Here is a 60,948-nt window from a genome sequence, read left to right as displayed (position 1 = left end):
TTCAACATAGTACTGCAAGTCCTAGCCTCAGCAATCAGACAACAAAAAGACATTAAAGGCATTCGAATTGGCAAAGAAAAAGTCAAACTCTCCCTCTTCGCCGATGACATGATACTCTACCTAGAAAACCCAAAAGCCTCCACCCCAAGATTGCTAGAACTCATATAGCAATTTGGCAGCGTGGCAGGATACAAAATCAATGCCCAGAAGTCAGTGGCATTTCTATACACTAACAAGGAGACTGAAGAAAGAGAAATTAAGGAGTCAATCCCATTTACAATTGCACCCAAAAGCATAAGATACCTCGGAATAAACCTAACCAAAGAGGTAAAGGATCTATACCCTAAAAACTACAGAACACTTCTGAAAGAAATTGAGGAAGACACAAAGATATGGAAAAATATTCCATGCTCATGGATTGGCAGAATTAATATTGTGAAAATGTCAATGTTACCCTCCTCCTTCTTCAAGGTCCATAAAGCTTCCCATCCCCTGTTTCTGCTCCTGCTGGCTTACCAACCTCTGGGCTCAATGCAATACCACAAACATCCTCTGGAGGTCAGACTTCCCTCCCCCTCAGTCACTTTAGTAAGGACTTGTCATTTGGGAACTACTAGGTCTCATTTTTGGTGAAAGCCTCTTTTGACAAGAATATCTCACATAATTAAATCGATTTCATAAATTCAGACTATTACAAATCTATAAATATTTTTTAGCTCTTGAGGATTTTTCCGCCACAGATTCAAAGGATGATGTGCAGCAGTAGAGCAAGAGGTTGGTTGCTCAGCAGAGGCAGTGCTGAGTGGTGGGCCGGTGAAGAGTGTGGTCAAGCAGATATGGATTTAAACCTTGGATGGAACACCTAATCACGAAGTGTCCTTGGGCAAGTGAAACTGCTGGTCGTTTCATTTCAAGCTTCCCTTTCCTCATTTCTGAAATGAGCAGGAATAATATCAGGCCTGATTTTGCAAGTTGACAGACATTCTGTAAAGAGCTTATCTAGGGCTTCAAAAAGGTAATCACGAATAAATGGAAGGTTCATCCATCCTTTCATCCGTCCGTCCATCCATCCATGCATCCATGCATCCATCCATCCACGACAGACTGACAAAAGGTAACCATGGGCTTTCCTCATCACGGGGGCCTGTGCTCTGTGGCCCAGATTCAGTGGTTCAGCCAGGACTTGGCCCTGTGGAGCTTACATCTACAAGGGAAGCAACAAACAAGCCTATAAGTGAATGAGACACAGAAAGTGATGGCTGTACAGAACAACACTGAGGGGCAGTGTCCAGGACAGAGGTCCAGTCTGGCTATGGGAAGGGGGACTTTAAGCCTGGATGAGTGGACAATGAGATCAAGAGGAAGATCTGGGAAAGAGTGTTCTAGGAAGAGAGAACAGCACACACAGAGGCTCTGGAGCACTTGGTATTTGGCAAGATAAGGAAAGCAAACACAGTGTGTCTCGTGGTGTCAAGAGAGACACAGGACGGCCTCATACTGTAGAAATAGAAAAACCACATCAGTCGAAGCGGGGACAGCCTGAGGGCAATAGGAACATGAGAAAGAAAGTTGGCTCAAGGTAACACAAAGAAAGGGAAATTGATGAGAGAGCCAGAGAGATGAGTTAATTACTCGTGAATACAGTATTTGTGTTTGGATTATTTGAATATTGGATTATTTCCTCCCATTATTCAGCTGGAGCCTAAGTTGCCAAGAACAATGCTAATTTAGGGAGAGGCTAGAAATAGGAAGGAAGGTTGATGTTCCTATGTGCGTACGTTCCCCCGGTTGATCATTGCTGCCAATATCCATTCCAAAGTCAAATGAAGGTCTTCAGTGATGAAAGGAGAGACTTCTTGGCTAAGTCTTAATGGGCAGTCACCCTGGGTGATTTGGACTTGCTGTGTTACCTGCTGGGACACAGTTCCCTGTGTCAGAACACAAATAAAATAAAGTAAAATAAAAAAGAAATAAAGCAAAACAAAACACAAGAAAATAATACCTCACGTCATGTACATGGTGTCCACAATAAAGAGTATATTTTTTTCCCCTCACGTTTTCTCCGCTGAAGATGATGATCATTCCCGCTGAACGAACACAGTGAACTCAGCTCACAAAGGACTCATTGGCAAGCCAGTGTCGACCAGGAGAAATAGAAGAAACCTTAAGTTTAGATTTCATGTGCAGCTAGCCTGATGTTCCTCCTCCCTAAAGGAGCTTTAAGTCAGGTTCCCAACGATGCTAAGAAACTAGGGGAATGGAGGCCTCAGTTTCCGTGTTGGTAGAACATTACTGTTCCCCTATCATTGCAAACCATGATGTACAGGTGAGTTTGTACAGGTACATATTTTACCCTGAATACCCTGTGTCATGGGAGAGAGACAAAGTATTCGTCAAGAGGGAGTTATATTTGGCCTGTCCTCAGTCCTACGCAAGACCTGAGATCTACTCACACTGATATTATGGCCATTTGAGGCCTTGCCATACTGCCTATAAGTAAAAACCATCATTGAGAGCCATCTTTTCTCAGTGATTCATGCGTTGGTACAAAAGCCTATGAAGGAGTTCTTTTGAAATTTAGATGATTTTTAAGTGCTTTTAAAGTGTGAGTTACTAATATGGATCAACTTTGCAGTATTGAGGGACAAGATATCCCACATGTTTTTTCACTCATTGTTTAAAACCAGTTCTGCCCTCACCTGCAGAGCTGTTGGGACATTAACCTCAGGCATGTTCTATCAAAGTGAACCTCTTCCTCATTAAGATCCTGCCAAAGTCTAGGTCTTGGGGACAGAGGGACTTACCCAGGCCAGCAAGCTTAGGAGAGACTCTGGCTTTGAAGACATCTTGAAGGCAGTGAGATGGTTGTTCACAGTATCTAGAGTGTTCCTAGACCAGGCTCTCTAGTTGCCATGGGCCAAGCCTGCTGTGGAGATTTCACAGCTGCGTCCCCTTGTACCCTGGGATTGTCATAAGTCCTCTCAGTACAGTGTTGGCACATAGCCGGCACTGTGTGCGTGTCACCTGCTAGTGAATAATATTATAAAACTGAGAAGGTCTTATGCTAAACCCAGAATGACTACTGGACCATCAGAGACCACTGGAAATTTGCTTCAACATTATATTCTGTGAAAAATCTAGAGAAGGCCATGTTCACACCTGAGGTAAAACTCCCATGTTTGAATATGAGGCACTGAATTTGGATCCATGCTTACTTGATATTGCTCTGAGTTCTTTTTGCAAGAGATTTATTGAGATTTAATTTACATAGAAACTCTCTGTCAAACATATTCCACATACTGTTGGCTTTTTAATCTTTTCAAAGCTCCCAAGCAATGAGTGTTTACCTGTTTTCGAAATTCAATAAAACACAATTGCCAAACAAGAATAATGCACTCACTGGACCCACGGCACTGAAGCAAACCTCCTTTAATTTGATGCAAAAAAAAAAAAAAAAAAAAAGAAAAAAAAAGAAAACCCAAAGCATAGGATGATGATCGAATCTCTTATTCCAAAGTAAGTAGTCTAGAGTGTGAAAGTGGTCACAAAATGGATGGCAGGCCAGGAGAGCAGCACAAAGCAGGATTCTCCTGAGAAAACTGAGATATGTGGGCACCCCCCCTTAGTTGGGAACCTCCTCTGCAGATTCCCAGGTATAATCTGAAGGCACCCCCGTCCACAGAGGGTAGGGAGAGACTGAAGAAGAGGCAGGCCACTCTGGGTTGGTATGTGGCAGGTTTAACGAGCAAGTAAAGTTACATTAGAGCGTTGCCCTGGGTAGCCACGGAGGAGTAGATTTCTAAACCCACCTGCCAGAATCAGAAGGTTCCCAGAGGAGCCTTAAGTGAGTTTGATCACATACCCAATTCAAGTGGTCTCAACACCACATCACTATCTCAAGACATTGTCTTGGGACAGCTTCTGGGAGTGGAGCACTACATTCCAAGGACAGGGGTGGTGGGTGAGGAGCCTCCCATTGCCTGGGTCCAGCTCATGGTTCACCTGGAGGTCACGTCCTCTTCCCCAACATCTGCCCGTAAGGTGAGCATATCATTTCTCTCAAGTGCAGAAAATGGCACAAAAGAAGTCAAGCGGGTGGATCAACAGCCCACCCTTGTGGGTGGCAGCCAGGGCAAGGAGCCTGGTGTTCTGGCTGAGAAACAGCTCTCAACACTATTGACCTCCTTAGATGACCCCTATGGACTTCCACCTTATGGCTCAAATGGATTCTCGTGATCTGGACTCACACTGCCCTATGTGAACTCCAGGGTGATCACTATGGAGGCCCCTGAGTGTTCTGCAGAGGCTTTTGCTCCCTGTGGATTCCATATGCCTGGGTCTTGCCTCAATCGCACTGAGGTGAAACTCCTTATCCTTTCCCAGTGGCACATGACACACAGCCCTCTTCTCGCGCCTTTTCCTGACCAGAGAATCCATGGATGTCCCTTTCAAGACACTGGGTGCAGCTCTCTCCTGACATCTCCAGGATCCAGATCCCATGGTCCTTCCTCCCTGTTATGCTCCTACAAGGTAGTGCCTGTAGTGCGTGTGTATCTCTGGTCTTTGTGTTGATGACAGGGATACAGTGGGTTTTTAATTAATTGCTGTGAAACTGCTCTTCAGGACAGATTTTGTATTTGTCCAGAGATTTCACTGATTATATTACACACTTTATTATTGGGTCTATTAGTAAGAGAAACACATTTAAATTTGAATCTTTCGTGAGGTCAAGGATGAAAACCAAACTGGAAGCAGTCCCCAGCCTGTCATTATGGTGCTAACACCACCTTGTTTATGTTCCTGGATGAAGACTTTGGTGTCAGAATAGGGAGAGGGCTGGTGAGGACAGGAGGAAGTGGGAGCCTGTGCCATGCATGGACAGGCCACCTCAGTCTCCTTGTTCCACAGAAATGACCATGACCTTGGGCCAATGTAACTTTGATCTAATCTATCCTGGATCCATCTGATGACTTGGGGCTGCAAGTCGGATTTGGAAGCCAAGCCAGGATCAAGGTCATCTCCAGTGAATTCTCCTTGGCTCATTCACCAAAACCCTGAACTTTACACAACGTGTGACATTGCCAAGAAATATGTGTTTAGGTATTTAATCCCCATTGACATGTGACATTTCATATGGGTCATTAGATATCTACACCATTATCTTCTGTGTTGAGTTAGTAATTTTCCCTCCAGTTCGTGCCCAGCTTTTCTTGCTACCCGTAGGCATGCACAGTTGTGAACCTCACAGGGGGTTCACAGGGGACATTTCGAAGGCTAATTGGGAGAACTGATATAATAAAGTATTTGCACTGTGAGAACAGTGATTTTCTACTAAAGTTCATGACTCTCTCCTTCCACCCATACCTGCGGGGACTCGTCAATGATGGAGATGTTTTGGGTGTCCTCACAGAATGGTTGGTATGCTAACGGTATCAAGTGGATAGAGACCAGGGCTGCTCCTAAACAGTCTCCCATGCTCATGATATTTCCTCAAAAAGGACTTATTCTTTGTCAAATGTCAATAAAGCCTTGGTTGAGAACCCCACTGCTGGAGAAATAAGTAAATACATTGGCCCTTGTGGCAAAAGATCGGTAGTTCCAGGTAGCCTCCCACTAAGTGGACAGTGTGAGTGGAGCCCCACTCGCTGTGCAGATAGATGTTGGCAAGATGTGGGCATCTGAGTCATTTGGTGCACAGAGCTCATCTTGTTCTCGCTCACGGAGGGCCGTGGCCTCTCCATTGTGTCATCCCCATCCTCTTTGTCCTTCAAAATCCAATTCAGTCATCTCCTCCTCCTGTAGTTTTACTTCAGAGAGAATGTCCAGCTCATATGGCTTTGTTCTTGATTGAATGTCTTTTGGCTTTTGAATTCCGGGGTAGAATCTCATTCTCAGGGGTATATTGATGTCTTTTTCATGTCTCTTATGTCCTGTCATTTGACATGATAATTAATTCCTTAAGGAAAATCATTACTTCTTCCAATAAATACATAGGTTGCTCATAAGTTTGGTGCAGTATAGATTCCAAGTTGTCCTGAGATACTTTGCCACCTCCTAACATAATTTTGGCCAAATGTTTCCCTGACCATTTGTTCTTGCCCCTTCTCTTCTATCTAGTCCTTCCTTTTCGTTTCTAACAACTTCTTGTACTTTTCAAAAATTTTCATTTCATTTTATTTTTGTTAAGTTTCTTTATTTTTAGTAATCTCCGTACCCCCACTCAGGGCTCGACTTCTGGATCTCGAGATCTAGTGTTGCAAATACTCTTGTGACTAAGACAGCCAGGCACCCCTTAAATTTTTCATTTTACTTTTTTATTTTTTTTATTTTTTATTTTTTTTAATTTATTTATGATGGTCACAGAGAGAGAGAGAGAGAGAGGCAGAGACACAGGCAGAGGGAGAAGCAGGCTCCATGCACCGGGAGCCCGACGTGGGATTTGATCCTGGGTCTTCAGGATCGCGCCATGGGCCAAAGGCAGGCGCTAAACCGCTGCGCCACCCAGGGATCCCAAATTTTTCATTTTAAAATAGTGATATAGATGCATTGTTGAAAAAGGAAACTATTAAAAACTGTTTCCAATGAGAAGCACTGAAGCCGTCTCAATTCTTACTCCACCGAATTGCTTCATAGTATTCTACTGCTTCTTTCCCTGTGTCTCCTGGTTTTGTTGTGATCTCAATATTGTTTAAAACTGTTCTCCACTGATTCATTCATAAAAACCTGTGTTATATCCTGCATTGACTGGATTCCATCATCTTATTGTTCCTCCTCTATTACTTTTTTTTTTTTTTTTTGCTAAAGCCCATCATCCGAAACCTTCTGAGGATGAGTTCACTGGAGGTAAAGCTTTTGATAATTTGCACTACCAAAATCCCCATTTATCTTCATGCTTAAGTGATAGTCGACTTCATATAGAATTCTATTCATATGTAACTAGAGGTTGAAGCCTCTGAATTTTTAATCTAACTTTCGTGTCTTTTAGTCTTGTGTTGACTCTATTTTTATTCCGCATCTTGGTTATGACCTAGTGTTTCCTTCTGAAAGAAACACCTTTCTTCTGAGCGATGTTCAAAAGAATCACAGCAATGTGTTTTGGTGTGAGGAGTGAGGAGGATATGCAATATCATATTCTTCATTTCTAGGACATTTTCTTGAGGTATTTCTTTGATGACTTTCTTCCCACTATGGTCTGTCTGATTCTGGAATCTTACTATTACGTGGGTAATGGATTGATGCTTTAACATGCTTTTGTTCTCTCTCATAAATGTGTTCTTTATCCTTTCCAATGCACATATGCCACTTTTGTTCCATGATTTTGCTTTGTATTCCAACTCGTGTTTCCAGCAGTCATATTTTTAATTTTTCCGGAGCCGTTTGTTTTACTTTGAATGTTTTAAAGCTATGAGGAGATAAAGAGATCTTGGTAATCGGGGCTTTTTGAAGACCCATGAAAGGATCCACATGAGAAAGAGCTGCCTGGCCCAGAATCCACACTAACTGTAAAGGAATATGAGTCAGTTAAGAACTTTCTTATCTCTTCTCTCACCTCACTTTAGGCCCTAACACAGTGTGAAATTATGGTTAGTAGCCAGAAGAGAAAAAGTAGTAGCAAAGGAGTGAAAGAAAGGAGAAGTCTCAATGTTGAAGCAATGTGAGGTTTTGCTCGTTAAAACAGGCCTGAATATACTGACTTCAGAGTGGAGACATTGGACTTCATATCCTAGGAAATGAGGAGCCTTTGAAGGTTCGCTTGAAATAGGCCATGAGAAAAGCCGAGCTTTGTGTTCAGAGTGTTGACTTTTCATAAGGAGTAACATGGATGGAGAGAGAAGCCATTGGAGGAGAAGTCCCTGGGCAGAGAGTGTTAATCTGTGTCCAGGGGAACAATTAGAGACCCGGAAGACAAATTCAAAAGACTCTGCATACACCTCCCTCATCCTTTGTGACTGGTTGAACACAGTTGTGAGTTTGAGCTGGAGTTTCTAGAAAAGTAGGCATATGTCAACAAAGAAAAATCTAGGAGGCAAATCAAAAATGAGTTGACACCAGATGTAATTTGAGTTTGAGGTGTTGACAACTCTGGGGGAGTATGTCCAGTAGAGACTGAACTACAGGCCATGATCCCATTTAGTTATTTTTCTGGTGCCACAGAGAGCTGTAGCCTAAGAAGTCTGCATGTGTGTGTGTGTGTGTGTGTGTGTGTGTGTGTGTGCATGTGTTTATGTGTGCTTGATAAAATATACAGAAAAGAAAATTTAGCATTTAAACCTTATTTATTCATTTATTTGTTTATTTATTCATTATTTATTTATTTGAGATAAAGAGACAGTGATAGAGAGAGAGAGAGAGAGAGAGAGAGAGAGAGAATGAGCCGGGTGGGGGGGAGGGGGTGGGAAGAGCAGAGAGAAGCAGACTCCCTGCTGAGCAGGAAGCCTGACATGGGGCTTGATCATGACCTGAGCCAAAGACAGATGCTTAACTGACTGAGCCCCCTAAACCATATTTAAATGTACAATTCCACTGCATTAAGTACATTCACAATGTTGTCATGGCTACCCATGTACTCATTTGCAGATGTCATCTCAAACAGAAATTCTGCATGCAGTGAACACTCACTCTTAAACTTCTCTCCTCCCAGCCCCTGCCTGGGCAGTCTTGCTTTATCTCACCTCACACTCTTAGCAGCAACTCATTAAAGAAAATGTCCTGTATGAGATCCTAAGCTTGTTGGTTTTATAGCAGTGAAACTATAGAATACCCCCTGAAATTAGCAGGATTGAAGGTTTACAGTAGCTAAGGAAAATCTGAAGGCAAGAGGAGGCTGGATGGCTGAGTGGGAGGAGCATGGGACTCTTCATCACCAGGTCCTGAGTCTGAGGCCCATTTTGGTGTACAGGTTACTCAAATAAAAATAAGACTTAAAATAAAAACGAAAAGGTTTCAAGGCCACCACTGTGGTGATGCTGGGTGTTCTCTGAGTCTCATGGCAAGGTTTGGCCTCCTCCCACCACCAACGGGTAGCACCCGCCTCCCCAGCCCTGGGCAGTTGAAACCTAAGGGTGATGGAGGTGAAGAAATGAGGACTTGATGGGTTCTACCTGCAGAGATATCTGCATGTTTGTCCTGGCAGGGATGGTGGGCAGTTTGGGCATCAGTTGCTTTTGAAATGTTCACGGCTGATTCTGACACAGAGCCAGGGTGAGGAACACTTGAGCAAGACATTCTTCATCTCCACATGCAATGGTGGGGATAATCTTTTATCTCCTGGCTACTGGTAGGGACTAAGTGAGACAGAACGTGTGAACCTTCCAGGGTAATGACCAGCCCATAAGAGTGCTCACTGAACGTAAATGCTTACTTAGTATTTTGGAAACAATAATACTGATTGACAAAATCAGTTGTTCTATATAATTAATTTATTCAAAATGACTCTGTGAAGAAATATTCTATCACGGAATGGCAAAATGATAACAGAGGGATGTGCGTGTTTGTTGTATGTGTGTTTGTGTGCAAGTATGATATTGTGTATCTCTGGTTTTGTCCACGTGTGTGTGAAGCAGGCTCCATGCCAGGAGCCTGATGCGGGACTCGATCCCGGAACTCCAGGATCGTGCCCTGGGCCAAAGGCAGGCGCCAAACCGCTGAGCCACCCAGGGATCCCCAAAAATATGCATTTATTTTAAAGGCATTGCTAGTAACTGATAATAGTGGGTAGCTGTTACCTTCTATTTCTCAGTCAAGAGTTTGTATCAATTACCAACTATTGGGGGTATAGCTCAGGGGTAGAGCATTTGACTGCAATTACTAACTATAATTTGGGAGTTCGGTTTAAGAGTCAAAAAGTCGGGGTGCCTGGCTGGCTCAGTCAGTTAAGTGTCTGCCTTTGGCTTGGGTCATAATCATGGGATTGAGCCCCATGTCGGGCTCCCTCCTCTTCGGGGGCCTGCTTCTCCCTCTTCTACTCCCTAGCCTGCTGCTCCTCCTGTGATGTCTCTCAAATGAATAAATTAAAAAATCTTAAAAGAAAAATAGATTCAAAAAGTCAAAAGGTTTGGAAACACATAACCTTTAGTAAATCATTGTTGTAGAATTGAAATGAGATTCACATTTGAAACCGGTGAAGGAAATAATCTCTGATGTGCAGTGGTCTTTTCCACATCATGGGCTTCTTTTTGCAGCCCACAGCTTAGAGCAAGTGACTGAGCATGTACTAGGGGTATGAGAGTTGAGGCAATGATCCACGGAAGTAGTAGATGGCTTGGTCAGCTCACACATTTCCCTGATGAACCTCAGGGCAAAAATCTCACAGGCTCAATGGTGATAATGACAAGAGAAGAAGTAATAGAATGGTTTTGCGGAGCTTATAAAATAAGGCACGCTGATGATTTGCAGGGGCACCTGGGTGGCTCAGTGGTTGAGCATCTATCTGCCTTTGACTCAGGTCATGATCCCGGGGTCCTGGGATCGAGTCCTCCATCAAGCTCCTGCAGGGAGCCTGCCTCTCCCTCTGCCTGTGTCTCTGCCTCTCTCTGTGTGTCTCTTATGAATAAATGAATAAAATCTTTTAAGAAAAAGATATTTGCAGCTTTGGATGAAGACATATATATTTCAAATTTGATACTTCTTACATCCATGATATAAAATGTTGTTGACAAATACATCTCTTAAAGAGCCGAATGAGATGCTTTTTAGTTTTGTATGTCCATGAATATCATGTGTTGCTAAAATGAGGCAGGTTTATTCATATTTTTCATCTGTATAGATGTAAACCCTGAAAAGACTCCTCACATGAATGTGCAAATGGGAAGAGAGGTGATTGAATTCCCCTAGGTACCAGCTAAAAATGACATTGTGATCTGTTATTCCAAACACCATTTGGGACCTTATGATCCAGGTGTGATATCTTAAAACTTTGCATGACCCATGTCTATGTTAACCACTTAAAGACTTCAACCCGAGAGAATCCCTGGGGTTTAAACCACAAGCAAACAGACACGTGTTCCCAGTGCCTCCTGATGTGAACAGGAGCCCAGAGACCCTTTGTGCCTTGAGGATAACTAATATCTATGGCCACCCACCACTCCCCTATACCTTTAGTTCCAGTACTAGGTGATTAGGAATTTAAAATCACAACAGCCATTTCAATGTGAGCATAAAACAAGAAACCGACTGAGAAGTAACATGGAAGGAATTCTAACTGAGAGGAACCCCACTTTAATGTGAGAGAAATGCCAAAGGAACCGAAGACAAATTCCGAGGCACACGTTGTTCACATTAAGGATAAATAAACATTCCTCATTGGCGAAGTCGGTTAGATTCAGTTTGAGATTTCATTTGGAAGTGAGTTGATTTACTATGCTTCACATTTTACTTGTATGTTTTCCTTTTCATTATATAAACATTGTAGGTGACATTTACTGTCAGATACTGTGCTGAGGATTATTCCTGTATTAATTCATTTATCCAAAGATAAATCCCATGAGGCGGGCACTATTGTTATCACATTATTTTGCAGATGAGGCACTAGGCTAAGAGGGTCAGCATCTTGCTGATGTGCCCACATTTAAAGTGCAAGAGCTGAGCTTGAACCCAGTAGTCTGGCTCTACCGTTGGGCCCTTACACACTATTCGCACAACTCAATACATGAACACATTCTACTCTGAAAGATCCAGCACTTCAAAATTCAACACAAACTGTAAAGCTGGATAATGGGGATTCTGATGTGAGCTGGATTGGATTCGTAAAATAATTTGAGAATAGGAGACTTCCTTCGCTGTTCTAGTTCCCTCAGAAACAGTGTGTCCATCTACTTGTTGAGATTCTCTTTTATATCTATAAGTAATGTTTCGTGATTTGATCCTTAAAATTTTGCATTTTTCACTTAGGTATATTTCAGAATAATTTTATTGCTGTTATTGTTCTGTTGCCGATGGCATCTTTTTTTCCTTGATGTCATGAATGCTAATAGCAGGTTGATAGGAAAGTAACTCTGGTTTACATGCTGGTCTTATATGAAGTTACACAATAAACTTTATCAATTTTAACACTTTTTTTCAGTAGATTATCTGGGATTTTCTTGGTTTGATCAACTATCTATAGATGGTGACAATTCCATTGATTCATTTTTTTCTGATGGTGTTCTTACTGAAAGAGAATGTTTCAACAAGATATTTCCCTTTTCTTTTCTTTTTTTTTTTAAGATTTTATTTACTTATTCATGAGAGACACAGAAGGGGTCAGGCAGAGACACAGGCAGAGGGAGAAGCAGGCTCCACGCAGGGAGCTAGACGCGGGACTCGATCCCAAGCCCCCAGGATAGGCCCTGAGCCAAAGGCAGCGATACATCACTGAGCCACTTGGGCTGCCCATTTCCCTTTTTCTTTTTTTTTTTAATTTTTTTATTCCCCTTTTTCTTAATAGCCTTTATTGTTTTAGAGAAGTGTTAGGTTCACAGAAAAATCAAGCAGAGCACACGGAGTCCCGATGTGCCCCTCACTTCCACATGTGCACAACCTCCCTCACCATCAACACGCCACACCTGATGGTACATTTGTCACAATTGGTGAACTTATACTGCCACAGCCTTATCACTCAAGGTCAGTAATTTATATTACATTTCACTCAGATTGTACATTTGATGGGTTTTGACAGATACACAATGATAGATATCTGGCATCATCATCTCATACAGAGTAGTGTCCCAGCCTGCAAATCCTCTGCACTCTGCATATTCATCCCTCTTTCCTCCCCAGCCCACAGACACTACGGATCTTTTACAGTCGCCATAATTTTGCCTTTCCAGGATGTCATAGAGCTGTAACCATACACTATGCAGCTCTTCAGGTTGGCTTCTCTTATTTGGTAATATGTATGTAAGGTTCTGTGCTTTCTCACACCATAAAGCTCATCCTTAAGAGAGACAGAACCTTAGAAATATATCCTGTTGTCTGAAGGCACCACAGTTTCTTCCTCCACTGACCTACTGAAGGACATCTTGATTGCTTCCAAATTTTGGCAAATATGAATGAAAGTGCCATAAATATCATGTGCGAGTTTCAAGTAGACATATCTTTAACTCCTTTGCATAAATATCAAGAAATGAAATTGCTGGATCATATGGTAAGACTATGTGTACTTTTAAAAGAAATTACAGGGCACCTGGATGGCTCAGTGGTTTGAGCGTCTGCATTTGGCTTGGGTCATGGTCCTGGGGTCCTGGGATCAAGTTCCGCATCGGGCTCCCCGTGAAGAGCCTGCTTTTCCCTCTGCCTATGTATCTGTGTCTCTCCTAGATCAACAAATAAAATCTTAAAAAAAAAAAAAAGAAAGAAAGAAATTTCAAACCTTCCTTCAGTGTAGCCATATCCTTTTGCATTCCCACAGGCAACGAATGAGAGCTTCTGTTGCTCTACATCCCCATCCGCATTTGGCATTGTCAGTAAACTATCTTTTTAAAAGTAAAAGAAGCAAGTTTGCCTCGGTGGCTCAGTCGGTTAAGAGGCCAACTCTTGGTTTCACCTCACGTCATGATACTGGGGTCATGAGATCAGCCTTGGGTCAGATTATGCTTTCATCCGGGAGACTGCTGGAGAGTCTCTCTCCCTCTGTCTTTGCTCCTCTCCCCTAAAATAAATGGATGATTCTTTAAAAAACAAAAGTAAAAGAAGAAGTGAATTGGAGAGAGAGATGAAGAAACTAGCTTGAGGATCATCACCCAGAGGAATCCAACTGAGGCAGAAACTGAAATGCAAGCAGAGAACTTCACTATCATCACCCCTCTTCCATCTGACATGTCACCACCTCCAGCTACTCCGACTGAAAGTACCATTTTGTTACTTTACAATTCACATATCGTCATGCCTAAGCTAGACCTACTGGCTTCCAAACTGAACAAGTTTGAGCAAGTTCCTACTCTCTTCTGCTAGTTAGTTGACTTAACTGTTAAAATAGGAAACATGGAACACCTGGGTGGCTCAGTGGTTGAGCATCTGCCTTTGGCTCAGGTCGTGGTCCTGGGGTCCTGGGATCAAGTCCGGCATCGGGCTCCACGCAGGGAGCCTGCTTCTCTCTCTGCCTATGTCTCTGCCTCTTTCTCTGTCTCTCGTGAATAAATAAATAAAATCTTTTTAGAAATAATAATAATAATAATATAAAATAGGAAATGTAACGGCTTGTAGATGCGTAGCAATGATTGTAGATGCGCAATTGTCTGGCCATATGTTTGCGCATTGTCTGGCCATAGCTAGTAAGCACAAATTAGTGCTACTCTTTTTATTACCGCAATCAGCATTGTCTACAGGAGGTTTTCACCCAAAGGACCAGTTGTAGAGGATTACAGTGGCATGTTTCCAGGTATAATCAGCTCACTGTTTTTGTGAGGACACATTGTTTTGAACAGATAATTTACCTGCCCCAGCCCCTGGCAACCACCATTCTACTCTCTATTTCTATGAATTTGACTACTATAGGAACCCCCTCTTAACGGAATCACACAGTATTTGTCTCTTTTAACTGGCTTATTTCCCTTAGTGTACTGTCCTCAAGCTTCACCCATTTGTAGCACGTGACTGGTTTCCTTGCTTTATAAGTCTGAATGTAAATAATATTACATTATATGCATGTACTGCATACCCTGTATCTATTCAGGTACATGAACCCTGGGTTCTCCCTACCTCTTGGCTACTATGGATAATGCTGCTATAAACATGGATATGTAAATATGTTTGACCTCCTACTTTAAAATCTTTTGCACAGGTACTGAGAGGTGAACTCAATTGATTGTATTAACTCTCCTTGTAATTTCCGGAGTGACCTTCAGGCTCTTTTCCTCAGAGGCTGCACCATTTCACATTCCCCACCAAATGCACAAGGGTTCCTTAAAGCTCCACATCCCTTGCCAATACTTGTTCTTGCTTTTTCTTTCTTCCTTTCTCCTTCCTTCTTTCTGTCCTTCCTTCCTTCCTCCCTTCCTCCCTCCCTCCCTCCCTCCCTCCCTTCCTCCCTCCCTCCCTTCCTTCCTGTTATCATGCAAGAGCCTTCATAATGGGTGTCATAAGCCCATGTGATTTTGACTAGATCTGAAATCCAGCAGGAAAGCACTAGTGCAAATAAACCTAGGTGTGTCTTGTCCCACCCACCATTCTGCCCTGACATCCCACAGAGTACAATGGAAACTCTCCTTGATTTGGCCCATCGTGTCTCTCCAGTTGCAAAGCCTTCCCTTGGCCACCATGCACTGTTATATGTATTACATGTTCCAGGGTAACCTACGTACCTGATGTGCACAAGGAACGTGGTTTATGCCCTCTCATCTCCCCTCATGCTGTTCTTTCAGGGTCCCTCCTCCAGTCATCTCTTCAAGTCAGAATACTCTATACCTTTGAATGGCTCTCCTATATGCTCCTCTGGATAACCAGACTGACCTCCCAATGCCTTTTGTAAGAATTTTCCACACCTCCTCTGTGTTTCCATACAACACGCTGCTCATGCCTGGGGAGAGACAGAGGGAGAGCTCCGGTAGGGGCGCTCTATGCCCAGACCATGATGACTGAGGTGTGACCCTTCTAGTTGGCAACTAAAACTGAGTTTTCCAGTTTTCCGGAGTGGCTGCACCATTTCACATTCCCACCAACAGTGCAGGAGGGTTCCCTTTTCTCCGCATCCTCTCCAACATTTGTGGTTTCCTGCCTTGTTAATTTTCCCCATTCTCACTGGAGCACCCCGATGTTTATAGCGGCGCTGTCCACAATAGCCAAACTGTGGAAGAGCCTCGGTGTCCATCGAAAGATGAATGGATAAAGAAGATGTGGTTTATGTATACAATGGAATATTACTCAGCCATTAGAAATGACAAATACAAAAAAGAAAAGAAAAAAGAAAAAAGAAAGAAATGACAAATACCCACCATTTGCTTCAACGTGGATGGAACTGGAGGGTATTATGCTGAGTGAAATAAGTCAATCAGAGGACAAACGTTATATGGTCTCATTCATTTGGGGAATATAAATAATAGTGAAAGGGAATAGAAGGGAAGGGAGAAGAAATGGGTAGGAAATATCAGAAAGGGAGACAGAACATGAAGACTCCTCGCTCTGGGAAACGAACTAGGGGTGGTGGAAGGGGAGGAGGGCGGGGGGTGGGGGTGAATGGGTGACGGGCACTGAGGGGGGCACTTGACAGGATGAGCACTGGGTGTTATTCTGTATGTTGGCAAATTGAACACCAATAAAATATAAGTTTATTATTAAAAAAAATAAAACTAATGAGGAGCTTCTCTGTCTCCATTAGAGCCTGATTTGATTTCAGATGTCTTTGATATTTTTAAAAATATTAGATTAGAATAGGAGATTAGTATTGAAGAGGTAGTCTTCCTCTTGGCATTGCCTTTTCTTGGGACTCTAAAACCACTCAATCCTTTCACTATGGTCACCATGCTAACCTTTCTCCCTCACCTGCTCAAGGGGAAACTTGGCATAGCAGGCATCATTTCATACTGAAGATACACCCTAATCAATTTAGTGCTTTGTTGATTCATATCCATTCATTCTTCCAAGGGTATTTACTTTTCCACTCCTGTATGCCAGGCACTATGCTAAGTAAGACTGAGCAAAACCAGAGGTTTCCTGTACAGTTTGTGAGCTACTGTCCAGGGGAGGGGGCCTGCATCTACTAATTGACTACACATTTGTAAAACTACAACCTCAGTGTTTGCTACAAAGGAGAGGTGCCTGCTGCTAGCAATGCCTATGAATAGGAACTTTCATATTGGAAATGGATGGATGGATGGATGGTGGATGGCATGAGCCTGAGAGAGGAACGGAGGGCTGGAAGCCAGGCCCATGACCTGACCACATGTTTATTTGGGCAACACCAGAGAGGCTCTCTAGCTATAAGTAGCCCTGGGCGCCCCAGGCTGCTATGTTCAGCTGCTAATTGCTCAGCATTCACTAAAGCTGAAAACTCAAAGCAAAATAAACCATGAGGCTGTCCCTGAGTGTCCTGCTGGTCACTCTGGCTCTTTGCTGCTATGAGGGTGAGTATCACTACTCATCAGACAGGCACCAGCCCTGGTGAGTACCCTTCTCTGAGCTAGGTGAACCTAAGTGGCTTTTCTCTTTTTCCCTCTGCTTGTGCACTAGCCCCCCACCCCACTCCCAACTTCAGCGCTCATTTTATCAGTTCCCAACACCCTGGAAGTTCCATAACAAAACGTTGCAGGCAATTTTCAAGAGCTTCCACTGAAACTTCCCTCCTTATCTGTGAGCTGTGTTTCAGAAGCAGAGGACTTAAGATTTAGGTCTGAATCATGGCTCTCATTTGCCAGTGCTTTGAACTTGAACAAAATGCTGGATCTCTCCAAGTCTCTCCTCGTCGTTGGGTCTGACAGATACCACAAGAATAGCTACAGCAATGGATGAGATTAAGTCTATCAAGGGTCTAACTTTGGCCATCAAGCTGATATCTACTGTTCCCAGACGTTCCCCTTTCCAGAGTTTTCCAGGTGCCAGTGTAGTCCACAGCTTTTAAACTCAGGGATTCAGGCTCATAAAATGTTACAACTGGAAGGGCTTGGGGAGAGTTCTCACTTTCAGAAGAGCCTGTGTTTTCTTAGTCTCTGATAATAAATCTTCAAGGGGGCTCTGGGAGTAAGAAGTACTCACTACATCTAGTCCTGAGTAGATCTCACTGTATCCACCAATCTTCCTGGTTTTCTAGGAGTGCTGCCAGTATTTTGTGATAGAACAAGTACGCTCAGAGGGTTGGGATTTCTGTTTATATAGATGAATTCCGGCCACCCATTCCACAATATTTTTGCATATCTTCTTACCCAGAATACTAACCCAGTCTTCTTTGTCCTTCTATTTCATATGACTTCCTAAACATCCTCCTCTTTCCCTCTGCTGAGCAGACAGGAGGGTCTTGGAAAGGAGGGGACATGTTTTAACAAGAATAAAAACTGAATTGGGGATCAGTAAGCCTGTATTCCAGTCCTGGCTCTGTGCTCACTCCAAGATATAAGGAAGTCACAGTTCTACTGTCTCACATTGTCACTGGCACTCTTATGGAATGAGATCCTAGAACCTCTTGGGTTCCTGTCTAGTTCTGACTTTGGGGAGCCACGGGAAAATGTGATTTTCCTTACATTGATTGTATTTCTTTTTCTTCACCAGCCAATGCGATCGTATGTCCATCCCTTGGAAAGGATATGATTGCCTTCCTCTTTGAACATGAAGCTTTATACAAGCCTCACCTTCAGCTTGCATATAACCCACCTGAAGCAGCCCTTAATGCCAAGTTGCAAGTGAAGAGCTGCACAGATAAGATACCCATTGTGCAAAGAAAGCTAATTGCAGGCGTATTGGTAATTCATTCTTTCTCTGTTCATAGAGACTTCTGCTCAGCTGAGCAGCCAGGAAGGCAGTCAGGGTGCTGCTCTGTCGGGAGCACAAGAGGCGGGGGTACCTGTCTCCCTGCTGGCTCCTGACAGGGTGAGAGCTAGCCACAGGGTGGATGACATTACACCTGAGGAGACACACTGAGGCTGCACAGAACATCTGGGCACCTTCCTTCTTCTCAGGTCACTTTCCTGGGTGCTAGGTTACCCATAGTGAACTGGGGAGGAGGACAACTAGGGCCCCAAGCTGTGATATCAAAGGGTCAAAGCCTGGCTGCTTCCTTGCCTGGGAGCTTCCCTGAGGGCAGGTTCTCCCCTCAGAGTGGACACAGTCCTAAGGCAATCCCCTGGGGGTGATGGGAATGTTGAATGGGGAGTCAGCTAGGAGGAAGGAAACCTGGCTCTCTGTCAACAGTGCCAGGGCAGCTGGCTGGGCACTCTGTCAGCTGCTGCAAAGCCAAGGCCTACCCCCCATACCTCAGCATTTCACCACTCTCTGTCTACTACTGTCTCCCTTAACGTGCTCATGTCCAGAGACCTTCCTTCCTCTGTCTCTTGTAGCCACATGTGAAGGTGAAACACTTAAATAACATATTTATCAAGAAATAAGATACCTAAAGGTACCTCTCAGCCCATCGAGTGCTGGATTTAGGTCATGAGGTTCAATCACAAATGCCCACAGGGACTGGGTTTTCAGTGCTGAGAAGACATGTGTCATCCGGTTGAATTTCTTTTCTTTTCTTTTTTTTTTTTTTTTTAATTTTTTTTTTTTTATTTTATTTATGATAGTCACAGAGAGAGAGAGAGAGAGGCAGAGACACAGGCAGAGGGAGAAGCAGGCTCCATGCACCCGGAGCCTGATGTGGGATTTGATCCCGGGTCTCCAGGATCGCGCCCTGGGCCAAAGGCAGGCGCCAAACCGCTGCGCCACCCAGGGATCCCACCGGTTGAATTTCTATACTGTGAGCCCGAGACTCCCCTGAAAGCCATATTCCCAAAGTTCTGTCCCACTTTTGTTCTAGTAACACCACTGTATCCCCACTGCGTGAGAAATTAAGAGTCTTCTGCCCTGGGATAGCAAAGAAAAAAACTCCTGGACTGCTCCTCCTTCCATTAGAAACCTGAGTCTTGGGTCACCTCACGCTTTATTTGCCAGACTATGGAAATAAGTTTTTCCTGACTTGCATGACTTGTTGTAATTGTGTCAGGTGTATTTAATTCACCATCCTCCTGGGTTTCCTGTCTTGTGCCCATTCTGCTTGCCTTTTGTTGGTCAAAACTTCACTGACAAGTTTTTGTGAGTGACAGTCTGTGTTAAGGTGTCCTCCCCAGGAGCAGCATGACTGAACTTCTCTTTCTTTATCTGTCTAGGAAAAAATCCTGGTGAAATGTGTATTTTGAATCTTCTGTACTAGTACTTCTGTCTCCCAATGGTCACCTGATCTTCTGGAAAATGTAAAGGTTTCAACATCTTCCTTCAATAAATCACTCACCCTGCATTACTGTATTTGTCTTGTTATTACCCCCCCCCCCAGTCTCCAGCCTTGAGTTGGGGTGGTCTTCATCAAAAAGAGCCCATTGGGTGTTGCCAACAGTAAATTTCAGAGACCTACTGTCCAGTTACCCACGGCAGCCTGAGGAGCAGGGACCACAAGACTGAATATTTACTCAAGAATCATTGTGCATCACTTTATAGATTTCCCATTCACATGGCCATCAGTAAAAATGAAATTTCAGGGTAATAAATGATACAAACGTTGCTGCTATGAATTTCTATAAAGGATACCCACAGCCGAGCTACCTGATTGTCACACGGTTCTCAACTAGCAGCATCTCTAATATTGTGCCCTTATCACAACTACAACCAACCTGCCTGGGCTTCACATCTTCTTCACTCTGGTTTTGACCCAAAAAACTCTCTGGTATAATTTGTTTTCTGTCTACTTCTCAGTGTTTAGTCCATCTCCAGGGTTCACCCTTCAGTTAACTCTTTGTGACTCAGCACATGCACATTACTCTGAGACCTCTAGACCACTCACCAACACCTCAGGCTAATGCTTTTTCCCTTACATTCTCCCCAGAGTTCCAAAAGCAGCATCCAGCAGCGTCCAGGTCATCAAGGTGGAGGCGCAGTTACCCAGAACAGGGATGTGGAGCCTGGGTCATTGGCACGGGAAGGGTGACATCTTGTGGTCCTCTCTAGGAATCACACCTACTCCTGGAGAGCTGAGCATCCACATCTGCCCATTAACCCTAAACTTGAGAAAAACGTTCACTTGTCTGTGTTCCCCTAAGTATGCTCATTGATGTGCAATCTGATGACCAGGACTCATAAGCGTCTGTTTATCCCTTTGACACCCCCACATCTATCACATCTCCACCCATGTTGCCTTTTAAGTGAGATTCCATAATTCCCTCCTTTTTCAAAAGCCACAGGGAATGTCCATCCCCAGTGGGACCCAAGTTCTTCTAGGAGTGATATTGCTTACAGCCTCAGGTTCAGTGGGGTTGTTAGGTCCCCTCATAGAGAGGGCTTGCTGCCCCACTGAAGGGAATCATTTACATGCTCCAGACTCAGCGCTTCTAGCTGCCACACCACCCCATATTTTACAGTCATCTCCAGGACCCCAGAAAGTACATGATGTAATGCAAGTCAGATCATGCTGGAGCTCCCAATTCTTTGCTGGTGGTTCTTGACTTTGTACTATCGTCTGGAATGGTCTTTTCTTCAATTCCGCTGTCATTTTCTTAGAATCTCCGACCTGGACTTGCCCGGGAATTCGTGTCTTTCATTGATTGTTGCTTGACTGGGTCCTCCCACTGGCTGAATTTTTCATCAGGGTCATTCATCCACAAACATCTTGTCGAACGTGCCTTCTGTGGGGGCCAAGTGCAGGCTGCCCCTAATGTACCACTTTGGCATATTGATTATTTTCAATAAAAGTTACTTAAGAGGCAATCTGTGCATAAGGACATTCAGATCATCCTCTGCTGCCGTGATTGAGGAAATAAATCTTCCTGTGTAAGACACTTTTCCTCTACCAGGATGTGGACATCCTTATATCACCAGAGATATAAAGTGTAGAGCCGTGAAGACTCCTTATTACTTTTTACTAGTTTACTACCCCAGCCCAATTTTGTTTAGAATTCCCTACCAATTGTAGCTCCCAAAGTTAAGTTTCTTTTGTCCTGTCAATTCCTCACTCATTCATTGTCTCTTTGTTTAAAAAGTAAAAATCTGCCTGCCTTCATTATTCCTTTAGGTATCAATTTTATTGATAGGCTCTATTTATGGTTCATAAATAATAAAACTGTGTTTTTTCTCCTGTTAATCTATTTTAAGTAAATTTAATTACCAGTCCAGCAGAAGACCTTGAAGAGTAGAGGGATAAGTTTTCCTTCATTTCAATTTCATGTCAAGCACTGTTCTTGGCACTGGAGACACATCAGTAAGGAAAACAGGCAAAAATCTGTGCTGTCAAGAAGTTTATATTTTATCAAGGGAAGAGAAGTAATAAATCAAACGAAGAGGCAAAATAGATGGTTTATTAGAAGGTGGTAAGTGCCATGGAGAAAAAGAGAGTCATGATTTTAATTAGGGTGGACAGGAAAGGACTCACTGGCAAGATGGCAGAGGTTTAGGGTCCCCTGTCACCTGTCCCCACCAACTTTCCTAGAGAACTTTCAAATCATCCTTAAAAACCAACAAATTCGCCCTGAGATTTAAAGAGAGAACAGCTGGAACACTACAGAGAGGAGTCTGCGCTTCTAACAAGGTAGAAGGTGGGGGGAAAAAGAGAATCTAGTGGGGAGGGGCCCCGAGGACCCCAGCTAAGGCCCGCGATGAAAGCCCCCGGGGACAGGGAAGCCCAGTCCCGGAGGAGCAGGAACCTAAAAATGCAGACCGGATTCTTCCTGGAGGGAAGGGCGCTTAGCAGGGAAACTGGGCAGAACCGCAGGAGGGGCAGGGGAGACTCCAGTCTCCCGGGATCACTAACAGAGGAAGTGCACCCCGGGGGAGCGCCCCACACACCAGGCGAGCGCGGTAAAGGGCTGGAGCGCGCACCCGGCGGGGCCCCGGGAGCAGCTCAGGCGGCGGCTCAGGGCGGAGGGGGCTGCGCCCTGCTGCCTTTGGGGGCCTTGCGGCTGGGAGCGCGATTCCAGCAGCGCAGGCCCCGGATCCCAGGGCTCGAGCAGACACAGCCCAGGATCCTGTGCTCACCCCCGGGGCAGGCGGAGGCACAGGAGGGAGGACACAGGGCAGCGAGGACCCTCCTGCCGCCGGGCGCCCCCGAGCCGTGCAGATCAGCACCCCGCCCCCGGAGCATCCAGGCCAGTGCAGACTGGGAGACTGCGGCGGCAGTGACTGCGGGAGCTGACTCCAGAGCTGGAAGGCCGGCTGCCGCCAGTGTGGTTGTTCCTCCTGGTGTCACCCTGTGCCTGGGATGGAGCGGGGCGCCAGGGAACAGGGGCCTCACGGGGTAAACAGCTCCCACTGAGCCCGGCACCGGGCAGGGGGCGGGGGGCGCAGGGCAGCTCCCCCAGGTGCACACACCTGAGAATCAGCACAGCAGGCCCCTCCCCCAGAAGACCAGCTGAAGGACAGGGGAAGAGCAAGTTCTTGACTGAGCAGCGCTGGACAACTCCAGGGCAAGTCGAGGGATTTACAGTACATAGAACCAGATGATACCCCTCTTTTCTTCTGCCTTCCTTTTTTCCAGTACAACTCGTTTTCAGCCACTCTGCACTGAGCAAAATGACTAGAAAGAAGAACTCACCACAAAAGAAAGAATCAGAAACAGTCCTCTCTCCCACAGAGTGACAGAATTTGGATTACAATTTGATGTCAGAGAGCCAATTCAGAAGCACAATTAATAAAGCTGCTGGTGGCTCTGGAAAAAAAAGCATAAGGGATTCAAGAGACCTCATGACTGCAGAATTTAGATCTAATCGGGCCAAAATTAAGAATCAATTAAATGGGATGCAATCCAAACTGGAGGTCCTAACGATGAGGGTTAATGAAGTAGAAGAATGAGTGAGTGACATAGAAGACACGTTGATGGCAGGGAAACAAACTGAGGAAGAAAGAGAAAAACAATTAAAAGACCATGAGGAAAGGTTAAGGGAAATAAATGACAGCCTCAGAAGGAAAAATCTACATTTAATTGGGGTTCCAGAGGGCACCGACAGGGACAGAGGACAAGAAAACATATTTGAACAAACCATAGCTGAGAACTTCCCTAACTTGGGGAGGGAAACAGGCATTCAGACCCAGGAGATAGAGAGGTCCCCCCTAAAATCAATAAAAACGGTTTGACACCTTGACATTTAATAGTGAAACTTGTAAATCCCAAAGATAAAGAGAAAATCCTTAAAGCAGCACGAGACAAGAGATCCCTAACTTATATGGGGAGAAATATTAGATTAACAGCATCACTTTCCATCAGGGAAATACAAATCAAAACCACAATGAGATCCCACCTCACCCCAGTGAGAATGGGGAAAATTAACAAGGCAGGAAACCACAAATGTTGGAGAGGATGTGGAGAAAGGGGAACCCTCTTGCATTGTTGGTGGGAATGTGAACTGGTGCAGCCACTCTGGAAAACTGTGTGGAGGTTCCTCAAAGAGTTAAAAATAGACCTGCCCTCCGACCCAGCAATTGCACTGCTGGGGATTTACCCCAAAAATACAGATGCAGTGAAACGCTGGGACACCTGCACCCCGATGTTTCTAGCAGCAATGTCCACAATAGCCAAACTGTGGAAGGAGCCTCAGTGTCCACCGAAAGATGATGGATAAAGAAGCTGTGGTCTATGTATACAATGGAATATTCCTCAACCATTAGAAACGATAAATACCCACCAATTGCTTCGACGTGGATGGAACTGGAGGGTATTATGCTGAGTGAAGTAAGTCAATTGGAGAAGGACAAACATTATATGGTCTCATTGATTTGGGGAATATAAATAATAGTGAAAGGGAATAGAAGGGAAGGGAGTAGAAATGGGTAGGAAATATCAGAAAGGGAGACAGAACATGAAGACTCCTCTCTCTGGGAAACGAACTAGGGGTGGTGGAAGGGGAGGAGGGCGGGGGGTGGGGGTGAATGGGTGACGGGCACTGAGGGGGGCACTTGACGGAATGAGCACTGGGTGTTATTCTGTATGTTGGCAAATTGAACACCAATAAAAAATAAATTTATTATTTAAAAAAAAATCAGCAGACCTCTCCAAGAGACCTGGCAAGCCAGAAGCGGCTGGCAGGATATATTCAGGGTCCTAAATGAGAAGAACATGCAGCCAAGAATACGTGATCCAGCAAGGCTCTCATTCAGAATAGAAGGAGAGATAAAGAGCTTCCAAGATAGGCAGACACTGAAAGAATATGTGACCTTCAAACCTCAAATTGCCTTTGGGGATTTTTTTAATTCTATTCCTCTTTTGCTCATTCCCTGGGTAGGAGAGGCATGGATCAGAGTCCCAGTATTTATTGAATGTGTAGGAACAATGAGTAGTCAGTGAGAGAGACAAACTATCCCCAGTTGGAGAATGCAACTCCCCAGTTTCTACCCCCAGAACTGATTCTGCAAAATTTTTTTGAAGGATAAATGATTTCTTTGGACTTACATTCTTCTATGAAATACAAATGCTGATTAGGTGAGTCAGTATGTGAGAAATGACCTTGAATCTTCAATGAACATGCATTATTTTTCCCAAGTCTGGACTTCTTGGAAGCCACATAATTCACAGTTCAGCCCATCTTCCAATTCTGCTCTCTGAAGGCTGGTCTACTTCTAGCCTAAGCCTGGGGAGAGGTACATAACCCACCACAGTTTGTCCAATACCCTGACAGTGTTTTATTTCAAGCTCTGATCCCTGCCTTATAATTAAAAAGAAAATTCTGCCAGTTTGCTCCTGACGGTCTCTGCTACAGGAAAAATAGGTATCTGAAATGTACTTTCATTGAGACTCAAAAGCTAGATATACAATTTAAATAGGAAGAAGCGGGCTCATGGCTATATGTATCAGCCAGCCACCCACCTCCACCTGGACCCAGCCATCAGCCGTGGTTGCTGAGGAGACAGCTGGAAACACCCAAGCAGGAGAGGAAAGGACAAACATAGATGCTTCTACAGCATGATGGAGAGATGACTGACTTCACAGCTTCCAGACTCCACAGCATCCAGCCACCTCATCACCATGCTTCACAACCCAGGAGTCATTTATGCCACCAGGATAGCTGAAGTTTATGGGCCTCTCCTTGTGGCTCTTCATAGTCTTCCCAGGGTTTCAGCTGGGGCCCAGGGATCACCACCGTCTTAAGGATGGGCTGCTTATGGGTTGCACATGGAGGGGTGATCTTGCCATGCATTCTCCAGCTCCCATAGGGATTTACCAGGTGCTTTTCAAACACAACATCCTCCAGGACATCCCTGGGCACATCTTCCTGTGCATACATTAGCCGGCCAAACCGGTCATAGATGGCCAGAGTCTGCCGGGTATGCATGTGGACAGTGACCTGGCCATATATGTTGCCCTGGTTCAGCAGATTCGAACAGCGAACCTGAACCACCTGGGGTGATTCTGCAAATTGATGCTATTAATTTATCATGATTGAGCACATAATCTGTGCTTTCAGGGCAAATGAAGGTAATGAAAATATTAAGTGTCTTCTGCTCAAGATGTGCAGAGTGGGATGATTTAAAGAGACAGAGAGGAGCTTGTGAAAATTAGAACCACTTTAGTAACATAAATAAGATTTAAGCCAGCACTAAGTCATTTGTTTGGAAGGGAGTTACAGGGCCTTTAATAAATGTTTTCCCTCTCATCTGGGCAAACACATTTGGAATGGGAGAGAATGTTCAACCAATGCTTTGCTGAGGTTCAAATGTAGGATGATTTAGGTGGTCTCTGGTCCATTCAATTTTTCCAAGCACAGCCTTGGAGCATCCCCAATGGACCCTGAGGGCTAGTGTAATCACTGTAAGAGCAATCAATCATAACTGCCACCATTTAACTTCCTATTGCTTCATTTCTTGATACCAAAATTGTCTGCCTCCTCCTCCACCTGTCACATTCTTTAGTAAACACCAGGAATCAGCCAGGAGAGGGACTTGGAGGCAAGAGAGATGAGTGTACTAATGTTTGCTGGAAAATCCCAGGTTTCTAAACAAGGTGTCAAGTGAGCGATTGAGACTTGAAGGATCAACAAGAGCTGTCCAGGTGATTGAGGTGCATGCAGCCTTATCTGGAGGAATGTGGAGCCTAAGTCCTTGCCACTGGAAGGGGGACATCTTGTAGTCCTCTCCAGTAATCATACCTATACCATGAGAACCGAGCATCCACATCTGCCCTACTCTTCTGTGCCCATAACCCTGAACCTCAGGATAATGCTTGCTTGTCTGTATTCCCAGGAGTATGCTCATTTATATGCCAATCGATGAACAGGATTCATAAGCATGTTTCATCCCTTTGACACCCCCCCCCCCACATCTACTGCTTCTCCACCCATGCTGGCTTTTAACTGAAATTCCATAATTCCTTCCTTTATCATAAGCCACGGAGAATCTCCATCCCAGGAGGACACAAGTTCTTCTAGTGATATTGCTTAGAACCTCAGGTTCAGTGGGATTGTTAGGTCCCCTCATAGAGAGGGCTTGCTGCCCCACTGAAGGGAATCATTTACATGCTCCAGACTCAGTGCTTCCGGTTGCACTCCCACCCCCACATTACAGTAGTCTCCAGTACCCCAGAGAGTACACGATGTAATGCAAGTCAGATTATGCTGGAGCTCACATTTCTTTGCCGATGGTTCTTGTTTTGGACTGTCCTCTGGAATGTTTTTTCTTCAATTCTATTGCCATTTCCTTAACATCTCCGACCTGGACTTGTCTGGGAACCCAGGTCTCTCATTGATCGTCACTTGACTGGGTCCCCCCACTGATGATTCTTACATAGGGTCATTCACTCACAAACATCTTATTGGATATGCCTTTTGTAGGGGCCAAGTGCCAGCTGCCCCAAATATGTCCCTTTGGTATATTGGTTATTTTCAATAATCAAGTTACTTAAGAGGCAATCAGTGCATAAGGACACTCAGACCATCTTCTGTTTCCCTATAATCAGGAAATACATTTCCTCATGTAAGGTGCTCTCCTTCTGCAAGGAGGTAGACATCCTTATCACCAGAGATAGAAAATGTAGAGCCATGAAGGCTGTATAAACACTCCTTGTTACTTTTTACTAGTTTACTACCCCAGCCCAATTCTGTTTAGAATTCCTTGCTAATAGTAGCTCCCAAAGTGAAATTTTTTTTGTCTTGTCAAATCCTCCCAGATTTATTGTCTCTTTGTCTAAAAAGTATAAAAACTGCTGCCTTGGTTATCCCTTTAATCTCAATTTTATTACTGGGATTTATTTATTATGCATATATAATAAAACTTTATTTTTTTTCTCTTGTTAATCTATCTTATGTAAATTTAATTATCCACCCAGCTAAAAGACCTAAAGGGTAGAGGACAAATCTTTCCTTCACTTCAGTTTCATGTCAACACTGTTTGGGCACTGAGGATAAAACAGGGGATAAAACTGAGGATAAAACAACACTGTTTGGGCACTGGTAAAGAAAACAGGCAAAAATCTTTGCCCTCATGAAGCTTTTATTTTATTGAGGGGAGAGGAATCATAAACCAAATAAGGAGATAAAACAGATGGTATATTAGAAGGGAGTAAGTGTCATGGAGAAAAATAAGTAGAGGTAGGGGTCATGATTTTATTTAGGGTGGACAGGAATAGATTCACTGAGGAGATTATCTTTCATCCCAGATTTGCAGGAGGTGAATGGAGAGAGGTGTCTAGGAGATGAGAATTCCTGGTGGAATGACTCCCCAGGGTCTGGCCAGACAATTTACTTAGCTCTTCTGCAAAGATGTATTGTTTTTAATTATTCTAGGGAACGATGTCCCAGGAAACAACATAACTGTTGTGCTCTGTTGAGTAACGTATGGAACAACTATCACAAGACCCTGGAGAGGGGCTGCTCACTTTTTCACCTTCCATTCACTCTTCATCCAGAAGCATTCCACTTCCACTCCAACTATTTAGCTGAGGCTCCTAATTTCTTATATTTTAATCTTAAATTCAGTCTCAGTTTTTTATATGATAAGAGGTAGAAGTCATGTTTTCTTTCCTCTAGATGGTTATTAGCAGTGTCTGCTCAAAAGATAGCTTAACTGGTTAATACAGTTGTTTATTTTCTATAACTAGTTCTCTATACACGTGAGCCTATGTTTTGTACATTGATCAAACTATAATTTCAGTATGTTGACATTCTGTCTACATTTCTGCTTGTACTTGACAAAATATACAAAGTTCACTAAGAAAAATAAACAAATGAAAAATACCATGACATTTTCCAAAAAGGAGAATGAATGAGGTAAAAGTAGCCTTATCTAGTATAAAAACTACTAATGAAGCTGCACTCATTGGAGCAGCTTAAAAATAGAGAAGTAACAGTTTGTAAGAGAATGTCCCCCAATTCTCCAGGTCAGAGATAATGGTGACATTCAAATCACAGGGCAAAGAGAGCTTCTTAACTAAGTGATATTGGGAATATGTGGATCCATTTTTGAGGTCTCTATTATATTCTACATTATGGTTGTCTATTTCTGAGCCAACACTAATCTGGATCAATGTGAATTCTTCTTCAGTAAGTTGCAGTATCTGTTACAGCAAATCACCACTCAGTGTTCTTCCTAATCTTCTTGGCCATTTTCAGATGCATATTCTTCCATTTGAATTTCAAAATGATTTTATCTAGTTTCTGCCAAAGCTCCAATGGGATCCAGATTTAAATTATAATACTTTTATACATCAATTTTGGAAAGATTAGCATTTTTATAACCTTGCCTAAAGACATGGTATACATTTTACTTATTAGATTTGTTCTTAGGGGGACCCCTGGGTGGCTCAGAGGTTGAGCGTCTGCCTTCCGCTCAGGTCGTGAACCTTGGGTCCTGGGATCATGTCTCACATCAGGCTCCCCACAGGCTGCTTCTCCCTCTGCCTACGTCTCTGCCTCTCTCTGTGTCTCTCATGAATAAATAAATAAAATCTTTAAGAAGAAAAGAAAAGAAAATCAGGGAAACAAAAATGTCTGATGTATTCATTATTAGTCAACATTGGTTTGTAAGTCCTAAATGTCACAGTAAAATAAAAAGATGAAATGATAATAAATATTTTCAAAGATGAGATAAAACACTTTCATTTTCAGACATTGCAATTCTCTTATCAGGAGACATGAAACATATTCACCAAGTACCGCTGGAAGTATTAAAATAATAAGATGAGATACTTTGTAAGTGGCCGGATTCTTGCTCAATGTATAAAAATACAACAGCTTATATGCTGTATGAGAGAGCCAATGAATATTGTATATGAAAAAGATACCTCATTTGCAAAGATAATAAAATCGTAAAATACCTAACACCAAATCTTAGGTGCCCCGTTTCCCTGATTTTCATGGAAGTGTTTTCAGCACTCATTATTTTGGAATCTTGTCCCCTGTTCACTTTGAAAATGGATTTTTTTTATTCTAAGTAATTTTTTTCTATTCTTCCTTTACTTAGAATTTTTACTAAAAGCTATCACCAAATTTTATCAAATAACTTTATTCATATATAACTATGAGGTTTTCTCTATTCTATTTGCTGAGGTAATAATAATAATAATAATAATGCTAAATAACATTTCTGGTGTTCTTTCTGGAATTCCCCTACATGTGTTTAACCTTTGAAGTTAAGAGTCCTCTCTGGCTTTCATCTTTTGGGTATGCAGAGGAGAAATTTTGTTATATATACACATACATTTACATAATACAGAGGTTCCAGGGACTGTTGAGGGGACCCCCAAGACTCTCCTAGGAGTACTGGGAGGAAAAACTATTTTAATAATAATATTAAGATTTCTTTTCCCAGATTACTCTCATTCTGTCACAAAAGTACAAAAACTTTTTCAGAAGCTACATGACATGTGAAGCTGCAACATTTAAGACTGAAACAAATATGGAAAGCCAGCTGTCTTCCATTGAGCCAGACGCTGAGACTTGGAAAACTAAATAATTTCTACTCTTCTCTCTGGTAAAGAGATATTTGAGTAGATACCACAAAAGTAAGAGAAACTGAAGAGAGGGGAAAACTGGATTTAAGAATTGCTATACATTGCATGTTCTTTGTGTTAAAAATGCAATTAAAAGTAATTATTTGAAAACGTGATTCAGTTGTTGAACTGTGTAGTTTTGGAAAATACACTGCTCAGAGATAGGGCCAAGTGGCAACCTATTCCATTTGGTTCTAGAAGTCATTTCTGAGTCTCTGATCTTCCTTTATCTCCAAAATACATATATATCTTCAATTTTCTTTTTCATATATGTCTTTATTTTTCATCATTTCAGTGGATTAAAATATAATGGCTTATTATTAGTATATCTCAGTGCAGTGCAGTTGGCCAGGATGGGGGAGATGCTCCTTGATGTGCTGGAGGTGGAGAGTGGTATGGGGGAATATTCCCATGGGCAATGAATGGGTGCCTGTATGTGGAGAATTTAAAAATGACCATAAATGGAATAAAAGTCAACTGCTTTGAACAATGATCATGAGCTAGTTTTCCTAGACAACATCATGGATAACATGCCCCTCCTTGCTGGACATTTTAAATAATTGTGACACTGACCCAGAGTGGAGTGCTCCCAGTGGCCTGTCCATGACACATCCTGACCATATCCAGTCATTCAAGGAGCCCAGGTTACTTCTATTGAGAGGCTCTGGCGTCTCAAATGGACTCAGGGCTGTACTGGATCTCTGCATTCAGTGGCAGACATTCTGGGAAAAGTCAAAACAATGGGGACATATAAAGAGCAGTGGTTAGGGCACCTGAATGGCTCAGTCGCAGAGTGTGCTTGTCCCTCTCCCTCTGCTCCTCCACCTGCTCTCTCTCAAATAATAAATAAATAAAACCTTTAAAAAAAATAGCAGTGGTTGTCAGGGGTTGGAGAGAAGAAGCGAATGAATAGACAGAGCTCAGATGATTTTAATACAATGAAACTCTCCAGTACTCTTATAGAGTAGAGGATGCACATCACATAGATTTCGTTAAGAGGTGTAGACTGTAAAACACCAAGAATGAATCCTAATGTAAACTACAGACTTTGGGTGATAAGGATGGATCTGTCTGTAGATGTTCATCAGGTGTAACCAATGTACCATCTAGTGGAGAATGTTCATAGTGGGGGAGGCTGGGCATAAGTGTGAGTAGGGGATATGTAGGAAGTCTCTGCACTTTTGCTAATTTTTGCTGTGAACCTAAAACTACTCTAAAAATAAACTCTGTCAGAGACAGAAGAGGAGGGAAACATCCATATAAGAAAAAGGAATCAATGAATAGATCCCTATTTATCGACAGTTGATCAATTGTCAGGAAAATCTAAGAAAAGCTCCTGAACAAAACTGGTAGAATTGGTAAGAATTCGTGATGTTAACTGAATATATGGTCAGCTATAAAAAAAAAAATCTACTCCTTTCCTACAACCCAGATATTACCATTCCATGACATTATGGGAAAAAAATGATGCCATAGGCAACAGGAATAATAGCAGCAATATAATATGGACATGTACCTATTGGAAATACGCAAGCTCTTTTAAGGATAAAATCAGACTGAATTCACAGGTATAAAACGTAATCTTAAAAAGCAGAAGCACATGGTATCCAAAAGGAAATATTTTAAAATGTAAAGATGTCAGGGTAACTGGGTGGTTCAGTTCGTTATGTGTCTGCCTTTGGCTCAGGTCATGATCCCAGGGTCCTAAGATTGAGCCCCACATCCCCTGCTCCATGCAGAGCCTGCTTCTCCCTCTCCCTCTGCCTGCTGCTCCCCTGTGCTTATGCTCTCTCTGTCAAATAAATACATAAATAAATAAATAAATAAATAAATAAATAAATAAATAAAATCTTTTTTTAATTTAAAGATGTCAAAAAAATTTAAAGATGTCAACTATTTTCAAATCATTTAAAAAAATTCAATGCAGTCTCAGCCAAGATCATATAGATGCTCTGTTTATGCTCTGTTTTGAATCTAAACTACTATTTGGATCTTTTAAAATCAGAATGTCTTAATTTATTGAGTCATGGGGAGGAGCTCAACTTTCAGCTCAGTTTACCTGGGTTCAAGCTCAGCTCTGGCATTTTCTACTTGTGGGAACATTAGCAAGGTGATCTGTGTTAGGATAAACAAATCAAAACAGGAAAAATGCTCAGCAGTGTCTGGCAGTAAATGTCAGCTATGCTTGTGTAAAGAAAGGGGAAAATATAAGTAGAATATCAAACAAAATAAATCACTTCATTCCCCAAATCAAATATGAAACTGAATCTAACTGATTCTGCCCACAAGAAATGTTTATCTATTCTAAATGGTAATAGAATGTGCTTCAGAATAAGACTCCAGTTCAACCAGAGTGTCTCTCACTTAGGATCATTACTTTTCAATTACTTAATTCATTGTTTTATGGTCGTGTCTATGTGACTGATATTTTGATTTTAAAATCCTAAATAGTGACTATTGGAACTAAGGGTACTGGAGGTTGGTGGTTGGGGTTAGATATTAGTTATTCCCAAACCCCACAAAGTCCCTGGTCTCCTGTCCTCAGCAGGATGCACTGGTCACACATGTCCCTTCTGACCCAGGTTAAAATCTCAGGGATTCTCTCAGACTTTGGTCTTCAACTGGCAAACACATACCAGGGGGATGAGACTTGTAAGGGGTCACTTCTAGATCATAACATCCATATATACTATTACCATACACATACATATGGTCACCCAGATCATCCTTCCCACATCCACTTACACAATCCCTCCTGTTCTAGTTACCAAAGACAGAAGACATATCTTCATCCATCAGAATGTTCATACAAAAACCTGGACTGTGCATGTACAAATTGGCAGACTTTAAAAAACCCTAACAATTTATTTTGTGGACACAAAAATTTTTATATATGCAGCAGTTTCTAATTTCCTGTTTTTATAAAATTAAACCTAATTTAGCTGGGACTGAAAAATTATTAAAAATAATTTAAGTCATACATTGTAAGGCATGTTTAATTCAAAACATTCATAGGAATTCAAAGGATAGAGTGCCATCACTACCACAAACTCATCCTTTTCATATCTGTGAAGTGATGAGTATTTTCAGAATTTACATTTATAAAGATGAAAAACATGAATAAAATTGCCTCATTTTTACAATAAATGATATTATCTATAGATATATAATACCAAAGTAGGGTTTTTTTCTGCTCATTAAGAGAAGAATTTAGCAATAATATTTTACACCATATATTTAAAAGAGGAATAAAAAATTTATGTTGGGTCTTTATCCAAAGATGTAAACATCTCATGGACAGCCCCGGGGGGCTCAGCGGTTTAGCGCCGCCTTCAGTCCAGGGTGTGATCCTGGAGACCCAGGATCGAGTCCCATGTCAGGCTCCCTGTGTGGAACCTGCGCCTGTCTCTGCCTCTCTCTCTCTCTCTCTGTGTGTCTTGTAAATAAATAAATAAATAAATAAATAAATAAATAAATAAATAAATAAATAAAATCTTTTAAAAAATATGTAAGCATCTCTACTGGCACACAATGTACTCTGTTTATAAACTCCTTAAAGCCACGTTGTTAGTTCTCTCACCATTGTGGACAGTGGAGCCTATAAGATTCATAGGTTCATCAAGGAAATGTGTGATTTGATGTACCACTACTTACTACTTACTGCAGACCATGTACCTGTAATACATGCTTAGATTTCCTGCTACAAGCTGTGACCTGCAAAGGGAGGCCCATGCCATGGGAAAGGCCATCGACCTCACCTCTTGCAGTGGTTGTAGAAGCAGTCTCCCATAGTATCTACAACAGCCCGGCAACAGCAGTGTCTGCAGTGGTGGCTGTCATGTATGGACTCCTGGGTTCTTATTTAGGCAGCTTGGTACCAACAAAAACAGCCTACACTTCACCTGCAGTCATGGGGTCTGGGTAACACCATTTTTTTTTCTTTCAATTCTAAGGGTTTAAGTGTCTTGCTGCAACTATCAATCAATAGATACTCTTTGTATTCCCTACTCTCTTTTCTAAAATGTTTAAATTAAATTTTTAATTTTAATCCAAGTGTAGTTAATATACAGTACATATTAGTTTTCAAGTGTACGATATAGTGATTTAGCAATTCTATACATTACTCAGGGCTCATTGTGATAAGTGTAATCTTAATCTCCTTCACCTATTTCACCCCTCCTCCCAGCCACCTCCCCTCTGACAACCAACAGTTTGTTTTCAGTAGTTAAGAGTCTGTTTTTCATTTCTCTCTCTCACTCTTCCTTTGCTTATTTATTTCTTAAATTCCACACATGAAAATGAGTGAAATCATATAGGGTTTGTCTTTCTTTGACTGACTTATTTTGCTTAGTATTATACTCTCTAGTTTCAGCCATGTTGTTGCAAATGGCAAGATTTCATTCTTTTTTTGGCTGAGTATTATCGTATACCTATACCATATTTTCTTTGGACATTCATCTATCGATGGACACTTGAACTGCTTGCATAATTTGGCTATTGTAAATAATGCTGCAATAAGCATAAGGGTGCATTTCTCCCTATGATTTAGTGTTTTGTTGTTTTTTTGGGTGATGACCCTGCTTACTAGCCCCTCAAACACCTTTATTACCAATTCCTGCATGAAATTCTCCCTATCCAATATACCTGGAATGCTTTCTACTTCCTTTATTGGACATTGGTAAACACTAGAAAAGTCTATTTATAGCTAAGTGATTATATGTGTGAAAATGTGTACTTACAAGATTACAAAAGGAAGAGAGAAGCCCCACCATGGACAGGATTACGGGTCATACTGAGAACAAATTAAAGTGTCAATAAACTCTAAAGCCCCAGTGTTCTACATTCTTTTCACAAATACTCTCAACATCTTCAAAAGCATGTGATTAATACCATTACCAGAGGCCAGAAATTCTAATTCATGGCTCATTGGATATTGATCCTATATAATATTTTGTGATGTTATATCACTTCAGCCTCCTCAGTTGCCCTTGTAATTAATGTACCTCAAGAAAATTTTTACCTAAAGAAAGCCGTATAACTTTTTACTTCTGTCATCTATGGTGAAACACCACATGCTGGGCAAAGACAGAAAGAATAGGGTTGAGATCATTGACCCATCCTAGTTATATGTTTTTATTCTCATCCTTTTTTACTGTCAACTTTAATAATTATTCAAATCCTACTCTGTCTCAATTCCTCTCTTGTACAAAAGAGTACCTCACTCTACAGGAGTTTTCTCCATCATGTGCTTGGACTTCATTTTCCACTAAATTCATTTCTCTGTAGATTTCATCCTATCTGCTCTATTGACCAGGAAATCTTAAACACTTGTAATCAAATGTTGTCACTTCCCTTACCTACGCTGTTGAGTTTACTGCTTTGTTCTTTTGTTGTTGTTGTTTTAATATCATTTTTGTTATTTAGGGGGATTTTAAAGGATAGGCAATGTTTAAATTCATGCTTAGTGTGTGTGCTTGATCCAATCTCAGGTGATATATTTGATATCCATTGTGGATGGGGCTTTGGCCGACAGATGGATTTGGATGATCATAGGCTGTGGTGACAGAGTTGCTTTTTTTTTTTTTTTTTTAAGCCAGTGTAACACCTTGACATCTGACATTTGTTTCTGTATTGAGAAATCCTAATTTCCTATATCTGATTGTAATGACAAAGATAATCCCAGGAAAGAGAGTTGTAGTAGGGAAATAGTTTGGTATCATTAAAGGGAGAAAACTGGTTCATCATTCCAGTTTTGAATCTGTCTACCTGTGGGACATCCCAAGCTGGGTGTCCTGATGTCTTCCCAATACCAACAGGGGAGAGGCATGGAGACTGGTGAGTAGCAAGGATTTGAAGCATGGATCTACTTCTCTAGCTCTGGGGTTTACGGACTATGTCATCTTGGGACAGTCGTTTAATCTTTCTAAATTTCAGTATGTGGAGACCACTCTTCCTTTAAAAGAAAACTATGAAATTAAATAGTATGCGTGTAAAACATGAAGTATAGTGCTCTATACCAATCACCCCTTTAACAGCAACCATAAGTCCCAGATAGTGTTATTCCTCTCCAAAACAGGCACTTTGAGTCATCTTCACCTGCTCCCTAGCTTTATCCCCTAAACCTCCCACTCTTTTCCTAACACACACCACCAACATGATTATTTATCTATTATCTCTACCTTCAATAGTCAACTCTCAACTTAGGATCTACTCTATTTGGAGCTCATAATTTCATCAGCTTATGTTGCCCTCAATTTCTCATGTCCTGTTCTGTGGGTGTGAAATGTGAAGAAACAGTCACTAAATACACCTGACATGACTGTGTGGAGCCCTCTTTTATAAAAGAAGAAAGAAGAAAGAAGAAAAAAGAGAGAAGAAAAAAGAAAGAAGAAAGAAGAAAGGAGGAGGAGGAGGAGGAGGAGGAGTTGTTGGTCAGTTGTCATGAACTAGCACAAATCTGAGTGAAACTCATTTTTTGGTCACTTGGACCACTGCATCCAGGAATCACACATAACAGCTCCTCCTGGTGGCCAACAATATTCTGCAAATGTTCAGGAGATGCTAGATTGGACATGAAATGGCACCACATGGAGTTTCAAACCTTAGAGTTGTGTTCGGTTTAAAAATATCTCACTGAACATTTCCTATTATATGGGAGTCCCATGGGTTGACTTGATTGCGCCACTCCTTGCTCTGTGATCAATTAAAAGGTTAAACATATGAATGTTTACAACCCACAAGGGAAATGAGTGAAAATAATGAGATAATATTTGAAGTGATAATCTGTGAGAAACTTCCAAAATTATAAAAAGAAGAAAAGTCCAACAAACTTTCACTCCTGCCTATAATGGCATAGCTTTTAGAGACCAACACTTCTTCCAAAAACAGTAGGAAATACAGATAAAATACAGAAATCAGATATTTGAAGGAGTTGGTAAACAACCAAAGGAGTATGACCAAGGGTCAAGATTCTAGAAAAAGGGGGGAGCTAGAGAGAAATAGCCTAGCATTCTGCACCAGCTTTCTCCTTCAAGCTCTTGACAGTTTCCAAAAAGACGTGGTATAGGATGATAAAAAGCCAAGCAACACCACCATGCAAGGAAAACCACTTTGAAGGCAAAGGTGCATTGGCAATTCTCACTGAGCAGATTTACAGACTCAGATTTGTGTGGTGAATTAAAAAATTTAGAGAGATGGGGATCCCTGGGTGGCTCAGTGGTTTGGCACCTGCCTTTGGCCCAGGGCGCGATCCTGGATTACCGGGATCGAGTCCAACATTGGGCTCCCGGCATGGAGCCTGCTTCTCCCTCTGCCTGTATCTTTGCCTCTCTCTCTCTTTATGTCTATCATAAATAAATAAATAAAATCTTTTTTTAAAAATGTCAAATACACCTCAATAAAAAAATGAAATACTTTCCGTGACATGGATGAGCCTGGAAAACATGCTAAGTGAAAGAAAATGGACATAAAAGACCACATAGTGTACGATTCCGCTTATATGATATACCCAGAATAGAATTCATAAAGACAGGAAGTAAATTAGTGGTTGCCAGAGCTTGAGACTGATCCGAGTATGGGGCTCCTTTTTAGGGCAATGAAAATGTTCTGAAACCAGAGATAGGTGATGGTGGCATGGCATTTTGAGTGTACTAAAAGTCTCTGAATTGTACAACTTAAATGGCTGAATTGTGGGGACACCTGGCTGGCTCAGTAAGCAGAGCATGGGGCCCTTGATCTCAGAATCATGAGTTCTAGCCCCACATTGGGCATAGAGCTTGCTTTTTAAAAAATGAATGAATTGTGTGGTGTGGGATTTGTATTCCCCAAAAGGTGTTTAGAAAGAAAGAGGGAAATCATAAAACAGGAGATTTACTATGCGCCAGAACAAGGGAGGCTGGGCAGAGCCAGAATCTAGCCATGGGGTGGTCTTGGGGTGTGCCCCTGGTGATGGCATCATCAAAAACTCATGGCCACCTCCATTCATGGGCACTGGATTTTCATGCTCACCATGGCTGCCATGAATAATCATGATCATTCTGGAATGTTGTCATTCCCTCAAAATTGAAAGTCTTGAACAATAGCATGCCATTGGCAAAGCTGGGTCACCTGCCTCGTATCTAATTAAGCACTCTATGCCAGAGAGCAGAAACAGGAAATATAACTGTCACCTCTCAGCTTCCACAAGGGGGTGGGGGTGGGGCTTGTTACCCACCTGTCTTCAGATTCTATCAAATAAGAAGGGTCCAGATGCTGAGCAGCCAAAAAGTAACAATTGTTGACTGCACATGGATGGCCTTTCCAAGAATCTGGAAGTCTCCCCAACCCAGAAAGCAGGAACCCCCCCTCCCACTCCTCAGATTCCAGATCCATAAACACTGAATGAGCAAATTCCTCAGCAAATGCTGAGCTCTGTATGAAGCATGGTGATGGTATTTCACTTAATTCTCGCCGTGAGAGCTCTATTCTAACACCCATCATACAGATAAGGCCCACATAGGTTGCTTGAGGGGTTAGGAACCACTCCTATATCCTTCACCAAATTTGCTGTGGTCAGAACCCTCATGTGTACACATGCTGCTCCCCACCCTATTAATCACATAGTTTTCCTCCTGTATTAATATGGCAAATTACACTAGTTGAATTTCAAAAGTTAAATTTACTTTGCTTTCTTGGGATAAACCCTATTTGGTTAAAATGCATTATCCTCTTCATGTAACTTGTTGGATTTAATTTGCTATCATTTTGTTAAGACTTTTTGTATTGAGGTTTATGAGGGATAGGGGTCTAATTTTCCCTTCTTGCAGTGTCTCTGTTTGGTTTTGGGATCAGGGCAATGTTGGCCTCATTGATGAAGGGGGAAAGTACTCTTTCCTCTTTAATTTCCTGAGAGAGGTAATATAGAATTGGTATTGTCGGGCAGCCCGGGGGGGCTCAGCAGTTTAGTGCCGCCTTCAGCCCAGGGTGTGATCCTGGAGACCCAGGATCGAGTCCCATGTTGGGCTCCCTGCAAGGAGCCTGCTTCTCCCTGTGCCTGTGTCTCTGCCTCTCTCTCTCTGTCTCTCATGAGTAGATAAAATCGTTAAAAAAAAAAAAAAAAAAAAAAGAATTGGTATTCTCTTTCTTGAATATGGGGTTTCATTTACCACTAAAGTGATCTAGGCCTAGAGTATTCTTGGTGAGGTTTTTTTTTTTTTCCTTTTTATTTTATTTTTGATAGTCACACACAGAGAGAGAGAGAGGGGCAGAGACACAGGCAGAGGGAGAAGCAGGCTCCATGCACCAGGAGCCCAATGTGGGATTCGATCCCGGGTCTCCAGGATCGCGCCCTGGGCCAAAGGCAGGAGCTAAACCGCTGCGCCACCCAGGGATCCCCTCTTTGTGAGGTTTTAAACTACAAATTCAATTTCTTTCATAAGTAGAGCTATTTTCCTTTTTTTGTTTTTAAGATTTATTTATTCATGAGAGACGGAGAGAGAGGCAGAAACATAGGCGAGGGCGGGGGGGGGGGGGTCGGGGGGCGGTGGCAGGAAGCAGGTTTCCTGCGGGGAGCCTGATGCAGGACTCCATCCCAGGGCTCCAGGATCACGCCCTGAGCTGAAGGCAGACTCTTGACTGCTGAGCCACCCAGGTATCCCAAGTTTTTTATTTCTTCTTGACTGAACTAAAATAATTTGGATCTTCCAAGGACTTTGTGGTCATCTAAATTGTCCAATTTATTATCATAAGTTGTTCATAATATTCTTTCTGCTGTTCTAGATATCTATAGAAACTATAGTGGTTGTACCTCTTTCATTCCTGACACTGGCCATTTGTTTCTTTTTCTCCAGATCAATCTAATTAGAGGTTTATGAATTTTTTTTTATTTTTTTTTATTTTTTAGCTTTTCAAAGAATCAGCTTTTGGTTCAGTTAAATTTTCTCTATTATTTTTCTATCTCCAGTGCTATAGATTTCTATTTCACCTTTGTTATTTCCCTTCTTCTGCTTATACTTTTATTTGCTCTTCTTTTTCTCATTTCTTAAAGTGGAAGCTGAAGTCACTGATCCAACACTCCTATATCCTTCACCAAAATATAGGTTTATCTAACATATAGTTTAGTGCTATAAATTTCCCTCTACATACTGCTTTAGTTGCATCACAAGATACAAGGTCAAAACACAAAAATCAATTGTATTTCTGTAGACCAGCAAGGAACAACTGGGAACCAAAATTAGAAAAACAATACCACTTACAATCGTTCCAAGAAAATAAATACTTAGCTATAAATCCAACAAAATTTGTCTAAGATCTGTATACTTAGACTACGAAATGCTGATGACAGAAGCCATAGATGTAAATAAATGGAGAGACAAGTCACATTAAGGGTTTAGAAGACTCACTATCATATGTGATTCTCCTCAAACTTTATAGATTTAATGGAATTCCAATCAAAATCCCAACAACACTTGTGTATATATTAGCTCGTTCTAAATCTTATATGGAGAGGCAAAATTGATAGAAAAGTTAAAATAATTTTGAAAAGGAAGAATAAAGTTAGAGGAATCACACTAATAGATTTTTAAGATGGATACAAGCTACAGTAACTTTGACGATGTGGTATTGGTAAAGGGAGAGACTCACAGATCAATGGAAGAGAATAGAAAGTCCAGACATTGACCCATACAAATATGGCTGATTGATTCTTGACAAAGATATAAAAAGAAATTCAGTGGAAAACAAAGTCTTTTCAACAAATGGTCCTGGAACAATTGGACATATAATCATATGCCCCCAAAACCAAATAAACCAAAGACATAAACCTCACACTTAAAAAAAAAATTAACTCAAAGTAGATCATAAACCTAAATGTATTATTTGTAAAACTATAAAACGTTTAGAATAGAAAAGCTTTGAGAACTAGGGCTAGACAGAAAATCCTTAGACATGACACTAAAAAGTACAGTCCATAAAAGAAAAAAAATTTTGATAAATTCTAGGTAAAGACACACTTGCCAATGGACTCAACACAAATTTCTAGTTCAAGAACACATGAAGTCCGTTTGAACTGTGCACCGTATGTGAATGAACCGTCAAATGCTTGGTTTTAATGGATGGATTCCTCTAAACTTACCTATTGTGTATGTTCACTACTTCATTTTGAAGCACTCTTGGACTTTAGCCTTTATTTTGTCCTAAAGCAGGGGTCAGCAAACTTCCTGTAAAGGGTCACAGTATTTTCAACTTTGTGGGCCAAAGAACCTCTGTTCCAACTACTTAACTCTGCCTTCAGCAGCCGGAGGCAACAGACACCTGTTTCTGTTGGGTAGGTTCCAATAAAACTTTACAAAAACTGACTGAGGTTTGATTTGGCCCATAAGGCCATATAGTTCACCAACCCCTATTCTAGGGACTAGAGGAGATGGTAAGGAGCTGGCCGTCGCATATTAGAACACAGCAGGCAGCTATGGGGCAGGACGAGGGCCAGCTTCCACGGACACTAAGCATTTAATGAGCAGCTGCATGGTTTTGCTGGAGAAACATCTCAACTGCTTGCAAGCACTGGCTCAAGGTAGTTTCAGGAGATACCTTTCTAACCAGGACTCCTGCTTTAGCAGCATGCGTACCTTGTCAAGTAGTTTGCCCATCTATGCGGCATGAAGCCTGTGGGGCCCAGAGACTGTGTCAAGAGCCCAGTCCTGGGGATCCCTGGGTGGCGCAGCGGTTTGGCGCCTGCCTTTGGCCCAGGGCACGATCCTGGAGACCCGGGATCGAATCCCACATCGGGGTCCCGGTGCATGGAGCCTGCTTCTCCCTCTGCCTGTGTCTCTGCCTCTCTCTCTCTCTGTGTGACTATCATAAAAAAAAAAAAAAAAAAAAAAAGAGCCCAGTCCTCCTGACCTCAACCTCATGTCTTTCCCATTGAACAAGCCCCCCTCTACAGATAGCTCCCCAGAAAATCAGAAAGTCCCCAGAAAATCAAAAGCTTCACTTGCCGCACCATGCAAGTAACTGATTTGTCTCAGCATTGCCTGGGGACAGGATCAGAACCACCTACTGCATCAGCATCTTGACGTGGAACCCAGGTGACCTGGAAGCACACTCCAGGAAAAGGAATAGGACCTCAGTCCCCCAGCCCATCAGTGGCCCAAGACACGCACACCTGCGGGGCCAGGGGCCAGGGCACTCTGCCAAGGCGCCCCATCTCCACAATACCCACAGCAGGCTTAAAGGAACAGACTTTATTAATCTAGCTCTTGAACACTAGAAGCTAAAATTCAGCTGCATTATAACAATCTATTTACAGAGTGCTGTCTGCAGGTCAGGTGGGGCTGGGATGGTTCTCCCCCAACCACCCACCAAATGCAGCCTCCAAACAGGTCTGGGCCACGTTCTACCTGCAGCACACGGAGAACATTTCTATACACGTGGCCAAAACCCCAGACAGAACACCAGGCAGGATGGCGCCAGACCAACAGAGGGGCGGGCAGACATGCATAGGGGCTGAGACTGACAAGAGGGCCAGGGGCCTCAGTACTTCTTGAGGCTGTAGGCCAGACTGCTGGGGAGCCTGGAACCCAGCAGGGGCGGTGAGTTCCAGACGGCAGAGCTGGTGCGCTTGTGGTAGCGGGGCTTGCTCTTCTTGAAGATGTCCTCCAAGTCCAGGGGGAGAATGGTTCCAAAGAGCTCAAGGAGGTTCGGGGGGTGGTAGTACTGGTGGATGATGGCCTGGCTTAGCTGAGTGCCTGTAGGGGCCACGGAGGGTCAGGTCACTGCCTGGGGGCTCCTCATGAGCCTCCCCATCCCCTGGTCCCTGTCACCCTCTCCGCCCCAGCAGGCCCCCAGTCCTGCCACAGTGGCTTCTCTCACAGAGCCCCCTTCCCTGCAAATCCTCTTATGGCCTGTGCATCCTGCCATCCTCTGGCAGCTTAGCCTGAACACAGGTCCTCAGGCACTTACATGGGCCAGGTCAGGCCTGGGGCCCTCACTGCATGACCTCATTATCCCCACAAGGCAGCTCCTTTCTTCTCCCCATATTATAATGGTAAGACTTGTCCAAAGGTACACAGCTAGTGACTAGGGGAGCTGGGGCCTAGCTCCAGAACGTAAGCATACACTGCCATCCTCAGCTGCTGTGGTCAGCGCTTCTCTCACCAGCCTGCAGGTCCCGTGGCACAAGGTGCTTGCTGAGGGGCCCCTGGGCCAAGGCTGTGGGTGACACAGCCCTGCCAACAAGGCTTTAGGAGGCCCCACAGGGGTCAGGAGGTGGAACGTGTGCCCAGCACTTACAAACACTAACTCACTTCATCCTAACTAACCCTTCTCAGCTGGTATCACCCCTATTTCACAGATGAGAAAACTGAGCCAGTTTAAGTAAGCTGGTGAAGGTCAACTACCATGAGGGGGCTCTTCCAACTATCCAGCTCCTCAGCCACGCTGACTGCTGCCTGCGCCACCTCCCAGATGGCCTGATGCCAGAAGTTAAGGAGACTAAGTCAGATTCTGGCTCACATGGAGTTCAGATGAGGTACACCAAAGCAAGCTGTCTTCTGTAAAGAGTTGACCCTCTCTGAGGTTCTGAGCCCTGCTCTCTGGGGAGTGAGACTGCATCTTACCCTGACCCCCAGCTCAGCACACTCTATAAAGTGCCCATCATTTGCACGGGGCCCACCCCTTTCCCAGTAGGCCTTGCACCCCGGTCGTGGTGGCAGTGGCCTGGTCACCCTCACTCACACTCCTGTTTAAACTCTGGGGCCTGTAAACTCTGGGGTCAAATCCTCAAGTGCCTCCACCTCAGCCTTCCCCAGCTCCAGCTCTTGATGCCCTGCCTAAAACCTGCTACCACTCTTGGTGCTATTCCTACCCTAAGCTGTTTATTTGAGTCTCAGCTGGCCCATTGCGTGGGGCTCCAAAGAGGGGCACAGAGCCTGAGCTGAAACACCCAGCATCAGCAGCCAGTCATAATTTGACATGTTTGTTGAGAACAGAGGTGCCCAATACTGTAGATCTGGTCCTCAGATGAGCCCACTGGCCGTAGAGTACCCACCCTTCCCTGGGCACATCCCAAGGCCCAACGCAGGCTTGTTGGGCCAACACTTCAAGCTGCCAGCCCACGGGTACAACAGCCTCCTGACGCCCACAGCTGCCGACCCACTACATCCAGGGTCCTCGATGTCAAAGTGAGGACCCAGGTCTCCTGGGGAACTCAGGGCACTGCTTACCTCTGGCCCAGGTGGGGATGGGCTTCCGGGGATGGGCCTCGTCATCAGTGGAGTCATCACTATTCAGATCCATCCCATAGTTATCTGGGTTGATCTTGGGGGGAGCTCTGTGGCCCTGGGGAGTCATCTGATATGAGGTACAAGCTGGAGACTGGAGAAGACAAACATGGCTGTCAACTCCCTGTCCCTGTATTCAGGCATCTCTCACCACTGAGGAGTGCTGGGGCTCTGGTCACCACCCCTCATTTCATGGGGAATAAAAAGGGTTCAGAGGTTCACTTTTTAATTTAAAAAAATTACCACATACATGACTATATCTTCCTTTTTCAAGTTTTAAGTATATTGCACACATTCTTCCTGGTCAGTGTGTCTCCTTTCTGACAGCCCTGGATGCTCCACTAGAAGACCCACGACTGGAAATTTTTTAACTATCTGTTATAGATAAACATTCGGCACATTTCCAAATTTTTGTTATCAGGAACTATATGGCAATGAAAACCTTTCCACATACATTTTGCTGATAACAGCGTTAAGCTGGAAATTGCCTAAGTGTTAATCAACAAAGGCTTGTTAAAGAAATTTTGGTATAAGGAGTGGCTTGTACAAGGGTGGCTCACTGGGTTGAGCACCCCACCATTGGTTCTGGGTCAGGTCATGATCTCAGGGTCCTGAAACAGGGCCTTGCATCAGGTTCCATGCTCAGCACAGAATCTGCTTAAGATGCTCTCTCTCCTCTGCCCCTCCCACTGCTCACATGCTCCCCAAATAAATAAATAAATAAATAAATAAACAAACAAACAAATAAATAAATAAAATCTTAGAAAAAGAAAATTCTAGCACAAGTAACTGGTATGCAGCCATCAAATATGAGATCTGGAAGTACTGAAACACACAGATGTCTACAACATACTAAATGGAAGGAGAAAATATCAAGCTGCCAAATGGTGTATGTTATAGACTAAATGTTGTTTGTGCCCCTGCGTCCCCCAAATTCTTCTGTGAAATCTTAACCCCTGATATGATGGTACTGGGAAGTGGGGCCTTTGGAGGTGATGAGGTCATGAGAGTGGAGGCCTCATGAGTGAGATTAGTGCCCCAAGCACAGAGGCCCCAGAGAGCCCCTTCTCCCTTTCTGCCACATGAGGATACAGGGAGAAGATGACCATCTGTGAGCCAGGAAGAAGAACCTCAGCAGACACTGAATGGGCTGGTGCCCTGACCCGCGACTTCCAGCCTCCAGAACTGTTGTTTAAGCCACCCAGAGTGGCAGTTTGTGACAGCAGCCTGAGCCAACCGACACAGTATGTAAGGACAGTGCTCATTGAAGACTCTGTGTGTGGGAGACTGGTCTGTGTATGTATATGAGTCTGAGTGTATGAGTGTGACAGTGTGTGTGAACACGTGAGAGTGTAGGAGTGTGTGAGTGTGACCAGAGGAGTATGTGAGTGTGGGTGTGAGAGTGTGAGTGTATGTGCACAGAGGTTTATATGTGCAAATTATAGAAAGATAAATACCAGACTTAGAGTTTTCCTCTAAGAGAAACCTAGCTGCTGCTTTTTTTTCTTTACAACAAATTCTACTTCCAGAGTAAGAAAACATACTTACCAAAAATAGTAAAAACAATTGGGCCACTTGTGTCCTTCCTCTCTCTTACACTCCTAATACACAGTCTGTGCCTCCAGCTACTGGGAGGTGAAGAACCAGAGCCGGGGGGCCCTCTCCTCCGGGTGCCTGGCCTCACCTGCACATCCACAGTCACATTCAGGCCTTTGCCGGTCACCGCCACCTCCTTGGCTTTCCTCTGCTGCTCCTCAGCCAGCCGCTCCTCCCGCAGCCTCTCCTGCTCCTCCTGGGGCCCAGAGGACACCAGGTGTTAGAGACCCTGCCTGTGAGCACAACCCCTGGCTGTGCCCCCCTCCCTGCCCCATGTCAACCCCATGGGCAGGACAGGCAGGGCAGGCGAGGCAGCTCCTAACCCAGGAGCTCTCAAGGTGGCCCAGAGCTCGGCACAGACCCATGGGAGTCCTAGGCCTGCTTCCCCTTTACCTTTTTCTTCTTCTCCTCCAGTTCCCTCTGCAGCCGCTCCTTCTGTAACTGCAGGGCCTTCTCCCGCTCCCGCTCCTGCTGCTCCCTGGGGACCAAGCAAGAGCTGGTCAGGACAGGAAGCAGAGTCCTGGGCCCCCCTCCCACCCCCAGCAAAAGAGCCTGTCCTTTTGCAGACCCCCAAGTAAAGAGGGGAGCTGTCTCCTGCTGCTGGCTGCACGTCTCTCTTCCACACCCTCACAGGGGAGCAGGTGGCATGACGGCATGATGCCACCTTGGGCGGCTAGGGCGCAGGCCCCTCACCTCTCGGCCTGGAGCCGCTCCTGCTCCTTCCTGCGCTCCTGTTCCCGCTGCTCCGCCAGCTGCCGCTCCTGCTCCCGCTGCTCCGCCAGCCTCTTGGCCTCGGCCACCTTGCGCAGCCGCTCCTGCTCCTCCTCCTTCTTCTTCTGCAATAGCTCCTGGTGCCTGCGCTCCTCCTCGTCCTGTGATTGGACCACAAGGTGAGGGCCCTGGTGCCAGCCCAGAGGCCAGAGAAGTGAGAGAGAGGTCAGGGGGAGCAGCCAGGGGAGCCTGGCCAGAGAGCCTGCTCCTTCCCAACAGGGACACCCTGAGCAAAGTTCCTCAAGAATTGCCATTCTGAAAACCGCTTTTGGTGCAGCAAGAGAGTCATTAGTTAAGGGTGGAGACTGGAGCCAGACTCACGAGCTGTGTGACCCCAAGCAAGTGGCTTGAGCTCTCTGGCCTCGGTTTCCTCACTGATCAAACAGGAACAACAGTAATACCTACCACCTCATCAAGTTGCTGAGTTCATACACCAAACATACTTAGGACAGTGTCTGGCACATAGCAAATACTAAATAACTTGTAGTTATTACTATTATAACCCCCTATTGACAGATTTGTGTTCCCTATTGTCCCAGGACTGACAATTCCCCCAGGGAAGTAAACCCCTACTCTTTAAGGCAAAATGTGCAATCCTCACACCAATCCTCTCAAGCAGACACCACTGTAACCTCTAGGAATTGAAGCCCAGCAAGGTCAAGTAACTTGCCCAGGGTCACACAGCTACTAAGTGGCATAGCTGAGACTGAACGCCTGGCTCCGGAGTCCATATATATTTAACCTTCGAACTGTCATCTCTACGGAAAACTGTCATCTCTACGGATACAAGTCACTGTCACCATCCATCTGCCAGATATGTGTTGAGCCTCCTCCAGGCTTAAAGCAACAAGAGCCACCAAGACCAACCCCACAAGGGGGTGTGCTCGGTGGTGCTCGGGGGCTGAGGCACCTCCCCGCCTTCTGCACTAAGCCCCTCTGCCCACCTGTCCTTGTACCTGTTGGAGCCGCCTGAGCCGCCGCACCTCCTCCTCCTGCTTGCGGCGTGCCTCCACCTCCTCCATCTTCTTGGCTGCGGCCTTTTTCTTGGCTTTCTCCTCAGCCAGCCGCTCTTCCTTGGCCTGTAGAGCCCATCCATATGTGCCCATTAGAGCATACTCCTCCTCACTCAGCCCTGCAGCATGGGCCCAGAACTCTGCACCCACTGCCCCTGCAACCCCAGTTGTTCCCCATTGCCCAGGGGAGGGTGGCACCCGGAAGCCACAGACCACCAAGTCTGATGTGCTTGGGGCCCGCCAGGGTACAGCCCAGCCCGGAGTGTGGCTGCCCACCAGCCCAAGGCTCGTACCTTCTCGGTCTTCTCGTCAATCTGAGCAAACTTCTGCTCAATCTGCTTCTTCTTCTCCTCCTTCATCTGCTCCACACGCTCCCGGGCCTGCAGCACCTTACGAAGACGCTCTTCACGCTTCCTGCGGGCACAGGGCAGTCACAGGGAGCCCACGGAGGCCGGGGTAGGCCGGGGTAGGCCAGAGCCAGGCCACTTACAGCTTCACCTCCTCCAGCCGCCGCCGCTTATCCTCCTCCACTTTCTGCCGACGGAGCAGCTCAGCCTCCTCCTTCCGTCGCAGGTTCTCCAGGCGCTGCCGCTCCTTCTCCTGGGGCAGGGTGGGGCGGAGTGGGAAGGGTGAACAAGGCCCTGATGTGGGGACAACCCCCTACCACTTCCCCGCAGACCCCCAGGTCCCCACCAGATGGCTTGAGAGGCAGAGGCACCCCCAAACACGCCTCCCTCCCCAACCAGATTGAGGCCTGGGCTTCAGTCCTTCTGGGGGCACCGGAAGGCCTTCCAAGTGCCCTTGACTGCACCCTGCTAAGTCGCAGCAGTGCAAAAATCAGGCTCAAAACTGGATTGACTGTAACTATGTTTAAAGTGCACTTGTCTTCGAAGAGAAAGGATGAGACCGGGAAGGGACAGACGAGTAGAAAAGTTACAGTTCACGTTCTATCTGGGGTGGGGGGTGGCGGGTATGTGTTTGTCGTTATTACTATGCTTTGTCACTTTTACACTATGTGTACACACACATACAAATACTCTTTTATGTCGCTTAATATTTGAAAAAAATAAAATACGGCCAAATGTTAACACAGATTACTATGGGCTAGTGAGATATATTAAGGATGGCATATTTTCCAAACTCCCTGTGATACACGTACGCAATGATTTTAGCCACAACTTTTTTAAAGTACTAGCTGGGTGGTTAGCAATTCAATGCTGGGACCTTCCTCCCCTGTGTGCCTAGAAAGCCCCAGGGACACAGTAGTGGGCAACCAGAGGGCATAGGTGGGGGCTTCAAGCACTCCCTGGCCAAGGACAAGACTGATACTTTCTCCCCCTGATGGTTGGGATGTGAGGGTGGGGGCTGGGACCTACCTAGACCAGGGCCCTCACCCCTACCTGGCTCCATCAGACTCTCACCTCTGGGCTTGGCCACCCATAGGCCCCCTCCTTGTATTAGTGACTCTCCATTTCTCCTGGCCTCTGGCCTAGACTGTAGATTTCCCACCTAGAAATCTGGCCCCAAGGTAAGAAAACTCTAAAGATAGAGAGAAGGGCTCCTCTGGTTGTGGGTAGATACACTCCACACTGCCTCTCCCACTGAATGTGGCCGTAAGACCCAACTGCATGGAGCAGCTATATGAGCAGACAGATGGGGAAGATCAGGCTTTGAAGCATCACTGAACCCACAGCAAGTTTACCATGATTTTCCCTCTAGTCTAAACTCAATGAGGTCTGAACCCCCAACGGGATCCAAGGATGCCGACAGACAGAATCTGGGAAAGGCCCTCTCATTCTAACTCAAGAACTGGAAAGGGGACATTGAATGCTCAGAGTATGCAGAGACCCCAGTTTTGGTTTGTCCTTTTCTTCCTCCTCTCATGTCCCAGGCCATAAGCAACCCTGTGGCCTGGGGACAGCAGCAGTTACAAGATCCTGCAGAGTCAAAACTCTGAGGAAGGAGAAGCATCCCCTCCACACTATGGAGCTGTGATCCTGAAAGGTTGTGGAAATGCTGCTCCTCCTTTCTGTCTCCCCACCAGGTGACTCTGGATGAGGTCTTGGAAGCACACAGCACAACAGGGTAACTAAAGCCCCAGTTTCCTGGCTGGAGACAGAGGGGAAGAACCCCAGAGAAGTAACATGTACCAGATGGATAGAGAAAAGGAGACTAGGGTATTTGTGAACTCCAGGGCTCAACCATAAGCTGCAGAGGCATGAAGCTGACCATAACTATTCTATCAAAAACTTCTGAGAATTAAACTCACAGACCACCTGCCAGATCCCATCCTGACCACCGACCAACACACCCAGGACAGATCCAAAGAGCACTGCAGAGGCTTTGCAATCTGAACATTGGAACCATACCCCACAGAAGCCAGGGTGGCACTCATACCCTGAACCAACCAGGTGGGTCACCAGTAGAGCAAAATACCAACATTTTAAGATTTAAACAACATGCATAATATTCAACATATTCTAACATAATATTCAAAATAGCCAGGATATAATCCACAATTCCTCAGCATACTAAGAACCAGGAAAACCTCAGCTCCCTTGTAAAGACCATCAGCAGCCACCAATGCTGAGATGAGAGATGTTAGACTTATCTGACAAAGATGTCTCAGCTGCTCTTATAAAAATGTCTTGACAGGAATCACATTTTTTTTTTTAAGGTTTTATTTATTCATGAGACACACAGAGACAGAGAGGCACAGACACAGGCAGAGGGAGAAGCAGGCTCCATGCAGGGAACCTGACCTGGGACTCGATCCTGGGTCTCCAGGATTACACCCTGGGCTGAAGGTGGCGCTAAACTGCGGAGCCACCCAGACTGCCCAGAAAATCACATTCTTAAGACAAGTCACAAAAGAGAAAATCTCAGCAAACAGATCTCAAAAAAAGCAAATTGGAAATTTTAGAACTCAAAATACAGTCACGGGAGATGAAAAATTCAGTGTGTAGGTCCAAGAGCAGAACGGAAAAGACAGGCAAGTGTCAGTAAACATGAAAATAAATCAGGAAAGTGTATCTGATCCAAACAAAGAGAAAGCTATTGAAGAGAAACAGATAGAGCCCAAAGTACTGTGAGACAGACGGGAAGGCCCGCCACAGGCATGGGTGCCATCACCACGTGCGACGGAGAGGAAAGAACACGCTGCTAAAACAGAGTTTCTCAGGAACAGTAGCTGCAAACACTCCACGTTTGGAAAAGGTCTAATTATGCAGGTTCAAGGTCACCCACACAGGGTGCCGAGCAGGAAGCTGACTCTTACCCCCTGCTCTCCACTGAGGAAAGCTCCTTGGAGGTGAAAGTCACGAGCCACCCAGAGCACCCACCACCCCCTCTCTCCCTTCCTGCCCTAAGTGCCAACCAGACTCCTGCTTCCCATAGGGCTCAGCAAAACCTGTTTTACTCCTGAAGGCTGAGTGTTAAAATTTCCCAGCAGAGGTCAGGGAGACTATCCTGGGCATTGTGAATTTTATGGAAGAAAGTAAGAGTTGTCTGTGTCAGAACCCACATGCACATCCTCTGCCCCCACCCTCCGAGGTAGGTGGGTGGTCTCTGCTCCCTAGAGGTGAGAAAACCAAAAGCTTGCTGAGCCCCTTCTGCCTCCAGGGGCCTCAGCTGAGCAGTCTCTCTGCCTTTTACTAAAAACTGTGTCACACCAAGCCCTGTGCTGGGTGCTTGGAACACAGGACTCTGTTTCACCCACATCTATGAAATGACTTCAATCTCAATCCGTAGCCAAAGGAAACTCAGCTAAAGGTTAGGAAACTAGTCCAAGGCCCCGAGGTCCCCGTGACCCACTTAGGACCACGTCTCCTGAGAACTGTCGTACCACCTCCAGATGCCCTGCGAGGGACCTGGGCTCCCCAAAGCAGGAAAGGACAGCTCCTGGGACCTCTCGGTCATCCCCACAAGGCCTGCCAGGTTCCAATCAAGTCTGTGTGGGGCATGGAAGTTCTCTGTAGCAAGAGCAAGTCCAAGTCTAGTTCGCTGCTGTGAGCTCAGGAGCCTGGCACACGTCACTGTGTAAGGCCACACAGCCCACTTGCCTGCATGCTGGAAGGCATGCCATCACCTCGTCCAACCAAAGGGGACCAGGCTCCTTGCAGGAGAAGCAAGCTCGGAGGCCTACCTGTCCAGCTGCTGAGAAGCCCCTGGACCCGCCAAACCCCAGGCCCTCAGCTAAGAGGCAGAAGCCGTCCTAGTAGAAGGCCCTTCGAAGCACCAGTGGGTACAAAGGGATGTGGCCTTGCAACCTAGGAGACTCCAGGAAGCCAAGACTACAGGCTGGGCAGATCCCAGCTCTCTGGGGCTCCTTCCTCAGGGCTGTGGCCTGGCTCAGCTCCGAGGTATCTGAGAAGAGAACAGCTTCTGTGGCCTTCTCTCCAGAGGCTGCTGTGGACAATTCCAGCACTCCCCCATAAGACCCAGCCTTCAGCCATGGTTTCCTGCACTGCTCTGCCCCTCGAGACAGGAGTCAGGTCTGTGACCCAATAAATCTCAGCAGCTCTGAGGACGAGAGGCAACTTATCTGTTCTCTTCTCAGTGCCTGACCCTGAGGGGGAGTCCGGTGCTGGGAGTGGGGAGGGAGGTGCCGTGGGGAAATTCAAGCTATGGCCCCAGTAATCAGCCTGCAGGCTGCACCCCCTCTGCCTCCTCTGGCTTCAAGGAGGCCCTGAGATCAACATTTGTCTTCCTGGGAGCAGAGACGAAGGCGGAGAGGACAGGCCCTGTGGAGGGAGGACACCAAGGGTCTCCAGGCAGTCACCCAATGCCTCAAGGCTCCCCTGCCCCCTTTGCTGCTCCCTCTTCACCTCCCGCTCCACCTCCTACTCCACCTCCCACTCCACCTCCCACTCCACCTCCCCTACCTCCCACTCCACCTCCTGTGTTAGTGCTGCTACAGACTGATGGGTTTAGGGGGAACTAGGTTACCAGGACAGGAAAAAGCTTTACTTACAACAAAGCTGCACTGTGGGCAAGAGGAGACAAGAAAAAGCCAGGAGTTAATGCCAGGCTGGGGGACTCCTTGAAAGCAGGCCATCTTCTTGGCTATGCCAGCATCACTTGGGGCCTGCACCTTCTCATCACTTGGGGCCTGCACCCTCTCATCACTTGGGGCCTGCACCCTCTCATCAGCAGCAGCCCCACCCTCTGGCTTCCTCCTGTCTCACCAGTACCCATCCTCACCTGTCTCACCTCATCCCCAGTGTATGTCCCTCACCTTAACAACTCAAGCCACCAGAGAGGTGTAGGGAATATGGGGACAGATGGTCATGGTGGTCATGGCAATGACCAGCTATGCCATTTCTACTACTTCCCAGCTCGGGGCCAAAACCAGGGAGTCACACAGAGCCGGCTAAGGCTCTGAGCTGTAGTGCAGAGCCCAGGAAGCCAGAACAGTGCTCAAATACTGAGGCAGCCCATGGCCGTAGAGGATGGAGCTAGCCCTTGACTGGTGCCAGGCCACAGGTGCCTTGGCCCAGATCCATGCTACTCCCAGCAGCCGAGGAGACAGACTGGAGCCTTCAGCCATACTACCCCACTCTAGCAAAGCTTGGCCAGGGGTCCAGGGGTATGGGCTCCCTCACCTTAGGGTCCACACGCAGGGGAGTGTTGCGCTTGATGAAGGATTTCATGACACTGCCACGGGGGGCCGAGGTTGGGGTCATGAGCATCTGGTTCCTCTGCACAGTGTGCAGGAAGGTCCGGAGGGGCCGTACCACCTGGATAAGGTGAGGACCAGGGTAAGGACTCACGGTGGAGGAGGGGGAGGGGTGGATGTCAAGCAGGGAGGGCAGATGCCCACTCACTTTGCTGGCTGGACAGGGTGGGGAAGGCGTCTTGCTCCTGGGGGCTTGCAGCTCCTCATCCTCCAGCTGCTGCTCGTCATCCAGCTCACTCACTGCCTGCTTGTAGCTGCGCTTCCTCCTGCCGTAGCACAACGGAAGCCACATCATAGGGCTGACCCTAGCACCTTCCCCAGAGCCCCAGCCATACCCCATAAAAGGTCACCCTATGAACAAAACTGGGCCTGGCTCATGGAGCTCCAGACTAAAAAGCACTGCTGAGGTGGGTGGGGTCTCCCTGACTAGTCCTCTGCTGCCATGAGGAAGGAAAGTGACCTGTCCTAGGTCACACAGCCAGGAAGATGAAGAGCTCAGGGCCTAGGATCTGGTTACCCACTCCCGCCCAGGTTTGTCTCACAGCAGGGAGCCAGCTCCTTCATTAAACCAGAGTACTAGCCCCACCCCTGTAAGGAGGAAACAGGCCCCCGACCACATGCCCACCCTCCCCGAGTAGGGAGTCAAAGTTCATGCCGCTTTGGGACCCTCAGAATAGTGGCCTGCACACCACTGCCCAGATGCAAACCTGACACTCTGGGGTGGCTCCTTGGGGCTATCTCCTTGGTCAGTCTTGGGTTCTGTGAAGAGAGCAATTTTGTGAGGCTGCAGGGACAGGTTGGAGGGGTCAGGGGAAGAAGCCTGCCCAGCAGAAGCCATGGCAGGGGAAAGGCTCTCTTCCTGGCAGACCCCAGGGTGACCAGTGGCAGAAGTCATCAGCCTCAGCACCAACTGGCCTTGAGAAATGTGTAGACATCTGGAGCCCAGCCTGCTATGCCCAGCCCACGGACCCCTCACTCTCCATGCTGGGCCCCTGTGACAAGAATGGCAGGACAATCCTATTGAGGTGGCCCCAATTGTGTCTGTCTACCTCGAACAGTGAGATCTGGGGGGAGGGTTGCGAGGGGTGGGCAAGAGGTAGCTTTCAGGAACAGAAGCCCATGGAAACTGCAAACTCTCACAGACCTTTGTCCTCTTCACACAGGGCACCCACAAAGGTGAGAAGTAGGCCAGCAACAGAGACACAACAAGGCCAGGTGTTCACACCCCAGCACAGAGTTCCTCCTGCTACCCCCGGGAGAGGCGCCCAAGTCTCTTAGCCTGGCATATTCACAGTCAGTGCCTCAGCTGAGGCCCCCAACCCTTTCCCAGCTTCATACACCGACCACCCATGGCCACTCCCATGGCACTCAGCAGCAGCTGCAGCCAAAAGGTGGGAAATGAAACCTGCAGACCCAAAGGAGATCTACACACGCCGGGGTCCCATTTACCTTTGGCCAATAGCCCAGAATATGGGCCTCCCTCTCCCCAGATAAAAAGTCAGGCCAAGGACACCAGCGCCACTTCGGCCCTGGTTTCTGCACACGGCAGGTCAGAAAGACTCACCTTGCTGCCCTTCAGAGGGTGTTTCCTGGCCACCAGCCAAAGGCCTCGAGCCAGGTGTGCTAATGGCGATCTTGGTGGCACTACGGGAGCACAAGGTACTCCTGTCATCCTTGGAGACCTAGGGGAGGAACCAAGACTCTGGGGTCTCACCTGAGACTCACAGGCCCATGAGCCCTCTGCTCCTTGGCTTGCTTGCCTTACCTCTGGCTCAGCTGCCTCTACTGGCTCAGCCTCCTCGCTGGGCTTCTGCTCACGGCTGAAAGTAGAGCAAGAGGCATGTGGGACCCACCCACCTAGCCTGAGTCCTCACAGGATCCCTCCCTAAACCATCAGATGCCCTGGCCTGGGTCACAAACCCACAGTGCCAGGCAGGCCAGGACAGCAGCCAGAGCCGGGGGCTCCCTGGATGCCTGCCACCTAGGCAGGCAAGGGCAGTTGGCTTCTGGATTCGGTTGCACTCACCCCATCAGGGCCTGATTCAGGAGGTCAGCTCTTCCCTAGCTCCACCCCAAACCACTGTGCCCCGCTGAGCCGCCACCATCCCTTGTTTCTTGTGAGGCCTGCCCTCGATTCACCATAGGGCCAGCAAAGCCAGGAGGTCTGCCCAGTCACCCTATTTCCCCAGCCCAAAGCAGGGGCAGGAGGGTCCTAGTTTTAGTGATGGCAAGGTGGGGCCTCAAGGAAAAGCAGTGCTGGCCCAAAGCAGTGCTGGGGTGTAATCCTGGAGCAGGGAGCCCTCTCAGCCCCCACACCATCCCCACCTTCCCCCATCGCGATAGGAATGTAGCTCCTCACACCTGCACTACCTCATTCCCAGGCCTTTGCATTTGACAACTCATGGAGTCCACACCCCAGGGTAAAGGCCCGGGCTGACACCTGTATTATCTGCTGCAGGGTTAGAATGGGGTGGGGCTGCAGCAGTAGGCAGTCCCCACAAGGAAGGCAGGCTTGGGCACAGGAAACGTTTGTACCCCCGAGGTTTCCCTGCAAAGGTATCCACGTGCCCTGCCCTAGAAAGGTTCCCAGGCCCTAGAACTGAACTCACCCAACTTTTTGGGGCACCTCAACATTCAAGAGCCTCTCCAGGTAACTGTGACCTGAGGGGAAAACAAATGAACAAATGATGCCTCAGAAAGTGCCACTGCAAAAGATCCAGAGAGCCAGGTGTTGGTTGGGGCTTGGCCACTCTTCATCTGCAGCCAGACCTCTCCACCTCAGAGACCTCCCTTCACTAGACTCAGGCCCTCTCCACCTTAGACACCACTCCCTTCACCGGGTGAGAGGCCCTGAGCACATTCTCTCTACTCCTAGCATCCTCAGTAGAGCTGTTGGCTTTATGTCTCCTACTATACTCCCTAGCTGGCAAGCTTCCCATCTGAGGGCACCTCTTGACTCCTTCACCGGGCTAGAAAGATCTTGAGAAGAGGGACAATGTCTGACTCCAGGCCCCCAACATCCAGCATGGGGCCCAACACAAAGAAGCTTATTCATTCAACAATTACTCTTTGAGGGCCTAATATGGATCAGGCCCTGAGCCAAGCCCCAGGGACCCAATGGTGAGCAAAACAGCCAGAGCCACTATCTGGTCTACGTAACCATCAAATAATGATGAAATGGTGAAAGACATATGCTATGTGTGAAGACAGAAAAGAGGTGAGGATTCTGAAAGACCATAGTGGGGACCTGAGCTGGTCTAGATGCTGAGATATGAAGGAAAAGACAGGCACAAACCAAGAGGTAGGGTTGGCAGGGAGCAGAAGGATGTCTAGGCCAGAGGCTCCCAAAGCATATTCTCTAACTCCTGGAAGTCAAGTGCCTGAGACCCTTTCGGGGGGGGATCTGTGAAGTCCTAGCTGTTTTCATCATAACACAAAAACATAAATTTGCTTTTTCACTGTGCTGGGATTTAGCCTGAAAGTGCAAAAGCAATGCTAGGTGAGACAGACCAAAGTGGAATCAATGATAGCTTCTGATTCCACACTGCAAGGAGCCTCTAAGAAGCCACCACTTGTTGAATATGAACAAATTATCTGAAAAGACTTTTAAAGTACTCCTCTCTTTTCCAACTATGGATCTGCATGAGGCCAACTTTTCTTCATATGTTTTAACCCAAACAACACTAGGCAACAGATGTGAGTATAGAATCCAGCTGCCTTCTTTTAAGCCACACATTCCAAAGAGCTGCAGGATGTAGAAGAGTACCAGTCTCCTCATTACAGTTTTGTTGTGGAAAAGAGTTAATTATTTTATTCATTAAAAAAAATCTAACATTGGGACGCCTGGGTGGCTCAGCGGTTGAGCATCTGCTTTAGGCTCAGGTCGTGATCCTGGAGTCCCAGGATGAAGTCCCACGTCAGGCTCCCTGCATGGAGACTGCTTCTCCCCGTGCCTGTGTCTCTGCCTCTCTCTCTCTCTCTTTCTCTGTGTCTCTCATGAATAAATAAATAAAATCTTAAAAAAAAAAAAAAAAAAAAAGACTGAGCTGGTACCATACCGAGCACTAAAATGGAGTCTCTACCCACATTCAAGGCAGGTGTTATCACCATTTAACAGATAAGAAAACCGAGGTCCAGGGATCCCTGGGTGGCTCAGTGGTTTAGTGCCTGCCTTCGGCCCAGGGCATGATCCTGGAGACCCGGGATCGAGTCTCACATCAGGCTCCCTGCATGGGGCCTGCTTCTCCCTGTGCCTGCGTCTCTGCCTCTCTCTCTGTATGTACGTTTCATGAATAAATAAAATCTTTAAAAAGTAAAAGGAAAACCGAGGTCCTGGGAAGGGTGTGCTCAAGGTCACCGAGGCCCCGTGTGACTCCCGAGCTTAACTACCACCTTTTATAGTCTCCCTCCTTTCCCTCTTCCCTCCACCTCAAGGTGGATGAGCCATGGGCTTAGAGTGAGCAGACTGGTCTAGAGTCTCTACCCCACCTTCCCTCTGGAGCTCCAGGCTCACTTGCTCTACTAGACCCCTTCCAAGGATCAGACTTGGGCCTGAGGTAACCACCATGGCAAGTCAAATATCTCAGCCATTCTGAGGATCCAAAAACGGACGTCAAACACCTGGACTGCACGTCCTAAGGCTCCAGGCCCTGGAGCAAGCCTTACCTCTGATAGGGCAGAGACCTAGCAGGTGAGGTGCCCTTACCTCCTGACCTAAACTACACTCCAGGGCTCTCCACAAAGCCTCCTTAGCAACCAGCTCACCATCCCGGAAAGGCTAAAATGTGGAGCTCAAGCCCGTTTCCCAATTTTATAGATTCGGTGGCCACCATAAGCTTCAGGTTCCTCCTCTGTAAAGTGAGGGGATTCTAACAGACTAAGAATGGGGCTGCAAGGGCCAAACAAGAACCTAGTGTTTCCTACATCTGCAAGTGCCAGGCAGACCAAATGACCCCAATTTTAATTCACATTCACTTAAAACCTGGCCCTTCTGCTCCATCAGCCTTGCCTTCCTCTGGGTGGACCCTGGTGGCGGCCTCTTCCCCGGTCTCCCTGCCTCCTTTGCTCCCTTCCTTCTGGCCATTTTTCACACATACAGTGCCAGGGACCTTTCAACAACCAACAAGGGGCTCCATCCTCTGGGCCAGTGGGGTCAAGCCCAAGCCCCCTGTGTAGCACATGAGCCCAAGATAGCCTATCACTTGCCATATTATTCCTGGGGATCTTTGTACAGGCTGTTTCCTCTGCCAGGGATCCCTTCCCCACATTTTTCCCCACCTGCCAACAGCATAGGCATCCTTCAAAACCCTCTCAGCTCAGACCCCACCTCCTCCATGCAGCCAGCCCTGACTCTTACAGCTGCCTATCCTCCTCTGTGGCTCATAATATCTGCTCCCACCAGAACAACAGCCCCCTGAGCTGGGACCAGATGATGATAGAAATGGCTAATGTTAGGGGCACCTGGGTGGCTCAGCAGGTTAAGGTTAAGCATCTGGCTCTTGGTTTCGGCTCGGATCATGACCTCAAGATTGTCGGATCGAGCCCCACATCAGGCTCCACACTCAGTGCAGTCTGCTTAAGACTCCCTCTCCCAGGGATCCCTGGGTGGTTCAGCGGTTCAGCACCTGCCTTAGGCCCAGGACGTGATCCTGGAGTCCCGGGATCGAGTCCCGTGTCGGGCTCCTGGCATGGAGCCTGCTTCTCCCTCTGCCTGTGTCTCTGCCCCTCTCTCTCTCTCTCTATGTCTATCATGAAAAAATAACATCTTAAAAAAAAAAAAAAAAAAAAGACTCCCTCTCCCTCTGCTCTTCCCCCTGCTTGTGCTCTCTCTGCCTCTCTCAAATAAATAAATAAATCTTAAAAAAAAAAAAAAAAAAAAAAAAAGAGGCTAACATTAACAGCTGAGGCCCACAAAGAAACTTCTGTAACCAGCTCAAGGTTGCAGGACAGGTAAACGGCTGAGCTAGCACTAAACCCAGTTCTCTGTCTGGCCAGAATGAGCCTGCTGTGATGAGAATCCACAGTATCTCCAGAGCAGCAGTTTGGCTAACAGGAGGCGGCCTACAAATGTGGTCAATCTAAGTGAGCCTCTATGGGAAGAAAGCGGCCTTGGGTAAAAGGCCTAAGTTTGAGCCTCAACATGGCCATTAACCACAGGAACACTGTGGCCAACCTCCCTGGACCTCGGTTTCCTCATTTGTAAAGTCAGAAGGTTGTATTAGATTTGCGCTGTCCCATATACATGGTAGCCATCAGTTTAAATCTAAATGAAGTAAAATGTAATAGAACTAGAAATTCAGTTCCTCAATCATACTAGCCACTTTCTGACAGCTCAACAGCCACATCTGGTGAGCAGTGGCTATGTAGGGAACAGCACAGACATGGAACACTTTAGAAAGTTCTAGGGACAGCTCCCTGCCAGATAGTTCCCCAGAGCACCTCTGGCTGAGCCAGGCACCAAGGACCATCCACCTCCCGCTGAGCCCCACCCCCTCGACTCACAGATGATGCGGGCAGAGGCAGCTGGCTCTTCAGTGGCCTTCTTGCCAATCCTCCTGCTTGACCTGCGGACAGGTTTCTCCTGTTTGGCCACCAGGGAACACTCCTGGGCCAGGGAGACCTGGCAGCCAGGGGAGGACGGGGCAATCAGGCTGTGCCACACTGACTGCTGGTCCACATGGGTGCCCGTGGGCGTGGAGCAGTTATCCGGCAGGATGGAAGTCAGCACCCGCCCTGGCCATGGGGAGGCCAGAGAGCCCGGCAAGTCCTGCGGGCCTGGGGAGGCCTGCACCATCCTGAGCTTGGAGGCAGACCGGCTTGTTCCAACCCCTCGACCCTTGGGGTCCTGGGGTGTAGCCATCAGGGAACTCACAGTGATGGTTTCTGGTCTCCCAGCCTCTGGCTTCTTGGGTGTTGAATCCTCCTCTGACAGCAAGATGCTGTGGGAGGCGGGAGTGGTGGCCGGAGGGGATGGAGCCAGAGGAGTCTGGACAGACTTGAGCTGGCCAAGGTGCTGCTCGGCACTCTTGCGCTCTGGGACGCCGATCTCTACCACGGGCACCAGCTGGCCCTGGGCCAGGC

General features: G+C 45.7%; 2 protein-coding genes across 10 annotated transcripts in view; one reads left to right on the top strand and one right to left on the bottom strand.

The window, feature by feature from the left end:
- The first annotated feature begins 16,906 nt into the window (after positions 1–16,906).
- SCGB1D4 (secretoglobin family 1D member 4) lies at positions 16,907–19,897 on the top strand. The gene is made up of 3 exons (XM_077864303.1): positions 16,907–17,036; positions 18,175–18,365; positions 19,770–19,897. The coding sequence occupies exons 1-3, from the start codon at positions 16,982–16,984 to the stop codon at positions 19,797–19,799; spliced, it is 276 nt and encodes a 91-aa protein (XP_077720429.1). The 5' UTR covers positions 16,907–16,981; the 3' UTR covers positions 19,800–19,897.
- Positions 19,898–42,759: 22,862 nt separating this feature from the next.
- Positions 42,760–60,948, bottom strand: part of INCENP (inner centromere protein) — a 23,634-nt gene continuing 5,445 nt past the window's right edge. For 5 of the 9 annotated variants that reach the window (XM_077861979.1, XM_077861981.1, XM_077861978.1 and 2 more), the window contains 16 exons: positions 60,370–60,948; positions 56,478–56,529; positions 55,634–55,688; positions 55,433–55,550; positions 54,576–54,627; positions 54,017–54,134; positions 53,795–53,929; positions 53,164–53,175; positions 48,682–48,791; positions 48,485–48,605; positions 48,135–48,257; positions 47,101–47,306; positions 46,801–46,885; positions 46,496–46,603; positions 44,755–44,905; positions 42,760–43,278 (listed from right to left, as the gene is read on the bottom strand). The exon at positions 60,370–60,948 is cut by the window's right edge and continues 221 nt beyond it. In XM_077861979.1, the coding sequence (XP_077718105.1) occupies positions 43,064–43,278; positions 44,755–44,905; positions 46,496–46,603; positions 46,801–46,885; positions 47,101–47,306; positions 48,135–48,257; positions 48,485–48,605; positions 48,682–48,791; positions 53,164–53,175; positions 53,795–53,929; positions 54,017–54,134; positions 54,576–54,627; positions 55,433–55,550; positions 55,634–55,688; positions 56,478–56,529; positions 60,370–60,948 (2,240 nt within the window). In that variant the 3' untranslated portion in view covers positions 42,760–43,063. Of the gene's footprint in view, positions 43,279–44,754; positions 44,906–46,495; positions 46,604–46,800; positions 46,886–47,100; positions 47,307–48,122; positions 48,258–48,484; positions 48,606–48,681; positions 48,792–53,163; positions 53,176–53,794; positions 53,930–54,016; positions 54,135–54,575; positions 54,628–55,432; positions 55,551–55,633; positions 55,689–56,477; positions 56,530–60,369 lie in introns of all 9 variants that reach the window. The other 4 variants (XM_077861975.1, XM_077861976.1, XM_077861974.1 and 1 more) reach the window with 4 other exon arrangements.

This window comes from Canis aureus, chromosome 21, assembly GCF_053574225.1.
Source record: "Canis aureus isolate CA01 chromosome 21, VMU_Caureus_v.1.0, whole genome shotgun sequence".
NCBI classification, from domain to species: Eukaryota; Metazoa; Chordata; class Mammalia; order Carnivora; family Canidae; genus Canis; species Canis aureus.
Note: the sequence above shows the minus strand (reverse complement) of the source record. Positions and strands in the feature narration are given on the sequence as shown.

Coding starts and splice junctions, on each gene's coding strand:
- SCGB1D4 (XM_077864303.1), top strand. CDS start 16,982: ATGAGGCTGTCCCTGAGTGTCCTGCTGGTCACTCTGGCTCTTTGCTGC. Junction 17,037..18,174: donor GGCTCTTTGCTGCTATGAGG/GTGAGTATCACT, acceptor TTTCTTCACCAG/CCAATGCGATCGTATGTCCA. Junction 18,366..19,769: donor AGCTAATTGCAGGCGTATTG/GTAATTCATTCT, acceptor TTATCTGTCTAG/GAAAAAATCCTGGTGAAATG.